General features: G+C 40.6%; 1 protein-coding gene across 1 annotated transcript; it reads left to right on the top strand.

Moving 5' to 3' along the window:
• Positions 1–9079: 9079 nt before the first annotated feature.
• Positions 9080–52131, top strand: LOC140476129 (BEN domain-containing protein 4). Its single transcript, XM_072568250.1, has 5 exons — positions 9080–9620; positions 29027–29572; positions 30366–30457; positions 35061–35301; positions 46532–52131. The coding sequence occupies exons 1-5, from the start codon at positions 9167–9169 to the stop codon at positions 46750–46752; spliced, it is 1554 nt and encodes a 517-aa protein (XP_072424351.1). The 5' UTR covers positions 9080–9166; the 3' UTR covers positions 46753–52131.
• The last annotated feature ends 286 nt before the right edge of the window (positions 52132–52417 follow it).

The following is a 52417-nucleotide window of genomic DNA, read 5'->3' as shown; positions in this document are numbered from 1 at the left end:
GGTGGCCCAGTTCCCAGAGGAATCATATAGGCCCCTGATTCATCTTGCCCAAACCCCTCCCCCCACCACCTCCACTGGCGGATTGACCGTGGCCTGAAAATGGATGCTGCCCTTGACTCACTTGACTTATTCCCTGAGTGAAGGCTGTCTCTGTTCATCTGACCAAGGACTGTATCCCTTAGACTTTGAGCTATGATGTTTGGTTGATGCGTATTTAATGTGTTTGCTCCATATGCTCATGGCTCATGGCGATGTAGCATGGTGCCACACAGCAACTTACCCACCTCCTTGACTGCCAACAGTGACAGACTGACTGGCTTTGTGCCTGCAATAAAGGTAACACAAGACAGACATTCTATGACACTTTAAGCTCTGGCTAAAGGGGCAAAGTGCTAATAGGTAAGGGAAGGCAAAACAGGGCAAAGATACTGTGAGCACCCATATAGGTTTAAAGTGAATAAGCACGAGGAGAATAAGTTAGCAATTCTGAGGTGAATTTTGGCCAGATCTGTGAGATGAGTGGCTGCCTTTGTGCATAAAGTGGCCTTCCAGAAACATTAAAATGATAGTTACTGGTGCATTCCAAAGTGCACTGTTGAAGTGCAGAACTGTATTGTAAGAGGGTTGGAGATGTGCCATGCAGGTGCACAGAGACTAGAATGTGTCAAATGCCAACATTTATGGGTGGTGGTAGGCTTTTATCACTTTGCATGGAATGTGCTCTGAGATTTAGTGGCTGGAGACCAAGAGGAGCCAACAACAAGCTGGAGTCACCAGGTATTGCTTTAACTTACATGTCAGTTTGTAGCTGGTGGGTAGAAGGATGGGAAGCTGCATATCAATGATGAAAGATTAGGTAATAACGTCATGTCAATGAATGCAAATAGATGCAAATAGGCTTCTTACCACTCACTAATTAAATTATCACCTCAATATATAAATCTTGGTTGCAGAGTTGGAATTCATTTCCTCAATTTTGAGAATCTCATTTATGTCGACCAAACCCGATTCTACCAAATGATACACTGATACCCATGTCAGTTAGGGTCTGGAAAGATTCCACCGATTATTGTGATGGATTAAAAATTTATTGTATTTTCTGAAATTGTTCTATTCCATATGCACAACTAAAATAGTATAAACAGATTATAAATATTTTGTAGAATATGTGTGAACTAATCTCACAGCAGAATGAATGAACGAATTAAAAGCAGTTGTAAAAGGCAGCAGATGTTCCTGCCACTTGTGAAGATTGTACTTTTATGGTGCAAGTTTACTGACTTTCTTTTCATGTTATATGAAAACATCCCTCAATTTTTAGCTCAAAGGTTCTCCTCACATACTTCATAAATGGTGATTACAACTTACTGTGCTCATTTTCCACAATATAATCAATCACAAAGACATTTACAACGTGAAACAGAGTTGCCATTTATATGGAGAAGAACATAGATAACGGGCTGGACTTTACCTAAAATTGGCTGTGTTCATTTCGGGAAGTTTCATGAAGGGTTTCCATCCATGAGCTCCAGCAATTCTCACACAATTCTCTTCTGCTCATCTCACTGTGTGTGCAGGAGGTCTCTATGGCACTGTTCACACGGTATCATTCACTCACCAGAAGTGGAAGTACTCATCAGCAGCAGCTCCTGGCAAGACTTCTGCTGCCAATGCCAAACTTAAAGCTGAGCAGTGCTTTAGATCAATGGCTGTTAGCCCTTCACAGTCAACGTAGTGGAGGGAAATGATAAAGAAAAGCTTCTGAGGTTATGGTAAACCTTCACTGTAACTTGAATCTCACATTTGTAAACATATTGCCACCTATCTGTTCAACTGTCATAGTAAAGGCATTTACAAGGATCAAGCGACATAGGCTTCCTTCCTTAAAATCACACCATGTTAATACCCATGTAACATAACTTCTCATCATTCAGGTCTGATTGTGGCCTAGCCCACTGACTGAATGGAAAGACAATCCTGACAGATGAATGACCAGACTCTTGACTGATCTCTGTGCTGTTCTCAACTGACATACACCTCATCTCTATTGGTTTTGACCTGATGGACTGACTGTGGTCGACACCCTGGACTCTAATGATAGAGATAGGTGATGGCCTAATGGCATTATCACTAGACTATTCATTCAAACACCCAGATAATGTTCCAGGGACCCAGGTTTGAATCCCACCATGGTAAATGGCTAAATTTGAATTCAATAAAGATCCCTACATCTATATGGGTTTCCTCCATGTGCTCCGATTTCCTCCCACAATCCGAAGATATGCAGGTTAGGTGGATTAGCCATAGGAAAATTCAGGGTTACAGGGAGGGGATGGTCTGGGTGGATCATCTTCAAAGGGTCAGTGTGGATTTGTCGGGCTGCATGGCCTGTTTCCACATTGTAGGGATGCTATGAATCTGAAATTGAGGGCTTAATGATGGGTCATGAAACCATTGTCAATTGTAGGAAAATTCCATTTGGTTCATTAGTGTCCTTTAGGGAAGAAAACTGTCTTTTCCTGGTTTGGCTGCCACCTGAAAAAACTCACAGCACTGTGGTTGACTCTCAAACGTGCTCTGTGCAGTTAGGGATAGACATTACTGCTGGCCTAGACAGTGAGGTGCATATTCCATGAATTAATTTAAAGAAATGGGACCCCTGACTCAATCGTCTGACTGACAGTATCCAAGTATCGGATATTGGACGATGCCCATGATTTTGCTGTCCTGATATCCAATGACTGATGACCAACCCCTTTGATTTGACTGAGGGCTGCTCCCCTTAGATTTTCAGTCATTGATATTTGATGGATGTACAGTATGTTTGGAGTAAGTTGCTGCCACACTGTAGGTGTTCCAGTGACATGACATGGTGCTTCAAAGCAACATGTCTGTCCCCTTGACTGCTCACTGCTGGCCAACATGACAAGCTTCCTGAGTTTATGTCTACACTAAAATACGGTGAGCCAGTATGCGAAAAATGTGAAAATGTGAAAAACCGCAAGACATGGCCTGGGATGCTGTGAGCGTCCAAGTAGGGGGCAGCGTTAGTGAGCACTGTGAGATCAAGCTAAAAGCCTTTAGAGACATCATACTTCAATCCATGAGAAGGATCTCTGCACAAAGTAGCCTGGACATAACATTACTATGCAAGATTTTGGTGTGTTCCAAAGTACATTATTGGATAAATGCATTCTTAGTGAGGCAGGTATGTGCCATTATGATGCGGTGAGCTTGGTGTGTGTCCGATGCCAACCTCTGTAGACTGGGAGCTGCAGGTGGTGCTAGCCATGGTAGATGCCATGAAAGTTTGAGGATTGTTGGCCAAAACGGAGATCCAGGGGAGCAAGCGACGAACCAGAACTGTCAGATACCTGCCTTGGCTTTCACATCAACAATCACTGTAATTTACTTCCTCTCGCAGGCTGGGAGAATAGGAAACTGCACATAAATAAGGCAAGAATAGACAATAACTGCATGCAAATAGGCCTCTCACTACTCACTATTTCTCATCTTGGCACTCAGACTACTGGCCACCATATTTGAGGATAAGGATGTACACCAGTGTGACTCCTGTGAGTTCCAGAAGGTGATGATTTGGCACTATCCTAAGATCACATAGATCAGTAAACTGTTGTGATACTGGGATCTTAGGTGTTGTCAATAAATATGAATGTCAAAAAATTATTGCTCACTCAAGAAAAAACATGTGTGAAGCCATTCAAATAATGGCTAGTTACAGTCATTCCAGGTGATGTGATTTGTTTTTAACTTTCTCAATGGCTGGGATGTCATGCTCACAATGGGCCCCCTTTCCCACTTATTGAAGAACTGATGAGAATTCCCATCACTTCTGTGGGGGAGCCCTGCCTCATTTCAAGTGTCCACACTCTCTTAGTTGTCAGACCTTCCACATAATCAAATCGCTTGGGGGAGAAATCGTGCCCTGAGAGGCAGGCTGTGTGATCTGAGGTTATCAGCCCTCTGTTGCAGTTGACATCACTGGGAGTGACAGCAGCTGCCAATGTCACTCCAAGACCCACCCTGAGGAATGCCACTGAATCCCTGGACATAGGTGAATGGAGCAGGATGTGGGCTTTGGCAAGGGTGTTGAGGGATTCGGATAACAAGTGTGCTCGAGACAAGTGCAGGCAAGTGGTTATCCATGGCTCCTTCCCAAAGCCGGAAACTGAGTGCCTGACATTAGGGACACTCCATCTTCCGGAAGGCTGCAGGGTGGCCTTTTGGAGGTTTGGGTGATCCATTCAAGTCTACTTAAACCACTGAGCAACCATTAAATTCCAGTGAGCTCAAGGGCAATTACTTTCAAGTGGCTCAATAACGAACCTTTTGGAAACAAGTTTCATCTTGGGTCCTTCCTGTCCCCAACTTTAAACTAATTTATCAAACTGGTAATGAAACTGGCTGAGCGGGGGAAAATGGAGAATAGGGATAATTAACAACATTCTACTTGCCAGATTCAGAAAATAATGTCCACCAAGGGTCTATGTTGGAGCCTCACTGTGTTCATTTATGACTTAGATGATGAAAAATAAAGTCTCATATTCAAACCCCCAATGACACAAAGATAAGTAGGATTGTAAATGAAAAACTGTGAGACAAATTGGGTGCAATAAAAGCAATTGTGAGGGTATCCACTTTGGAAAGGATTAAAGAAGATAGAACAGTTATTAGATTTTACGAAGCTAGAAAATATGATGCTCGATGTTTTGGTGTTAAGGTATAATGATCCTTATATTTTTATTGTCTGGATACAGAACACGATCAATAAAGCTAATGGAATGCTAGGCTTTATACAAATACAGTAAAAGAGATTAGAAATCATACTTTAGCAAAACATGCCTACACCATTGTCAGCAGCTGGGGGAACCAAAACTTTAGTAGAATATCTTAGTGTTGTTGGTGGTTCAGCATAGATTAACTAAATGATACTTGGATTGCAAGAGTTAAAAACACAAGGATACATTAAACCAGAGTTGAGTTTTCAAACATTTAAGTGGTGATTTGATCACAGATTTCAAGATATTAAGGGAGACCAACAGAGCAGCTAGAGAGAAGTACTTTTCACTGGTTGGAGATTCGAACATTATGTTGTTGTAGTGAACACTAGTTAAACAAAAAGAGCCAGCCACATAAAGGGCAGACATTTGCAATTCTCTTCTGGAAATGTCAATTGATGACAAATTAGCGAGTTTTGAGAAGATTTGCAGCTCAGGTTGACGTTCTGGATGTAGGTTTGCTTGCTGAGCTTATGGAGTAAAGGCAGTTATATGGAATCATCCATTATTTTATGATATTTACCAGAATTGTAAATCTTACAATGGAATCTTACAATGCATCTATTAATTCACATTCCAAAGTTAACACTTTTACTTTTTTTCAGACATTTCCCAGAATTGCTTATCTCGAAGGGCTGCTCAAATTCTTTTATTCATTGTATTCATTGCTATTCGTATCAAATTCTGTTACTGATCTTATATTTCCCACTGTCCTCACTACAGGAGATACAAGAGGAAGTTTGTTCCTACTAATTGCTATAATGTTAGTTCTACTATAAAGTTAGTTATATGCAAAATTTTACGCCAACTGTCAGTATTCTTTAGCTAATGAATTGTTAGCAGTTTCGGTCCTACCTTGGAGGTTCTGTTGGACACTGCCCACATCCTGCTCCATTCACCTATGTCCAGGGATTCAGTGGCAATCCTTAGGATGGGTCTTGGAGTGATATTGGCAGCAGCTAACACTCCCAGTGATGCCAACTGCAACTGACCTTGGAGGTTCAATTGGACACTGCCCCTCTCTGTTCCAGCTGCATTATAACTCATTCTAGTCACACACTCTTCTGAGATGAAACTTACTGCTCCTATTCTGATTAACTCTTTTTACCTAATAAGACAATCTTTTTTCATTGATAAGACTAAAGCTCAATCACTTTCACAGCTCAGTGAACTTGTCTGATTTCCTACATTTTTACAAGTCATAATCCCACCCATATCATCTGTGTCTGTTATTGTGGGATCCTACTTTTTCTCTTTAATGCTTGCTACAAACTTCAGACTGTCCTTAAACATTACTTATTAAACTGTCTCCTACAGACCTCTGCAGCTGATGTTTGTGCAGAACTCTCTGGATATTAATTTGTTAGATGCTTTGTTCAAAGTAGACCTTGTTACTTTGAGCTAACACCTTCTCAAAATTACCATTGCGCTAACTTATGGCTTCACTTTAATGCTGGATCAGGCAAGCTAATTCTTTTATTGCAGCCATATTTATGCCAACGGGGGATAATTTTGTTCCACCTCAGACCAGGGGCTGCCCAACAGGCAATTACATGGAATCAGGTTAGGTATGGAGTTGGAAGATATATCCCTCTAAGAATCTTGCTGCAAGTAAATCATTGTCTGACTCTCTAAAGCTTTTCCACAATCTATAAGGCACAAGTCACAAGTACATTAGAATAAGTCCCACTTCCCTGGATGAGCACAGCTCCAGTAACACTCAAGAAGTTTGACCCAGGTTAAAGCAGCCCACTTGATAGGGATCATCTCCACAAGTATTCACTCTCTCCAACATTGACACTCAGTAGCAGCAATGTGTATCATTTGCAAGATGTACTGTGGAAATTTGCCAAGACACCTTAGTCTGCATCTTCTAAACCCATGACCACTAGAAGGTCAATGGCAGCAGATACATGGGAACACCACCACCTGAAAGTTTCTCTCCAAGCCTTTGACCTTCCAGACTTAGAAATATATCACTGTTCCTTTGGTGTCATTGGATCAAAATCCTGGAATTTTCTCTTTAACAACATTGTGGGTCTAACTGCAGCACATGGACTGCAACTGTTCATGAAGGCAGCTTACCACCACCTTGATTAGATTAGATTCCCTACAGTGTGGAAACAGGCCCTGCAGTCCAACAAGTCCACACCAACCCTCCGAAGAGCATCCCACCTCCCTCTGACTAATGCACCTAACACTATGGGTAATTTAACATGGCCAATTCACCTGACCTGCACATCTTTGTGACGGTGGGAGGAAACCCATGCAGACACGGGGGCAATGTGCAAACTCCACACAGTCATCTGATGCTGGAATCAAACCTGGAACCCTGATGCTGTGAGGCAGCAGTGCTAACCACTGCACCACCATGCCACCTCTTCTCAAGGGCAACAGCAGAGGAGAGGGCAAAAAATGTTGGCCCAGCCAGCGACATCCTCATCCCATGAATAAACCCTATAAGACTGCAATTAGCCACATTTTTATTGATTGGCAGAGCAGGCTTGAGAGGCTAAAGCCCTGCTCCAGTTCCTCAAATCCTAAATCAGGAATCTGGAGGACAATTACAAAGAAAATATATATTATGTGCGATAGTGAGAATTGTCTGCGAGAACCTGTTGTCTCAATAGTGGGCTTTTAATATTGCTTTTGGGATAGTCTATGAAGTTTGCTCATTTTCTCTCCTTCAGTTAAACTAAAACAAAATGGCAAATCCAACAGGAGGAAAAGAAGAAAACCAGTGAATAAGAGAACCAACCATGGAGAAGAGAATGAACAAAACCCAAAACATGATGAATGGGACACAGCTTGCCTCTTTCTCGTCTTGGTTATATTTTTGGAAGAATTAATGCATCAGGTGGTTTATAATCCCCACGCCTGGAAATTGTTCAGCTTTGACACTGCTACTAGGCATACTTGTACAATCCAAGTGAGTAAACAGCTCTGTTATTAAAAGCCAAAGTTGATCGTTCTGAAATGCTTTCTCTGTCACTTGTAATTTATTGCACCCTTTTCATTTCCAGGAGTAATGGAGGAGTATTACAGCTGCACAGGAGGCAATTCTGCATAGCAGTAGGAAATCCAATGAGAGCAGAGAATCCAGGCAAATCGGGCTGGGATGAAAAGAGTATTAATTATTTAAATGTTTTCAAATTCGAATAAATGACCTTTAACTTGACAAACGTCGTAAATACCAACTGCTATTGATTTATGTCTTCGGAAACTTAATTCAAAAATATTACAATGATATTTACAGTTTTTTTATTGTCAGAGAATTGTCTAAAATCAGTTATGTTGAACTTCAATTTAATGGAACTTTTACACATTTATTTTCTAAGTAATGCATTTGTCTTTTTCATCAATGAAGATTATAGGGTTTCAGCGTCGTGTCCCGTAAAGGCATACGTTTCCTGTCGCCGCTCTCCAATACGTCAATAAACAACGGAAAGCAGGGGTTGGTATGAAGTTAAAGATTTTGCGAAACTCCAATTAAACGACCCAGAACTAGAGCAGCTTTGCTTCATCAGGTTAAACACTATCGCTCCCACCCCTTTCCATCCAAACAGGTCGCCGTCTTGCATGTACGCGGCTGGACGAAATTGGCAACTGTTTGTTATTTTACCGGCACTCGATTGAATATTTAAATCATCCAATCTAAGCTTGCTTTGGTGATTACATTGTGTTAAGATGCAAAGAAAGACTTGCGCCCGTCTTTTGTTATTTTGAACTCTTGCTGACAGACCATTCTGCAAGACTATAATTTTAAGAAGACAGTATGCAGACACAGACACGGTTAGAGGCACATACAGGTTGTAACACAGACGGAGACACAAAGACACACACTGTTATAGATATAGCTGGGATGACATACAGCAAGACAGCGAGGCGCGTACAAATATAAACACACAGGGAGGTGTATGTAAAGGGAGGCACAGAAACAGATAAACAGAGAGACCCTCTGATAACTGCAGGTACAGACACAAACCCACGCTGATGCATTGAGACACAGTGACACATACACACACACAGAGACACGCTGAGACACGCACCAACACAACTGAAGCAGAGAGATGTAGAGAGTAAGAGATACAGAGATGTAGCACACAGGTACAAACACACTGGGACAGACACTGAAGCCAGTACATTGACAGCAGTCTTGAAGCAGCAAGCAGAAGTCCCGCCCTTGCATCCTCCTCATTGGGTCGCTCCGGGGGCTGCGCGTTACTTCGCCGGGATGTCTCCTGGGTGTAGGTCAGCGGCGCTGTCAATCACCGCCGGCCCTTCCGACTGCAAGCTCGACTGAGTGGAAGCGTCAAACCAGAAGGGGAAGAAAAATCGCCCCCTCCCCCTCGCACAAACGATCTGCAATGGAGGAGGAGATGAACCAGGCAGAGGACGAAGGATTGCGATCGGGTACCATCTCCAAACTCTGCAAACAGCGGACCCCCTACAGCGTCCTCAAACCATTCCCTGGCAAGAAGACGATGACCAGGAGGTACGAAAGACCCACCATGATCGAGATCCCACAACTGGCCATCGGGACTGGAGGAGGAGGGGCTCATCACCATCACCCGCCGGTTACCATCAACACTGAGCAGCAGCAACAACAGCAGCATCACTTCCACCATCAGCAGCAGCATTATCCATACCAGAGCACCTCGAACAACAGGATAGCCCCTGGAGCAGTATCAGCATCAACATCTACATTAGCTTCAGTATCTCAATCTTACCTAGGAGCGACGGCTTCTGACTATCCGCCTGTCAGGTACAACAACATACCTTCAAGCCAATCAGGAGCTGAAAACATCATCCTAAGTGCAGGTATACTCTTGCTCTCTCCATTTACAGCGCTGGCTTGTTGTTATATCTCATTCACTAAAAACCAAAAGTTTCTTGTTGAAGGCAGTCATTTTGTTCATGGCAAGTTTTCCCAAGAATGGCTGAACTCCTAGATTTTTTTATTAACTTAGAAAAATACCAGAGGCACAATACAGGAAGGATCTTAAATCTTGAATTGATAAATCTGTATATAGATTTACTCTCCATTTAAATTGCATTGCTTGTTGGTATGGGTTGAAGATCAATTGTTGCTGCTGAATTCAGTTTTATTGTGATATAGGGTGACCATAGATACAAATTCAAACTGGAAGCTGAAAATCTGAAGCAAGAAAGCAAAACTGCTTGGAATATGAAGCAGATTTGTTGTCATCTGAAAGAATAGACGGGATAAAATCTCAGATAGGACATTCCATCAGAATGTATTCTTGTGCATTTTGTATAAATGCCACATTATTAATTAATAATCACTGCTACTTTTCACTATTCATGGAAGATGATTTTTGGATTGCATATAACAGTGTGATTCCAGGTTACTACTTTATATGTGGATGGTTTATTAAAATCTGAGCATTATGTCAAAGATGAGAACAAAGCATAGGGTTGTATTTTCAACTGAATTGTCAAAGCTGGTTGTGTATTAAGAATTCTTCAAGAGCATTTCCTTGTCTTTGCTTATTTAAGTTACTGGCTGCATGGTTGTAAATCAAATACTTTTCATTACTGGGCACTGAAATTAACATCATTCTGGAAATTAATAGGTTGATCAGCACATGAAAAAGAAAGGAAGCAAAATGAATTACTTGTAATCCATAACCCAAGCTGATACTGTTTAAGTCAGAGAAATCAGAAGACATCAGCTTAGGAATTAAAATCTAACCACAAAGACAGCTTATCAAATTAAAAGTCTATTTGTTGTCTGTTATAGAGTCATAGAGTCAGAGATATACAGCATGGAAACAGACCCTTCGGTCCAACCTGTCCATGCCAACCAGATATCCCAACCCAATCTAGTCCCACCTGCCAGCACCCGGCCCATATCCCTCCAAACCCTTCCTATTCATATACCCATCCAAATGCCTCTTAACTGTTGCAATTGTACCAGCCTCCACCACTTCCTCTGGCAGCTCATTCCATACACGTACCACCCTCTGTGTGAAAATGTTGCCCCTTAGGTCTCTTTTATATCTTTCCCCTCTCACCCTAAACCTATGCCCTCTAGTTCTGGACTTCCCCACCCCAGGGAAAAGACTTTGTCTATTTATCCTATACATAGATAAATGAGGCTGAGTCGGCTGGAGCTTTTTTCCCTGGAGAATTGGAGCCTGAGGGGTGACTGTACAGAAGGTTTATAAAGTTAATAGTGGCATGGAGAGGGTGAATAGCCAAGCTCCTTTTCCCAGGGTAGGGGATTCCAAAACGAGAGAGCATAGGTTTAAGGGGAATGGGTTAAAAGGGACCTAAGGAGCAACTTTTTTATGCAGAGGGTGATGCATGTATGGAATGAACTGCCAGAGTAAGAGATGGAGTTGGGAAGAATGACAACATTTAAACGGCATCTGGATGGGTTAAAGAATAGGAGGAGTTTAAAGGGATATGGTCCAAATGTTGACAAATGGGAGTAGATGAATTATCAGGTCAGCATGGACGAGTTGGGTTGAAGTGTCTGTCTCTATGACTCTTTGACTTGATCCAAAATCTCAGTGCTGAAATGTCAAAACATTAAAATGAAATCCTAGCTTCCCTTCCAGGTCCACTAAAAAAAACTGGTGTTATTACAAAGAAGTGCAGGTAAGTTATCACTTTGACCAATTTTCGTTCATCTGCCCTCATACAAAACTGAATTTATCTTCATAACATTCATGTGGAAAATATTGGGACATCTTATGATGTGCAACAACATGTTGCTATTGATAGTTTGCAGATATTTCCTAATCATTCTGCTCAGAGATATTGTGACACACTTTCGGAACAGATGGTATTTGAACCCAGGCCTCCTGGCTCAGAACTAGGTAGACTACTGCTGTGCCACAAGAGTCCTGCTATTGATGGTTTCTATTGAGCTATCTTGATACCTCTCCAAGTTTTTCTAAGTTATGCCTGAAAATTAGTCTTGTCACTTATACACTTAACGTGTTATCATTATCTAATTTATTCCTCATAAACTATTGACAGTCATCTTTCAAACTTTTGTTGGAGAGTTGAGAAATATTTTGAATGTGTATTAAATTGTGATTCCAAATACATTTTCTTGTATTTCAGTGAACTTATAATTGTTTCCTGTTACATCTAACACCAGACTTTACTTCTAGTCACAAAGGGGTAAAAACAATGACCGCAGATGCTGGAAACCAGATTCTGGATTAGTGGTGCTGGAAGAGCACAGCAGTTCGGTCAGCTGGCTTCTGGACTAATTGATTCTCTACAGTTGCCTTTAATCGCACTACTTCATATTTAAAATGATGAAAGTTTCATATTTTGGATTGCAAAGAAAGACAATTAATCTCTGACACTGATCTCTTGATCTCGATAATATACATTTCTTGAGCTCACAGGGAATGAAAGGTCTCATCCACTTAAATCAAACCAATTTGATTGTAAGCTAATGTTTGGATGATAATGTTGGGTCAAAAGTTAGAAACTTAGCTACATACACCAAGTTTTAGACAAACCCAACAACTGAAAATTATTTTGTTAGCATTTGTAGATAATATTTTCATGGAGCTGTGTTAGACGAAACATTGAACCCAGTAGCATAGGATAGCTAACGTTATGTCAGTAGAGCCTCAATTATTAAATAAGGGCACACAAGTGATGATATTTTTCCAATTGTGTTCGATTATATGGTAACTCAGTTATAATATACAACTGCAAGGAGCATTTCATAGTTTGTGTCATCAAGACTCACTGTCAATACATAAAAAAATCCTTAATGCGTGATAGCTTTTCCACCCTTCTATGTTGAAAGTGTACAGATAGTGAAAATTTCTTCAAGTTATTCAATGTACAGGAGATGACAAGGGTTACATGTTGCAATGTCCGTTAAATGCTCCGGTTTAGTCTTTGTGGATCACCTTCAAAGTAAAGTTCATAGAATATTGATCCTGATTCTTTCATGATATTTAGTTCCCAACTGAAATGTATTGTTCTGTCTCCATTTTGTAAAACTACGTCCAGTGACATCTTAAACAAAGCTTTTTCAGACATTCAAAACCTTTTCAATTTGTATTATGTCAATCAGAGTGGTGAAGTCAAAATGGATGTACTTGTTTTATTGAAAAAAAACAAACACTGAAGTGAGAATAGGTTACAATTTAACTGAAAGATTTGAGTTCAAATCCAATTCAGGTTGATCGAATCCAACACTTGGCAGTTACATGGAAGGAGGGTGCCATTCAATTCACCAGCGCTGTTCTAATGTCCACTTTTTAACTGGAGCTGTCTACTCTGTTTACATTTTTCTCTCCTTTCTATGTAGCCTCTTTATTCTTACCTTTCAATTATTTTTCCAATTCCATTAATAGATTAGATTCCCTACAGTGTGGAAACAGGCCCTTTGGCCCACCAACTCCACACCAACCCTCCAAAGAGCAACAACCCAGACCCATTTCCCTCTGACTAGTGCACCTAATTCTACGGGAAATTTAGCATGGTCATTTCGCCTGACCTGTACGTCTTTGGACTGTAGGAGGAAACCAGAGGAAATCCACGCAGACACAGGGAGAATGTGCAAACTTCACACAGACAGTCACCCAAGGTCACTGGCACTGTGAGGCAGCAGTGCTAACCACTGAGCAACTACTTGCAATAATGTAGAGGTGCTGGTGTTGGACTGGGCTGAACAAAGTTAAAAATCACACAACACCAGGTTATGGTCCAGCTGGTTTATTGGGAAGTACAAGCTCTTGGAGCGCTGCTCCGTCGTCAGATAACTGGTGGGGCAGGATCATAGGGCACAGAATTTATAGCAAAAGATCATAGTGTCAAACACTGATGTGGTTTTTGAACAAACCTAGATTGCTGTTAAGTCTTTCATCTTTTACAATGAGTTGCAGGTTATTAAAATTCATTAAAATGTAAATCCCAGAACTTTTATCAAAACATGTTCCCAAGATAACTTATGGTTTTATAAAAAAAGGTGACATCTCAGCTCAGACAATGCATTAAAGGTGTGAGGTTACAGTCTGTCTGTATCCCAATTTTGAGTCAAACTGGCTCTATTTCCAAAGTAGGAATTTATGAAATGTCACATGGACAGGCAGCCTACAGATTGTGTGCTTTTTGAACAAAATAGAATGTATCTGCAAATACAAATTCACCCCATAGACTTATGTGTGTGTGTGCATGCTTGCTGTGATGTGTGTGTGTGTGTGTGTGAGAGAGAGAGACAGAGATGGAAAGAGTGTGAGTGTTTGTGCGTATGAGTGTTTGTGTGCCTGCAAGTGTGTGTTTTTGCGTGCTTGTTAGAGTGTGTGTGAGAGAGAGAGAGGGAGAGAATATGAGTGTGAGTGCGTGTGTGCGTGCTTGATAGAGAGTGTGAGTGTGTGTGTGTATGTATGTAGTGGAGTGGGGTCTGACCTGAACTTGCAATAAAACATCCCAAGTTCTTTTTCTACTTGTGAGAAAATACTTCTTTAAATGGTTCCCTTTGATCCTATGATAACATTTAGTGTCAATTCCTTTTCACTGACTTGTGAACCAATGGAAACTATCTTACCTACATAAGTATTTAAGAATATTGTACACCTATATTCTGTGCATAATACCTTTCATTACAACAATGACCTCTCATTCCTGATATCATTAAAGTGATAGAATGCTGCACCCCTTCTAGGCCAGCATGTCTTTCATGAGGTCTGTTACCCAAAACTGAACTCAATACTCCAGATACAGTCCAAAAGGCACTTGGCAGCTGAACCACCACTTTTTTGTTTCAAATGAATTGAGGTAAAGGTCAACATTCCATTAACTTTTTTGATTATCTTTTTGACCTATGCAACAGTGTCTAGTGATTTATGTAGGTGGACACCTAATCCCTTTTGCAATCCCTTTGAATGTCACAGCTCTGAACAATGAAAAGAAAATGTTTCAATTTGTTTTCCCATGATCTGAAATAGATGGCTCTATATTTCTCCATATTAAATTTGCATCTGCTGCAGTTTTGCCCACGCAGTCAGAGTCTCGATTGTCTTTTGTAACCTCTCCTACCAGCACAACTTACTGGGCTTTGTAATTTACTGCAACCGAGTCAGAGCCTGAGGGATGACCTTATAGAGGTTTATAAAATCATGAGGGGCATGGATAGAACAAATAGACAAAGTCTTTTCCCTGGGGTCAGGGAGTCCAGAACTAGAGGGCATAGGTTTAGGATGAGAGGGGAAAGATATAAAAGGGACCTAAGGGGAAACTTGTTCACGCAGAGTGTGGTATGTGTATGGAATGAGCTGCTGGAGGAAATGGTGGAGACTGGTACAATTGCAATATTTGAAAGGCATCTGAATGGGTATATGAATAGGAAGAGTTTGGAGAGATATGGGCCAAGTCCTGGCAAATAGGACTATATTAGGTTAGGATATCAGGTTGGCATGGACGAGTTGGACCAAAGGGTCTGTTTCCGTGCTGTACCTCTCTATGACTCAAAGCAGTTGAATTTAAAACTTTTGTTATTTGTTCATTTGAAACATTAATATAAATGATGAAATAATCAGGTCTTAAAACAGATTCTTTCAGAACATCACTTGTCACATCCGACAAATGGGAGAATGAACCCCTTACACCTTGGTGTCTGTTTGGCACCTCTCAAAGTCATCAGTTATCATCCCAACTCACAAAATTAGCACAATCATAAAAATCTGATAAGTGTGTAGTTCCCCTAGCTTCTTAAATTCTACATGCTTCTACTCTCACTACATGGTTAGGTTTTTGTATTGCCAAGCAGCTAATGTAAGCTAATCATCAACATTTTAACAATCTATAGCTGAAAACTACATTTTCTTTACTTACACATTCAATGAAATTGAATTAGTCAGGCACATCTGCCTTTTGTAAATTAATGTTGATTTTCCCAACTGTTTGATGATTTTCAACGTGTTAATTAATTTCATCCTGAATTTTATAATCTAGAAGTCACTCAAACCAAGGCTTTAGTTTTGCTTGTTCTGAATGTGGTGTTTCCATCTATCTGCCTTTTGACTCAATCCCTGCTTCTAAAGCTTTTTCGAAAATTATAATTAGTGGCTGTGATTTCTCCTCCCTATCTATCATGTACTTCAGAGCCATGGTTCTCAGTTGCAAATCTTCCTCATTTTCCTAATATATTCCTGTAGCTCTGTTTACAATGTCCTCTGTAAAAACAGATGCAAAATACATTTGAACGTTTAAATTAGGAAGAGGAATAGACCATTCAGCTTTATGAGCCTGCTCCAACATCAGTAAGGTTGTTGCTGATCTGATTGTTTTATTTCTTCATAAGATGTAGGCATTGCTGCCTAGGCCTGCATATCCTTCATTGCCTTGGCAAAGGTGTTGAGAGTGAGCAACCTTCTTGATTTGTTGCAGTCCTTGGAGTGTAAAAACATCTGATATACTGGATGTAGGTTTACTCACTGAGCTGGAAGGTTCATTTTCAGACATTTCGTCACTATACTAGATAACACCTTCAGTGAGCCTCCAGATGAAGCACTGCTGATGATTCCTGCTTTCTATTTATATGTTTGGGTTGGTGATATCATTTCTTGTGGTGATATCATTTCCTATGGTGATGTCATTTCCTGTTCTTTTTCTCAGGGGTGGTAAATGGGGTCCGAGTCAATGTGTTTGTTTATAGAGTTCCGGTCGGAATGCCATGCTTCGAGGAATTCTCGTGCATGTCCCTGTTTGGCTTGTCGTAGGATGGATGTGTTGTCCCAATCGAAGTGGTGTTCTTCCTTATCTGTATGTAAGGATACTAGTGATAGAGTCATGTCGTTTTCATGCATCCAGGATACATGAACATCAACTAGCCACAAAACAACATGACTCTCTCTCACTAGTATCCTTACATACAGATAAAGAAGGACACCACTTCGACTGGGACAACCTCATCCATCCTAGGACAAGCCAAACAGAGACACGCACGAGAATTCCTAGAAGCACGGCATTCCAACCGGAACTCTATCAACAAACATATTGAATTGGACCCCATTTACCACCCCCTGAGAAAAAGAACAGGAAATGACATCACTGACCCAAAGAAACCCAAACATATAAATAGAAAGCAGGAATCATCAGCTGTGCTTCATCTGGAGGCTCACTGAGAATGTTACCTAGTACGGTGATGAAACATCTGAAAATGAATCTTCCAGCTCAGCAAGCAAACTTACATCCAGAACCGCAACCTGAGCTACAAATCATCTCAAAATCTGAAATACTGTTAGGAAAGGAGTTCTAGGTTTTGATATAGCATCAGTGAAGGAATGGCAATATTTTTCAGGTCAAGGTGATGTGTGGCTTGAAGGGGAACTTGCAGCTGGTGGTGGTGCTTCCATATGTTGCTATCCTAGTCCATCAAGGTGGTAGAAGACACGAATTTGGAAGGTGCTGTCATAAATGTCTTGTTGAATGACTACAGTGCACCTTCTTTATGGCACACACTGCTGTAACTACATGAAAGTGGTGCAGAGGGTGAATCTTAGGTTGCTAATCAAGCAGGATGATTTGTGCTGGATGATGTCAAGCTTTGTGAGTGTTGTTGGAGCTAGTCATCCAGGCAAGTGGTATCACAAGTCACATTCCTGACTTGTGCCTTGTTGGGTAGCCTTTAGTATAACAAGCGATGATTAAATAACCACAGATTGCCTGTTCTCTGATCTGTTTTTATAGCCACAGTATGTATGTCACTGGGCCAATTTAGCAACTGCTCAATGGTAACCCCCAGAACATAGATGGTGAGGGATTTATTCATGGTAATACCATTGAACTTCAAGGGCAAATCACTAGAACACTCATGTTGCAGATGGTAATTACTTGGCACTTGAGTGACACAAATGTTACTTACTACTTATGAACCCACACCTGGAGTTTGTCCAGGCTTTGTTGCATGTGAATTGCTTCACTGTCTGGGGAATCACGAATGATTGGAGAAAGTGAGGACTGCAGATGCTGGAGATCAGAGTCAAAAAGTATGGCACTGGAAAAGCACAGTTGGTCAGGCAACATCTGAGGTGCAGGAAAGTCAACGTTTTGAGCATAGGCTCTTCGTCAGTCGACTCTCCTGCACCTCAAATCACAAATGGTGCTGAACATGGTGCAATCAATGAATATCCCATTTTATGACCGAATGGTAAAGGGAAAGTCATTAATGATGCAACTGAACGTGGTTAGTCATTGAGTCATAGAGATGCACAGCGTAGAAACAGACCCTTCAGTCCAACTCGTCCATGCTGACCAGTTATCCCAACCCAATCTAGTCCCATTTGCCAGCACTTGGCCCATATCCCTCTAAACCCTTCCTATTGCTATGCCCAACTAGATGCCTTTGGTCAAAGGACACTATTTCAAATAATTGCTGCAATGATGTCGTGGGACAGGAATGATGATCTCAACAACTACAGCCATTTCCTTTGTGCAAGGTATGACACCAATAAGCAGATAGTTCTTGCCTTGATTCATATTAAGTCCATGTTGTGCTTCACCTCGAGACTGGGAGTCCGTGCGGGGCCTTACCTCGGAGCCGGGAGTCCGTGCTGGGTTTTACCTTGAGACCGGGAATCCATGCTGGGCTTTACCTCAAGACTGGAAGTCCGTGCTGGACTTTACCTCAGGGCCGGGAGTCCGTGCTGGACTTTACCTCAGGGCCGGGAGTCCGTGCTGGACTTTACCTCAGGGCCGGGAGTCCGTGCTGGACTTTACCTCAGGGCCGGGAGTCCGTGCTGGGCTTTACCTGGAGACCGGGAGTCCGTGCTGGGCTTTATCTCGGGGCCAGGAGTCCGTGCTGGGCTTTACCTGGAGACCGGGAACCCGTGCTGGGCTTTATCTCGGGGCCAGGAGTCCGTGCTGGGCATCACCTCCGGACCAGGAGTCCGTGCTGGGCATCACCTCGAGACCAGCAGTCAGCCTGGGCTTCACTTCAAGGCTGGGAGTCCATGCTGGGAGTTTCCCCGGGTTCCATTGAGCCACCGATGCTGTCCAAGGACTTGAGCTAAGTAATGAGTTAAAACAAACATGGAGGAAAGAAAAGAAATGGATGGAGCAGAGGAGCTCTGGAGCTCTCACGAACCCTCTTTGACTGCGCTGGTCCTGCCCTGATTTCATAGAAAGGACTGAACTGGGCAATTTTCCACATCATCATGTAGATGCCAGGGCTGTACTGAAGTAATTTGACTGCTGTAGTACGGCTGGAATGTTATGAGGAGCACTTGTAGCATCCCCACATATTCAAAGATCCCTCTCAGCCCGGGGTTGGACTCTCTTCCACCCTTTTCAGTGGGGCAGAAGATATTTAAAGGTTTGAATGTACATACAAACAGATTCAAGGACAACTTCTTCCCCATTATTTGCAGACTTTTGAACAGATCTCTCTTTTCGCACCTTCTCTGTGGCTGTAATACTGCCTGCTGCCATGATGCTCTTTGTATGGTACGATCTATCTGTTTAGCGCACAAAGCAACACTTTTCACTGTATCTTGGTACGTGTGACAATAAATCAAACAACTAGCAAACCATATCACATAGAGAGAATCAAATTGGTTGAAGACTAGCATCTGTGATGCTGGAGACTCTGGAGGAGGCTGAGTTGGATCATCCACTTGGCACTTTTGGCTGAAGACTGTTGCGAATGTTTCAGCCTTTTTTTTTGCACTGATATGCTCCCATAATTGAGGAAGCAGTACTTGTGATGTCTCCACCTCTTGTTAGTTTTTAAATTGTCCAACAGTAATAATGACTAGATGTGGTCGAGTCGAGATTAGTCGAGATTATCTACCTATCAGTTAGGTAGATAGCTGCTTCCACTGTTTGGTATACCCATAATCTTTTGTGTTGTAGCTTCACTAGGTTGACAGCTCATTTTTAGGTATGTCTGGTGCTGCTCCAGGCATTCCTTTTATCACACTTCATTGAACCAAGGTTATTACCTATTTGGATGTTAATGCTAGATTGGTGCATCTATCAGGCCATGAGGTTACAGGTTGTGGTTGCACATAAACTACATCGTGTGCTGCTGGTCCACAGTGCCTCCAAATGATACCCACTTTATGTTATAGATCTGATTGAAACCAGTTCAACACGGATGTCATACCATACAACACAATGGAGGCTATCCTTAATGTGGAAATGGGACTTTGCCTTCTCAAAGACTATGCAGTGGTCATTCCTACTAATACTGGGATGGACAGATACATCTGTGACAGGTAGATCATTGGGAAAGAGGTCAAGCAAATTTTTCCCTGTGGTTAGTTCTCTCACTATCTACCACTATGACTTTTGCAGCTATGACTTTTAGGACTCAGCTTCTTTGGTCAGTAGTGTTGCTACTGAGCTAATTTTGGCAATGGGCTTTAAAATCCTCCATCTAGAGAACACGCTATGCTGTTGCTGCCCTCAGGGCTTACTCTGAGTGGTGCTCGACAGGATATCAGCTGGCATCAGCCAAAGGGGTGAGGGGAGCGGCAAGTGATAATCAGCAGGTAATAATAATTATTCAATAACAATAATAATAATAATTCTTGCCCATGTTTTATCAGATGCCAGTTCACCTCATGCGGTCTAGAGTTAGTGTTGAGTATTTCCAGCGAAACTCCTTCCTGACTATATGCCGCTGGTTCTGTCCTACGATGGGACAGGAAATACACAGCAATGGTGATGGTCTATCTAGGACAGAGCTTGTAAGGTCAGATTCCCTGGGTATGACTATATCACACCATTGCTTGGTTAGACTGTGGGACATCTCTCCCAACTTTGGTATAAGCCCCCAATGTTGGTAAAGAGGATATTGCAGGGTCAGGAGGACTGAATTTACCATTGTTCTGCGATGCCGATCAATGGAAGTTGATACCAGGTGATCTGTCTAGTTTTATTGCTTTGATTAGATTTCATTATTGATACAACTGAGTGGCTCAATCGACTTTGTCCAAAACCACATGACTGTGAGTCTAGAGTAACTTGTAAGCCAGACCGAGTACAGATGGTAGATTTCCTTTGGTATAAGGTGTAAGTGCACCAAATGGGTTTTTATAATTGACAATAATTACATGATGGTCATTAGGCTAGCTTTTAATTGTGGATATTTATTGCATTCAAATTTCATCATTTGCTGTGGTGGGAGTCAAACTCAAGTGCCACATGCATTAGCCTACGGTTCTGGTGTATGAGTCCTGTGACATAATCACTACTCCACCGCACTTACTCCACAGTCTTGCTAACCCTGATAACCTTCCATGTCATTACTTATCAAGAATCTAACTATATCCAGTTTTCTGCATCCCTTTCAGATATAAAGTTTCCATTGCTACAAATCCCTAATTTTCAACTCTAAACTACAATCTTCTCTTATACACCTTTTCTGTGCTTATAATCTCCTTTTAATTTCTGTACATTTTATTTAATTTTACACAGTTTTTCTTCTGTATTATCCTCTGTTTTTGTAGTCTTTTTTAAATTTTTTGTTTCCTTTATATTTATCCATGAAATCTTCAATTTGTTGTGCCAGCTTTAACCCAGTCAGAATTAATTTAACTGGCAATTTATCAATTTCTTGTTTAAACATCTCCTATTGCTGACCCAATGTTTGATCTGGACATTTTCCAACTAATTTATCTAAGTTAGACTAATTTTATATCTTGGAATTGAGCTAATTTTCAGTCCAACATCTATCTTCAACCCTTTTTTGTTTCGCTATCTATTTTCAATGTGAATGTAAGTGAGTTTATAGTCACTATTTTTGAAGCACTTTCTACTCCATGACGTTTACTAGTCCTACTTAATTACTCAAAACCACGTTTCACACTGCATCTTTCTTGTTAAATTAGCAGCACACATTAACCTTGTTACATTTTAATAACTCCTTTTCCATTTTGAGCATATTTCTATTTTATTGTACTTTAGATTAATTAAAATATGGAAAAGTGATTATCCACTCTGTTTATAAGTCTGGAAAGAGTTTGGACAGCATAAGTTCTAATAAACATCATTCAAAGCACTAAACTGTCCCTAATATGGCAGTAACTGGCAGTAAAATGATCACCTTTCTCAGAGGCAGTGTAGGCTGGCTTCACAGTAGGAAACGAAAAAAATATCACACTCTTTTGATTTGAGGTGATATTGTATGATTGGGGCAAATGTTTTTGAACATACCAGACTTTACTGTGCATCCAAATATCCTAGATTTGTGAAATGTTTTGATGTTAATACTAAGTAGCCTCAATGGAAAGTGTTTCATCAGTGACATCAGTCATCTTAAGGATTATAAAAAGTCACAAAGTATCAATTTTCTTCCTATTTCTCTAATTCCGTACACTTAACCAGTCACTTGGAGGATATATATATATATATATATATATATACAGGCATTCCTGAATCCAAACTTTTCCATTTTACTTAGAGTGCTGATTTTCAATTGAATTCTTATGGTCTTAAGAACTGTGTTTTTAAGTCGATGTGCTTCTCACAGAGTCTCTGAGTAAGAATTTGACAGTCCTTCCTATGCAAAGCAAAGGAGGAGAAAAGTGGTGTGATATTGTTCTGAGGTTACAGTTAAAGTCACAATATTAGGTAATGACAAACTGTTTTGTCTTGTCTCTGCTGCCATTTTGAACTGGTAAGCAAAGCCAGTTTAAAATGATGTTTAAGGTGATTCCAAACAGTTTAACAATTTTAAACAATTTTAATATGACCATATGAAAGAATGGCAATTTTTATGAGGTTTATTAGTCTCATCTGTGTGAAAATCTAACCCCAGTCTCAGATTTTCTGTATCATATCTATTTCTACTGATGAAAGAATGTCAGACATACCTGTAAACTACCTTATACATATTTATGAATCATCACATCAATGACAGCCAATCAATGCTCAATTTTCCTAATGTTTAAAGCAAAATAACTGTAGCCAAGATGCTATATGCAAAACTATCTTTACTGTTGTGTATTCGGTGAAAAAAAAGGTCTTCTTTCAATCAGATTCCATAGCTAAAAAAAATGTCCAAAGTGTTTATGGAGACACCTGTAAATGATAAAATATGTGACAACATTGAAATTTTTTTTGTATGTAGGGCTGATACTGACAGTGCAATTTATTATGCATTTTCTGTATACTTCCACATTATGTGGTATATTTACTGGGCCTGTTACCCTGTTTATAGAATAACTTGGATATACATGCCTTTCTTTTCTGCATTGCTGTACAAAATCACAATTGCATTTATTTATGTAGCAAAACTCACTGTACTTCAAAATAATTAGTCTTATAGTTATTTGGAGGTATAAGATTTGAGCATTTCTGAAAAAAGGAGAGTGCTGATTGTTTGGCAAGTGAACTGTAATTGTTAGAGGTTTGCCATGGAGAATGCGGCAGTAAATGATGACCGACAGTTAACTGCCAAACTCTGTTTACATTTTAAACTATGCTGATCAAACTTTTACCCTGAGAAATTAACCAAAGAATGGCTGTCACCTATTTTGTTGATTTGAAACAGATGCAGTGTCCCTTGTCAAAATCCCAGAACTCCCTTCCTATCAGCAGTGCAGGACTGCTAGCAATAAATGGCCTACAGTAGTTTAAGAAGGGCAACTAGGGATGGGCAATAAAAACTGGTCTAACAAGTGACACCTCTTTCTATGCTGTACCATTTTTATGATTTCTACCCAATTTAGAATTACCTGTCAGGCCTACAGTGGAGTACACCGGCATGTACTAGACGCTACACGTATTAAGACACAGAGTCTTGTTTTTTGCAAACAGAAAGAACAAGGATACCCGCTGCACCTGTTTCAACCCATCAAAGTCGGTGACAGCCATTCTCTAGTTCATTTCTTAGGACAATGCCTTGAACCAATCACAGTAAACTGCTTCGTTTAAAATTTTAAAAAGCTTGGCAGTTAATTACCAATCATCACTAACAGGTGAATTCTCCATGACAATGCCTCTCACAATCAGAGTCCCATTTGCCAACTAATCAGTAATCTCATACAAATGTTGTTTTCCCTTTCCTTTAGTACTTTTTTGTGAATTGTTATGAGGAGTGAATTGTTATGACAAGCTTTGCTAAGAGTCTTTTTTAATCAATACTCAATTAATTTTATGTAAATCATGTTTTGGGATGCTCTGAGGAATATGGTTAAATATTATGTAAATTTATTCATTCTGATGTTTCTCCCAAGCATTTCTTTATGAACGTGATGGCTTTTGTTACAAATGTTGGCTAAGTGTCACAATGTTGAAAGCTGTCTTAAACAAATTAAAAACTTGCATTATCATCATATAAGGCTAAAAATAAGAAAAATAAAACTGTCACTGAGGACTTGTGGCTGAATTGATGTTAAAGACTAGAAATATTATTGGATAATTGATGGAGAACTAGCAGGCAATATTACTGGCATTATCGAAGATATTTATTAATACTCTCAGTGTAAGTTGGACCATATCACTATATGGCCGGGGGGGGGGGGGGGGGGGTGGCCTAATGTCACATACCTTTATGAACTAATTTTTTGCAAATATCTTTACCATAATACAGCCACTCTCTGAAACCATTAAGTTTCAGATATAGTTAGAACTGAGAACAGGAAATGATGATATGACAAGATGGAGAAAAGATAAGGCTGACTTGTCACACTGCAGCCTTTTTGGACCAGCAATAAGAAAGCAATGACTTTCGCGAATAACAATACAGAGCACACTAATGGATTTTGGCTGTTTTCCTTCAGTTAGTCTATTTGCATAATGCACAGTGAAGAAAGGCTTCAGTCACATTTTACCATCTGTATATTGAAATATGTTTGTATTCAGTTCAGCTGCATGGAAGGAAATGTCTGCAGCTTTCACTTTCATCCATGTTTGAGCACTTGAAGACAAATAAATGTTGAGTGATGTAATGAGTATGATCAGAGTTTCTAAAATGTAATGTTGTATTTTCCTTTTCACAAACTGCATATTCCTATTGCTTTCTGGTCTTAGTTCAAATTTTCAGCATAAGGCCATCAAATGTAAGAGCAGAAGTAAGGCATTCAGCCCACTGAGTTTGTTCCACTGTTCAGTGATTGATCATGGCTGATCTGACAATCCTCAACTCCACTTTCTTCCTTTCCCCATCACCTATGATTGTGTTACTGATTAAAAATCTATACATTTCAGCCTTGAATGTAATTAATGAGCCAGCCTAGTCAGCCCTCTGCAGTAAGGAATCCTGTAGACTCACTACTCTCTAACAGAACAATTTCTTCCTCATCTCTGTCTTAAATGTGAGACAACTCATTATATCCTCTGGTCCTATGTGGTCTCTCCACATCTACTCTGTCAAATCTCCTAAGAATCTTATATGTTTCGATAAGGACACCTGTCACTCTTTTAAACTTTAATGAATACAAACCCGACCCACGCAACCTGTCCTCATAAAAGAATCCCTCCAGATTCAGTATCAGCCTAGTGAATCTTTTTTGGACTACCTTCAATGCTAATTTATCTTTTCTTAGGTAAGGGGACCAAAATGTTTGCAGTAGGTGTGGTCTAACTAGTGCACAGCTTCTCCATACCCTTTAAAATATAGGCTGAAGTTCCATTTACCTTCCCTATGACCTGTTGAATTTCTTTTGCTAGCTTTTTGTGATTTATCCATGAGGACTCCCAATTCCCTCTGTGCTGTAGCATTCTGCAATCTTTCTCCATTTAAGTGATGTTCAGCTCCTCTTTTCTTCATAGGAACATAGGAATTTGTAGCAGGAGTAGGCAATTCAGCCCTTTGAGCCCACTTCGCCATTTAACGTGATCATGGCTGATCTTATCCTGGTCTCAATACCTCTTGCCTGCCTGCTTGTCACAGCCCTTTATCCCACATTTAATCAGAAACATATCTGTTCCTTTCTTGAATCTGTTGAATGTTTCTGCCTCTCCTGCACTCTGGGGCAGTGAGTTGCACAGATTCACAACCACCTGAGACAAGTAGTTTCACCTTATCTTAGTTTTGAACCTACCTTATCTCATCCTATATTTATGACCCCTTGTTCAAGGCTATTCATCTGCAGTTTGTTTTTATTTGGAATGTTTATGTCTGAGTTTAAGCCACCTGAGGAGATGAGCTAGCTTCCAGACTCCAGTTCTGACAAAAGGTTTAAATTCAAGACATTAATAAGTCTTTTTACAAACATGGCGGAACATGCTGTGTATTGGCACCATTTTCTCATTAAATTTCTGAATGCATTCCTGTGCAAGTTGACTGGGGTTTGCCAAATTATTTTGTGAGTAGAACTGCAGGACTTCTGTATCAGCATCCAGCGTTACTGACTCAATCAGAAGCTGGCTTCACTCTGTCAGGAATGGTGTCATCCTATTAGGCTACCTAGTCACTTTTTGAAGTTCTGAAGAGGGGTCGTTGGACATTGAATATTAACTCTGTTTGCAGATGTTGCTAGATTTACTGGGTTTCTCCACAAATTTCTGTACTTGTTTGTTTCAGATTTCCAGCATTCATAGTTCATTGTTTCATTCTATTAGATATTAATATCATTTCAGCAGGAGCTGTGCTATGCTACTAATGGCTGGAGCAACTCAATTAGGAGTTGGAGTTATTGAAACCCAGGGGCTGGAATCAGTGGTTAGGAATGAGTTTCACTCCAACAGAAGCTGGACTCAGTCAGATGTGTCCTCATGCGATATAAAGTGTGCCTTAGTCATACATTTATAACTTAAAGAGCTAATTTCCATATTTTCAAAGCCATTTAGCAAAGGTATGGCAGAAAACTTTCTTTACTGTACTGTATTCAAGGAATCAAATCAAAAGGCAGCACATCTATATCCAGCCCTACTTCTATCAATTATTTCATGGGACGTGGCTTTGCTGTAATAACAGCATGTTGCCCACAATGTAATTATTCTTGATTTTGGTTTGTGGCTGGTTAAGGCAATTAAGAGTCAATCGCATTTACTTAACTGCAGCCTTGGTTAAGTAAAGTGGGCAGATTTCCTCCTGAAAGGATCTCAAAGAACCAGATAGGTTTCCAGAAGTAGTCTTTTGGTCATTGTTACACAGAATGGCTTTATATTGCAGATTCAATTACTTAAATGCAAACTCTACAGCTGGTATAGTGGGATTAGAACCCATGTCACTAGACCATAAGCCTGGGTCTACAGTTGTGCTAGCCCAGTGAAAGTACCATTGCACACTGTTTACTTTTGTAATGTATTACTTAAAAACAGCTAATACGCCCTGAGAATCAGGTTACCTCAGTTGGCAAGATGATGAGTATGTAGTTCAATTTCTGTTGTGGCTGAGATAAACATTAAGCTATTCTTTTCCTACCACATGTTTGATGCAAAGTTGACACCTAAAGCTATATAGAATCAAATGTCTCTCTCTAATGGAAAGAGATGGCTGTAGTTCCTTGTGGACTATGGCTAATTGCCTAACTACCTTACCACCACAGGTTCTGAGGAAGAGGCATAATGAACTTGAAATGTTACTTCTGTTTCTGTCTCCACAGATGCTGAGTTTCTCCAGCATTCTCTGGACTTGCTTCAGATTTCCAGTATCCACAATATTTTTTCTGATTGTCGAAGGGAGCCTTGGTGAATTTCTATGGTGCATCTTGAAGATGGTACACACTGCTGCTACTGAGCATTGGTGGTGGAGGGTGTGTAGGTTTATGGATATGGTGTCAATCAAGTGGGCTGCTTGGTATTGTGTAGTGTCAAGCTTCTTGAGTGTTATTGGAGCTACACCCATCTAGGCAAGTGGGTAGTATTCCATCACACTCTTAATGGTGCCTTGTAGATGATAGACAGGTTTTGTGGACATGAGTTATTCAGCCCAGTGCTCCTAATCTATAATGTGATCTTGTAGCTATTGTGTTTATGTGGTGAGTTCAGTTGAGTTTCTGGTTAATGGTAACCTCAAGGATATTGATAGTAGAGGATGTACTGATGGTAACACCATTGAATGTCAAGAAGTGATGATTAGATTCTCTCCTATTGGAGAAAGTCATTGTCTGGCATTTGTGTGGTGAAAATAATATTTGCCATTTATCAGACCAAATCTTAATACTGTCTAGGTGTTACTATGTTTCCTCCAGTATCTGAGCAATGGCAGTTGTGCAATCATCAATGAATATCTCCACTTCTGACCTTATGATGGAAGGAAAGTCATTGGTGAAGCAGCTGAAGATGGTTGGGCCAACAACACTACTCCAAGGAACACCTCAGAGAAGTCCTGGTGTGAGATGACTGTTCTCCAACAACCACAACTTGCAGCTGTTCATTTTGTGCAAGTTTTGACTTCAACCAGTGGAAAGTCTCCCCCAAATCCTATTGCCTCTAGTTTTGCTAGAGCTTCTTGATGCCACACTGTTAAATGTGGCTTTGATGTCAACAGCCATGACTTTCTTTTTGCTCTATACTTTCTGAGAGAAGAATGTTGACTGGCGACAAATGTTGTCTTTTTATATTTTTTTCAGAAATTTTCTAGTTCTACACTATCAAACAGCTATATGAACTTTTAATTAGGCGGACTGCAATATATTTGAAATTCTAAATACCACAACTACAGTAAATATGATAATCAGCAAACAAAATGACATTTTCTGTACCCGAGAGAACAGTACTGTATTTGCCTGTCCACAATATGCTTATCATGGAGCTCTGAAATATTTACAGGTATCAGCTTGTAATAGAAACTTAGTCCTCTGAGTGTTCCAAAATCCATTCTGACAGCTGGTAACATTTGAAATAGTGCAGCATGTGTTATGTTTTTGTCCAGTTTCACTAAGATGGTGGTAAGAATTACAGTAGCAAAGATCTCAACTTGTGAACATTGACATCTACCTTTTCAGTCAACTGTGAAGTGCTATTGATGATCGGCTGTAATTTACTGAGGATCTGGAAGCTGTGAAAAGCCTCTTGGGTCTGTATGTTTGACAAGTCATGAACATTGTAAATATTGACTGTAATTGTGAATGTAATAAGTCTACTCATATCGTGAATATTATAATATACAGTATTGGATGAAGCTTGTTTTCTTTGCACGTTGTGTAACATTAACTTTGAACAGCTGCTTTTATAACTTTTATGAGGAAGGTACTGTTTTGAAAAAAATGATGTGTTTGGATGGGGTGCTGAGGTGATAGTGAAGAAGAAAATGAGCTGACTGATTATGAGACCCAACTTTTGTTCATCTGTACAGTACACTGTGTGTTTCTGCTCCACTACAGAGAGTCGCTTAATACTTGATGCCTTTGCACAGCAATGCAGTCGAGTCCTGACACTCCTAAAGGACAATGGAAAACTTCTGGACACCAACCAAACTCAAGTCAAAAAAGAGAGTGGGTGTTATGATGAGCGCACGGGACAGTGTCAGCTGGTCAAAGGTGCCCCAATGCATCCAAGGGCATCGGACAATTCAGAGACGGAGTTACAGAATGTGCAAAAGAGACATCAAACCTCAGCCTTGCTTCGTGTGTTCACTGATTCTCTTCAAAGTTACCTACTTGCTGGGGGGCGACCATCACATAGTACTGTTGGGATGAGTGAATGCAGTCACATGACAGACATGGATCCGCTTTCCACATCTCCCACCCATACTTTAGGAGGGTGGACATCCCCAGCAACATCAGAATCTCACGTCCATCCATCATCCACATTCCCCGAGGAAGAGGAAGAAGATGGCTATTGTCAGAGGTGCCAAGAGTTGGAGCAGGAAGTGGTTTTACTGCAACAGGAAAATGAGGAACTAAGGAAAACCTTGGATCGAATTCCAGGTGTGTAAAGTCTGACTTAGTTATTCTAATACTTATCCACAAATCTTGAATAATAATGGTTTATTGATATTCAAAATTATGTTAATATGTTATTATGTTAATAATTTTTCTGTAATTTCTGGTTTTGGATAACTCTGCACAATATTTTTGATGCCATTATTAGTTCTCATGATTATTAAAATTATAAAGTCTTAAAATACAGAAGCAGTTCCTATAATTTTTAACAAAAGATCCGTAGGTGTGAAGAAACATTTCAGGGACATGGATACAGGAACATTTGCAGACATTAACCCTTAGATATATGAACACACAATGGTCAAGCACACATTCTAACAATCTATCCACTCTGATGTTAATGACACTATATCGATGATCTTCAAAAGTACAAGAAAACAAGGGTAGGGGATATCATTGGTTTCTATGGCTTTAAGCATGGGGCTTAACTTCTCCTTCCTCTCTAGATCATTAAATGATGGTACTGTAAATGGCAGTAAAATCACTGTATTTGTTGACTGAATTCAACAGAGTCTTGCCAGTATATCCGTATACGTAGTTTTATGCGGACCAGTCATGCAAAGAGCTTGTCCCTTCCTAAGAGTTCAATGCTTTTAGAATTCACAGTGTGTGAGGAGATGCTAATAGTTGCCATACTATAATTACAGAGGTAAAAAGACCTTTAAAACAACTTCCATGAAAACCCTACCTTTCTAAATGCTGAATAGTGACTCTTTTTATTGAGATGCATGCTATGGTTGTGCTAGATGCTTATCTGAAATGATTTTATTTCATGCAGTGCCCTGTCAGACTGTTCTTGATTACTATAAGACTGTACTGCAGCACCACAATCAACTAGTCCAACCAGTCTCAGAGGAGCAGCCAACAGAGGTACTTTTGGATGGAAGGAGTCCTTCATGTTATATTCTTTTTGTGCTTTAGTGAGGTGCAGCTCATATGCTATCACTGCCAAGCATTGAGATTGCATCATTAGTATTTCCTTTCTGTTGACTTTAATTTCCTTTACCCTGTGCACTGGATCAAGTAAATATAAGCTTTGAGCATTTTAGTTTAGATTTTGTATGGAAGCTTAAATTGTGATTGTGAATGGCTCAAAGGTCGAAGACAGAGGGTGGTGGTGGAGGGTTGTTTTTCAGGCCTGTGACCAGTGGAGTGCCATAAGCATCGGTGCTCGGCCATCTACTTTTTGTCATTTACATAAATGATTTGGATGCGAGCAAAAGAGGTACAGTTAGTAAGTTTGCAGATGACACCAAAATTGGAGGTGTAGTGGACAGCAAAGAGGGTTACCTCAGATTACAACAGGATCTGGACCAGATGGGCCAATGGGCTGAGAAGTGGCAGATGGAGTTTAATTCAGATAAATGCGAGGTGCTGCATTTTGGGAAAGCAAATATTAGCAGGACTTATACACTTAATGGTAAGGTCCTAGGGAGTGTTGCTGAACAAAGAGACCTTGAAGTGCAGGTTCATAGCTCCTTGAAAGTGGAGTCGCAGGTAGATAGGATAGTGAAGAAGGTGTTTGGTATGCTGTTTGTTATTGGTCAGAGTATTGAGTACAGGCGTTGGGAGGTCATGTTGCAGCTGTACAGGACATTGGTTAGGCCACTGTTGGAATATTGCGTGCAATTCTGGTCTCCTTCCTATCAGAAAGATGTTGTGAAACTTGAAAGGGTTCAGAAAAGTCTTACAAGGATGTTGCCAGGGTTGGAGGATCTGAGATACAGGGAGAGGCTGAACAGGCTGGGGCTGTTTTACCTGGAGCGTTGGAGGCTGAGGGGTGACCTTATAGAGGTTTACAAAATTATGAGGGGCATGGATAGGGTAAATAGGCAAAGTCTTTTCCCTGGGGTGGGGGAGTCCAGATCTAGAGGGCATAGGTTTAGGGTGAGAGGGGAAAGATATAAAACAGACCTAATGGGCAACCTTTTCACACAGAGGGTGGTACGTGTATGGAATGAGCTGCCAGAGGATGTGGTGGAGGCTGGTACAATTGCAACATTTAAGAGGCATTTGGATGGGTACATGAATAGGAAGGGTTTAGAGGGATATGGGCTGGGCGCTGGCAGGTGGGACTAGATTGGGTTGGGACATCTGGTCGGCATGGACAGGTTGGACCGAAGGGTCTGTTTCCATGCTTTACATCTCTATGACTCTATGAATACAATAATTCTCAGATGGATTTAATGACTGAGGAATGGCAATACTTGACAATTAGAATTTGCTTTTCTGAAGTTTGCAAAACTGTACAAATGGTTTATTCTTTGATGCAATATTTTCCACACTTACACTGATTTATGTCTTTTCTTTTTTGCCTGGGCTCAGCCTTAACCTAATCGAGCAGGAGTCAACTCCAGCCCATGCAGCAGTTTGAACTATCGGTTTCATTTTTTAACTGAAAACAATGACACACGTTCCAATTTTAATAGTTATAGGGTAAATCAGAAATGAAAACCTGAAACAATAGATAGAGTCTTAGTCATAGAGTCATCCAGCACAGGAACAGACCCTTCGGTCCAACCAGTCCATGCCGACCATAATCCCAAACTAAACTAGACCCATCTGCCTGCACTTGACCAATATCCCTACAAACATTTCTTAATCGTGAACTTATCCAAATGTCTTTTAAACATTATAACTGTATCCGCCTCCATCACTGCCTCTGGAAGTTCATTCCACACACGAACCATTCTCTGCGTAAAAATGTTGCTCCTCGTGTCTTTTTTGAATCTTTATCTTCTCACCTTAAAAGTACGCCCCTAATATTGAACTCCCCCACCCAAGGGAAAAGAAGCCTGCCATTCACCTTACCTATATGATGTTTAATTTATTGGTCTATATAAAAGATACATGCAGCTGGTCCATCTCACCTGTCCTACACTATAATGGCCATGTCATCAAGACTAAAGTAATAATTTCAGTGGAGATTATTAAGATTTCAAAATTAAAAACAGACTGGCAGTCAGGAACTGAAAGAACTCTGCTACAAGATTTCATGCTTTAAAAAAATTATTGTATAAGAGCTAAACAAAGAAACAATTACTAAGTTACTTAAATTTATAATTGTAGAAATCCTGTCTTTAGGACAGAGCCTGGAGAGAAGTCACCTATTGTTCAGCTTCTAAAACTCCTTAATATAACTTTATTAAGTAAACGTGGTCTAAACTTTGATACGTAATCACCACCAGATTTCCCTGCTAGCCTTCCAAAGTAGGAGCACTTCCATTTATCCAATACATAAAAACTTCATAACAAAAAGCTTGACTCCTAAAAAACGTGAATCATATTTGGAACACTAAATACTTTCTGCTCATCCTCCCATGCAGCTAAGCAATCTCCTGGGAGAAGCACAAATCAAAAGAGATAAATAGCAACATTAATAAGGATAAAAGAAAACTGGAAATTCTCTCCTTCATTGCTGCTGGCAGAGGAAATCGAATGAATAGAAATTGATGGAGAAACTCAGCAGGTCTGGCAGCATCGGTGGGGATAAAACAGAATTAACATTTGAGTCCAGTGATCCATCTTCGGAACAGAGGAAGTGTCAGCTATCATGGTTATCTTGATAGATCACATTTCTGATCTGACATCTGCCACTGTTGAGAGGTGGTTGAGCTGCATCTTGAAGCCACAGTGAGTCAGCACCCAACTCACCAGCCAGTAATGTATTTGAGGGACGCATCACTCTCTGGGTAAAGAGCATCTAGTCTATACAAAAAAAACCCTAAAGAATTGTGGATGCCGGAAATTAGAAACAAAATCAGAAATTGCTTGGAAAAACTCAGCAGGTCTGGCAGAAACCTAGAGAGAAATCAGAGTTGATGTTTTGGGTCAAGTCACTGGACCTGAAATGTTAACTTTGCTTTCTCTGCATAGATGCTACCAGGCCTGCTGAGTTTTTCCAAACAATTTCTGATTTTAGATTAGATTAGATTACTTACAGTGTGGAAACAGGCCCTTCGGCCCAACAAGTCCACACCGCCCCGCCGAAGCGCAACCCACCCACACCCCTACATCACCCCTTACCTAACACTACGGACAATTTAGCATGGCCAATTCACCTGCCCTGCACATCTTTGGACTGTGGGAGGAAACCGGAGCACCCGGAGGAAACCCACACAGACACGGGGAGAATGTGCAAACTCCACACAGTCAGTTGCCTGAGGTGGGAATTGAACCCGGATCTCTGGCGCTGTGAGGCAGCAGTGCTAACCACTGTGCCACCATGCTATCTATCCTATTCCTATTTTCACAAAGTTTAAACTTTTATTCCTTAGTCTCCCCAATCTATTAAACTTAATCAATCTCTCAACATATTATAGGCACTTCAAAGTCTGTGTGTAAAATAAATGCACAAAAGTTCTTGAATAACTTGAGTCTCTAAAGGGTTTTTTTAAAACTAGGAGCCATTATAATTCTTCACTGGACCTGTTTCAAGGCCATTACATCACCCACCAATACAGGGCATAGTATTCCAGATGCAGTCTTAGCAGCAAATAATGATGTCAAAATGGAGTGCTTTATATTGATTTGTTTGATTAATATAATATTACAGCTTGGACAGTAGCCATTCTCTTCTTCCTGATCTGGGAGTTTAAGCAATGGATTGTCATGAATGCGAAGCAATCCAAGTTGCAACTAATTGATTTGTCAGTGCAACACATCTAGAGAGAACCAATTATCATCAATGTGATGTGTTTCTTGGTAATTCCTTTCTAAGCTAAATAATCGAATAAACCCTTCTGAAGTTAAAAAGTGATGGTATAATCTGTCATTACATTTTGAAATTCTTATTCTTTGTTAAATTTACAATATTAACAGTAGTTATGAGAAACTCTAATCCATCTCACTTAGATTTTCACATCAACTAAAACAGTTAGACCATTGGAAGTGAATGGGAAGACAGGCATCTAACTGGGTTCCAATAATACCACAAACTATAAGCAGGGAATAGTTGAAAAAGCAAGATCTGTTTGTCCATTACAATAGCAAGTGTTGTTAGTCCATGGAAGAAAATATGATTGTGTATCATTTATTGGTCCTTATTTTGAATTTTGTTTTTATTGGTAGTGTAGGTTATGTTCGTCATGTCAATTAAATACGCTATTAAGTACAAGAAAGGATATTGATGCCTGATTACAGTGACAAAAGGGCAAAATTTGTATTTTTCACTGTATCTATATGGTGAAATCAAATGCAATGAATCTTTATTCTGTGAGGCAGTTTTGTGCACATTTTTATGTTTCAAGGAATTGTAAATGTGAAGTCAGTTGTACTTTATTTCAAGGTGGTAGTACTAGATATCAGAGCTCAACCACTGAATTAGCTCTTAAACATACGATACGCATCTTAAATAAGATGAACCAAATTGTGATCTATAAAGTGTCTGAAAGCTCTTAGCGAAGTCATATTTATTTGCATTCTTGTCGATTAAGCTGTTATAATTTCTATTGTTTCTATCTCCCATTTTCAGGGAAACAAACAGTTGTTGAACAACTATCCTGTCTGCATCACTAGCAAGCAGTGGGATGAGGCGGTCAATTCATCTAAAAAGGATGGCCGTCGACTTCTCCGATACCTCATCAGATTTGTGTTTACAACAGATGAACTGAAATATTCATGTGGATTGGGCAAAAGGAAAAGATCATTGCCACTGGGGGAGCCAGGACCCGAGCGACGTCCTCTCGATCCTGTCAAAGTAACCTGTCTCCGAGGTATGAACTAACGTTCAGTTTTCAGAGGACAGTGTGCACTGAGTTACAGGCTACATGTGCCAACCAAGATAGTTGAACCACTGTGGAGCAGGTGACAGTATTCTTGATTGTAAGTCAAAATATCATGAGTTCATGTCCTAGACCAGGAACCTGAACTCATAATCCATGCGGCCATTTTAGTTGAATAGTTACTCAGGAGTTAGACTATATGTTTAGTAGTCTAACTTTTTCTGAGAAACTAATTTCATTGGAACCCGCTGAATTCTCCTATTTAAACTAAGACTTTTGGAGGGTTCCAAGTGTATGGAATGGTGCAGTGGATTGTTCAATTTCCAATGCAATTCCTGTAGCATCTACTAAACTGGGAATTCCCAGGGTTTTCATGTGCTCTTCCCATTTATGCTGGAATGATGACTGGCTAATGGAAAATCCAGGCTAGTGTCAAGGCTTTGAGTTTTATGTTGATTAAACATGTAGCTGTTATTGGCACTTTAAAAACATTAATCTGTTTTTCTAATCACCCTGTTCAGAGATGGTGTTACTCACCTGTGGAGCAAATGGGTCTTAAACACAGGCCTCCCACTGCAAGGCCGCTCCCAATGTGCCACAAGAGGATTCCTAATGGCACCTATTGCATTTTACAGTTCAAATTAAACCTTAATTTGTTTCTACTTGAATCTAGGTAAAAAGGTAAAAACTATTGTACTCTATGCTACTTCCTCCCCACCCCCACCCTCCTCTCATTTATCTCTCCACTCTGCAGGCACTCTGCCTTTATTCCTGATGAAGGGCTTTTGCCCGAAACATCGATTTTCTTGCTCCTTGGATGCTGCCTGAACTGCTGTGCTTTTCCAGCACCACTCTACTCCAGAATCTGGTTTCCAACATCTGCAGTCATTGTTTTTACCAAGTTGATTTTAACCCTACTGCGAATCCTCTTGCAAGGATGCCTGCTTTGAAGTTTTCCCTCTCTCCACAAGAATCTCAGGGAGTCCCTCTCCCACTGCAACTCCCAGGTCATTCCCTCTGCCCTGACGCTCTTCAAGTCATAGAGATGTACAGCATGGAAACAGACCCTTCGGTCCAACCTGTCCATGCCGACCAGATATCCCAACCCAATCTCGTCCCACCTGCCAGCACCCGGCCAATTTCCCTCCAAACCCTTCCTATTCATATACCCATCCAAATGCCTCTTCAATGTTGCAATTGTACCAGCCTCCACCACTTTCTTTGGCAGCTCATTCCATACATGTACTACCCTCTGCGTGAAAAAGGTGCCCCTTAGATCTCTTTTATATCTTTCCCCTCTCACCCTAAACCTATGCCCTCTAGTTCTGGACTCCCCAACCCCAGGGAAAAGACTTTGCCTATTTACCCTGTCCATGCCCCTCATAATTTTGTAAACCTCTATAAGGTCACCCCTCAGCCTCCAATGCTCCAGGGAAAACAGCCCCAGCCTGTTGAGCCTTTCCCTGTAGCTCAGATCCTCCAACCCTGGCAACATCCTTGTAAATCTTTTCTGAACCCTTTCAAGTTTCACAACATCGTTCCAATAGGAAGGAGACCAGAATTACATGCAATATTCCAAGAGTGGCCTAACCAATGTCCTGTTCAGCCGCAACATGACCTCCCAACTCCTGTACTCAATACTCTGACCAATAAAGGAAAGCATACCAAACGCCTTCTTCACTATCCTATCTACCTGCAACTCCACTTTCAAGGAGCTATGAACCTGCACTCCAAGGTCTCTTTGTTCAGCAGCACTCCCTAGGACCTTGCCATTAAGTGTATACGTCCTGCTAAGATTTGCTTTCCCAAAATGGAGCACCTCGCATTTATCTGAATTAAACTCCATCTGCCACTTCTCAGCCCATTGGCCCATATGGTCCAGATCCTGTTGTAGTCTGAGGTAACCCTCTTCGCTGTCCACTACACCTCCAATTTTGGTGTCATCTGCAAACTTACTAACTGTACCCCTTATGCTCGCATCCAAATCATTTATGTAAATGACAAAAAGTAGAGGAACCAGCACCTATCCTTGTGGCACTCCACTGGTCACTGGCATCCAGTCTGAAAAACAACCTTCCACCACCACCCTGTGTGTTCTACCTTTGAGCCAGTTCTGTTTCCAAATGGCTAGTTCTCCCAGTATTCCATGAGATCTAACTTGCTAATCAGTCTCCCGTGGGGAACCTTGTCAAACGCCTTACTGAAGTCCATATAGATCACATCTACTGCTCTGCCCTCATCAATCATCTTTGTTACTTTTTCAAAAAATTCAATCAAGCTTGTGAGACATCATTTCCCACACACAAAGCCATGTTGATGATCCCTAATCAGTCCTTGCCTTTCCAAATACATGTACATCCTGTCCCTCAGGATTCCCTCCAACAACTTGCCCACCACTGAGGTCAGGCTCACCAGTCTAAAGTTTCCTGGCTTGTCTTTACCGCCCTTCTTAAACAGTGGCACCACGTTTGCCAACCTCCAGTCTTCCGGCACCTCACCTGTGACTATCAATGATACAAATATCTCAGCAAGAGGCCCAGCAATCCCTTCTCTAGCTTCCCACAGAGTTCTTGGGTACACCTGATCAGGTCCTGGGGATTTACCCACCTTTAACCATTTCAAGACATCCAGCACTTCCTCCTCTGTAATCTGGACTTTTGCAAGATGTTACCATCTATTTCCCTCCAGTCTATATCTTCCATATCCTTTTTCACAGTAAATACTGATGCAAAATATTCATTTAGTATCTCCCCCATTTTCTGTGGCTCCACACAAAGGCCACCTTGCTGATCTTTGACGGGCCTTATTCTCTCCCTAGTTACCCTTTTGTCCTTAATGCATTTGTAAAACCCCTTTGGATTCTCCTTAGTTCTATTTGCCAAAGCTATCTCATGTCCCCGTTTTGCCCTCCTGATTTCCCTCTTAAGTATACTCCTACTTCCTTTATATTCTTCTAAGGATTCACTCGATCGATCCTGTCTATACCTGACATATGCTTCCTTCTTTTTCTTAGCCAAACCCTCAGTTTCTTTAGTCATGCAGCATTCCCTATACCTACCAGCCTTCCCTTTCACCCTGACAGGAATATACTTTCTCTGGATTCTTGTTATGTCGTTTCTGAAGCCTTCCCATTTTCCAGCCGTCCCTTTACCTGTGAACATCTGCCTCCAATCAGCTTTCAAAAGTTCTTGCCTAATACCATCAAAATTGGCCTTTCTCCAATTTAGAACTTCAACTTTTAGATCTGGTCTATCCTTTTCCATCACTATTTTAAAACGAATAGAATTATGGTCACTGGCCCCAAAGTGCTCCCCCACTGACACCTCAGTCACCTGCCCTGCCTTATTTCCCAAGAGTAGGTCAAGTTTTGCACCTTCTCTAGTAGGTACATCCACATACTGAATCAGAAAATTGTCTTGTACACACTTAACAAATTCCTCTCGATCTAAACCTTTAACACTATGGCAGTCCCAGTCGATGTTTGGAAAGTTAAAATCCCCTACCATAACTACTCTATTATTCTTACAGATAGCTGAGATCTCCTTACAAGTTTGTTTCTCAATTTCCCTCTGACTATTGGGGGGTCTATAATACAATCCCAACAAGGTGATCATCCCTTTCTTATTTCTCAGTTCCACCCAAATAACTTCCCTGGATGTATTTCCAGGAATATCCTCCCTCAGCACAGCTGTAATGCTATCCCTTATCAAAAATGCCGCTCCCCCTCCTCTCTTGCCTCCCTTTCTATCCTTCCTGTAGCATTTGTATCCTGGAACATTAAGCTGCCAGTCCTGCCCCTCCCTGAACCATGTTTCTGTAAATGGTATGATATCCCACTCCCATGTTCCTAACCATGTCCTGAGTTCATCTGCCTTCCCTGTTAGGCCCCTTGCATTGAAATAAGTGCAGTTTAATTTATTAGTCCTACCTTGTCCCTGCCTGCTCTGACTGTTTGACTCACTTCTGTTCTCAGCTGTACCCGTCTCAGATCGATCTCTTTCCTCACTATCTCCCCGGGTCCCATCCCCCCACCTTACTAGTTTAAATCCTCCCAAGCAGTTCTAGCAAATTTCCCTGCCAGTATATTAGTCCGCTTCCCATTTAGGTGCAATCCGTCTTTCTTGTACAGGTTACTTCTACCCCAAAAGAGATTCCAATGGTCCAAAAATGTGAATCCTTCTCGCATACACCTGCTCCTCAGCCATGCATTCATCTGCTCTATCCTCCTATTCCTGCCCTCACTAGCTCGTAGCACTGGGAGTGATCCAGATGATCCAGATGTTACTATCCTTGAGGACCTCCTTTTTAAATTTCTGCCTAACTCTCTGTAATCTCCCTTCAGAGTCTCAGCCTTTCCCCTCTTCCCCTGTATCACTGCAGCCCCTTTCTCTCTCAGTGAAACTGCCAGCAGCATGTTGCTACAGGTTCTCCAATTGAGTTTCCAGTTCCCTGGTCTGCCTGCCTTCCTTAAGTGTCCTGAAGATCTTAACTAGTCCTCAACTAAAATTGGCAATGACGTTGGGCTTCCTGACATTCCTAAAAAGATTCAGCCCATACATTTGTGCACATGAGAGCCAGGAAGAATAACAGTACAGTTGTCAACAGTAACAAGAGAAGGTGGAGATACAATGCCTCGGTTATCAACAACAGCAAGAGTGAGCTGGGATACAATGGTAGGGTTATAGACAGTTGTGAGAGAGAGTGGGTAACCAGTAATGGGGTAATAAACAGCGATGAGGGAGAGTGGGGATGCAGCGATAGAGTCATAAACAGTGACAAGGGAAAGTGGGGACCCAGTGATGGGGTCATAAACAGTGACAAGGGAGAGTGTGTCGCAGTGATGGGGTCATAAACAGTGACGAGGGAGAGTGGGGACCCAGTGATGGGGTCATAAACAGTGACGAGGGAGATTGGGGACACAGTGATGGGGTCATAAACAGTGACGAGGGAGAATGGGGACCCAGTGATGGGGTCATAAACAGTGACGAGGGAGATGGGGGGCACAGTTTTGGGGTCATAAACAGTGACGAGAAAATTGCCCAGGTATGTACTGTACATAAAAATCAGGACAAATCCAACCAAGCCAATTATTACCCAATCTGTTTACTCTCAATCATCAGCAAAATGATGGAAGGTATCATCAACAGTGCTATCGAGCAGCACCTGCTCAGCAATAACTTGCTCAGCGATGCCCAGTTTGGGTTCCTTCAGGGCCACTTAGCTCCTGACCTCATTACAGCCTTCGTTCAAACATGCACAAAACAGCTGAATTCCAGAGGAGAGATGAGAGTGACAGCTATTGACATTGAGGATGTATTCGACCGAGTGTGGCATCAAGTTACCCTAGTAAAACTGGAATCAATGGGTATCAAGGAACAAACTCTCCATTGGTACGAGTCATACTTGGCACATGGGAAAATCTTTGCGGTTGATAGAGGTCAGTCATCTCGGTTCCAGGAAATCTCTGCAAGAGTTCCTCAGGATAGTGTCTTAGGCCTAACCATCTTCTCCTTAAGCAAGGTAGCGGTCCATGTTCAAATGCAAAAAGATATAGACAATATCAGCGTGGGCTAGCAAGTAACATTCGTGCCACACAAATGCCAGGCAATGACCATCTTCAATAAGAAACCAACTAACCACCACCCTTTGATATTCAATGGTGTTACAATCACTAAATGCCCCACTTCAATATCCTGGGGGCTTACCATTAACTAGAAAATCAACTGGACTCACCACATAAACACACTGGCTACTACAGCAGGTCAGAAGCTAGGAATACTACAACAAGAAACTCACCTAAATCCGCAAAATCTGTTCACCATCTACAAGGCCCAAGTCAGGAGTGTGATGGAATACTCCCCACTTGCCTGGATGAATACATCTCCAGCAACACATAAGCTTGACACCATCCAGGACAAAGTAACCTACTTGATTGGCACCACAACCACAAGCATCCACTCCCTCCACCAGCGACGCTCAGTAGCAGCAGTGTGTACTATCTACATAGGCATTGTAGAAAGTCATCAAAGATCCTTAGACAGCACTTTCCAAACCCATGGCCACTTCCATCTAGAAGGATAAGGGCAGCAGATATATAGGAACATCACCAAGACACTCACCATCCTGACTTGGAAATTTAGTGCCATTCTTTCACTGTCGCTGGGTCAAAATCCCAAATTCCTTCCCTAATGGCATTGTGGGTCAACCCACAGCTTGTGGACTGCAGCAGTTCAAGATGGAAGCTCACCACAACCTTCTCCAGGGCATCTCGGGACGGGCAATAAATGCTGGCTGGCCAGTGATGCCCACATCCCTCAAGTGAATAAAAAAAACATAATATTTTATTACCTGTGTTAAGCATAAATAAAGCTAACTAAAAGCACAATGGCAGATCTTTTCGTTTTGTGTCAAAAGTGTTTTTGAATAAAATATGTGTGAGTCTATGCTTTAGGATAGGAGAAGGTCATTCTTGAAGTAGTTGTACAAATGTTTGCCTGTTCTGGAGAAGGGCCAATGGACACAAAAGGTTAAATCTGCTTTCTCTTCATAGATGCTGCCTGACCTGCTGAGTTTCTCCGGCAATTTCTACTTTTGGTCCTGATTTCCAACATCTCCAGTTCTTTGGCCTTTTGTACTGCTATCGTACTGCTTTCACCCTGACGTCCATTCCATTTTTGATGAGCTTAATTTGTTTTTTTAAAGGACTTACAATGCCAAGTATATCTGTGATATTGATCACCCGGTTCAATATGTGTTAATGTCTCTGTTGACTCTGCCCTTTCAAACAACAAGCAGTGTGGGAACCTTGACTTCACATCATGACTGAGTGGGAGCACTCAGATTCTTTTGCAAATTCACCTGCTTTTATTCATGATGATTTTACAACTGATGGCCCATCGACCCAAATGCTTTTCTCCACAGTAGTTGTTTCTGGTTATTGTGTTTTCATATTTTGTGTTTAAATCTAGTGGCTGCTGACAGTAGCATTATATGTGGAATACCAACATGAATCTATTATCTTAATAACTTTTATTTTGCTGTATATCTCCATTGAATGAACCCACCATAAAAACTGAGTCTTACACATTAAATCCAAATGCTGTGGAAAGTGTGCATTTGCTGTATTACTAGGAAGTAACATTTATCTATTGCCTCAGATCTTTCATTATGTCTGCACACCCCAACCTCTGCCAGAAGCCTGCAATGAACTCTGTAACTGTTCACACTGAGCTGCATCCAGGCCAGAATTCCCTTCTCCCTGTTCACAATAACATTGACTGAGACGCAATCACTTCAATTCTAAAGGTTGTCCCAGTTTATATCACTCTCACAGTACCTTTTTAGGTGAGGCCAGAATGTAACAACACTTTATTCTCATCAAATTCAAAGTTTACAGTAAAGAGCCTTCAGGGAAAGAAAAGAGATCGATTTATGTAGTGCCTTATAGTCCCCCAAACCTTTGGGATATCATAAGCATTTCACGGTTAGTGCATAACTTCTGGAATTGTTGTCTTGTCGACAGATCTTGCGGGCAATGTGCATGGTATAGATCCATATACAGAGATTGGAATAAACAAGCAACTAATTTTATTGATGCTATTTGAAGACAGAATTTTCCGTAGGGTGTCAGGAGAATAATTCTTCTTCACAGTGCTTGAATTGCAAAATTCTCACCATTGTTTTCAAATCCCTCCACGGCCTGGTCCGTCCTTTGCCTCGAAGTGGAATACAGGATCAAGGGCTTTCCCAGCCGCGACTAGACCCTACTTCTAAAATGGCTGCCTAAGAAGGGGTAGAGAAGAATGTGTGCAGGCTGTATTACAGTTCAGGGTAGGTACATGACCCTATGCATAGTGAGGGCTCTATACAAAAAGCAAACAAAAAAAATCCTTCAGCTTCACCTCTCACATCCACTCAACCCTCCCACAAACTCCCATGCGCCATCATGCAAACCCCTACCAACCACTATGATAATCTCCTCTAAACCCTCACAATCTCCATGCCAACCTGTTCCCTTTGTACATTCCAGCCCCTCATGACTGCACTGCCATTCAACAAGATCACTGCTGATCTTCCACAGGCCTGAATTCCTTTTGGTGCCAGCTCATCATAGCCCTCAACTCCCTGACATGTCAAAAATCTATCTACCTCCTGCATAAATGCTTTCAATGATCTTGCCTCTACAACTCTCTGGGACAGAGAATGCTTGACATTCGCTACCTTCTGCATGAAGAAATCTTTTGCATCTCAATTTTAAATGAATGTTCCCTTGTTAGAGACTCCCCCATAAATGGGAACAGCTTCTCAACGTCTACCCTGTCAAGCCTCCTCAAAATCTGGTCTGCTTCAATAAGATCACACTTCAGTCTTCTAAATTCTAATGAATAAAGGCCTAACCTGTTTAGCTGTTCATAAGAAATGAACCCCTTTGTCCTAGGAATCAGCCTAGTGAGTCTCTTTTGAGCTGTCTCCAATGTCAACATATCCTTTTTAAATTATAGGGACCAAAATTGTACACAGCATTGCTGGTGCCACCTCACCAACACCCTGTACAGTTGGAATAAGTCTTCCCTGTTTTTAAAGTCCACTGTCCTCACAATAAAAGTCAAAATTCCATTTGCCTTCTTAATTATGTGTTGCATTTGCATGTTAACATTTTGAGTGTCATGCACAAGAACATCCAGATCCATCCACTTTCTTTTGGACTCTCTCTCTATTTTAAATAATAGTCTGATATTTGATTCTTCCCACCAAGTGCATGATCTCATATTTTCCTGCATTAAATTACTTCTGCCAATTTCTGCCCATTCACTTCAACTACCTTTTGCAGATTCCATGTGTTATTATCTATCAACATGCCCTTCCACCTATTTTGTACGATCAGCAAATTTGCATGCATTGCACTCTGATCCCTCCTCCAAGTCTGAAATATATTGTAGCCCTCAAACTGCTCTTTGTGACACTCCCCTAGTGAAGCCTTTACAAGAATCATTATTCCCAAATCTCTAGCCTCTGTGTATAAACCAATCCTCAATCCATGTTAATACACTATCCCATTACCATGAGTTCCTATCTTGTGCAACAGCCTTTTATGCGACACCTTATCAAATGCATTCTGGAAACTCAAATACATTACATCTTTCAGTTTACCTTTATTAAATTTGCTTGTCATATCCTCAAAGGTCTCTCGAAAAAAAAAATCCGCCATGGTTTCCCTTTCAAAAAATCATGTTGACTCAGTTTGGTTCTGTTAAAACTCATTTACTATATAAACGCTTTTAACAACAAACAGTTCATTCAATACAGAATCCATTCCAAGAAAAATTGAAATCCATAGATGCACTTCGGATAGTCAATAACAACTTGTAGTTTTCAATCAAACTGTGAAATGGCAGGCACTCTACTGTGATAATGGATGATTGTGAAATCATTCATGTAGCAGTAATCCAGCAATGGAAAGATTATGTCAAGAGAGTGAAACAGCAAGCTTTTTTGGAACATATCTTTTAAAAGATGTAAAGGGCAGAACTTGTAAGTGTCTTGACAACTCGACACTTTGCTTTGAACACTTCTTGATACTTTTGGTATGTCCATTGACAGTTCCAATGAGCTTTACAATTAATGAATGTATGTACTTTTTATGTACATTCATGATGACATTTTACAGTTTGAAAGAGCATTTTATCTTCCCAAAAGGGATACCTGACCTTCCCCACAAAATGCAGGCCTGCTCTTCATAGATCTACTTTACACATGTCTGGATTACCAAAATAAAACAAAGAGATGCAGATGCTGGAGATTTGAAACAAAAACAGAAATTGCTGGAGAAACTCACCAGGTGTGGCAGCTAGGAAAATGCTACTAACAGTTCTGATGAAGACTTGCCAGATTTGAAATGTTAACTCTGTTTCCTTTCCAAAGGTGATGCCAGACTTGCTGAGTTACCCCAGAAATTCCTATTTATGTTTCTGGAAGGCTCAGATCTGGGTTGAGTGATAGTAGCTGTTGACATAACTGGCTAGCTGCTTCTGTGATATGCTCATACATGACACGTCAAACTGCTTCATTCCCGGCCCTACAAAAATGGGAGGTGCAACGTTTGGAGGTGGGATTAGTAATTTCAATGCTAAACCACCATTTTTGCTCTGATAGTTGAGATACTTCAGTGTCATAAAAATCCAGGTGTCTATCTCCTCCTGTCTGTCAACTCTCTGAGATGTCTGAAATTTTATAATTCTGGCCTACTCTGTATTTTGATTTTAATTTTCCCATCGTTGATAGTCATACCCTTGCCTCAACCCAAGCTCTGGAATACCCTCCATTAACCTCTTCAAATCTCGGTCTCTGTGTATCTATTTAAGACATTCCTTCATTCCTATCACTTTGAGCTTGCTTTTTATCATCTCACTTAATATCCCCTTTTGTTACTAAAGGCATATGAAATTGTTAACATCAACATCAGCAGCCAGATACGATACAGTTTAACATCTCATCCAAAAACAAAAAGCGTGCCTCCCAAGGAGGAACTGGTGCTGTCATTGTAATGTCACTGGACTAGTAATCCAGAACGCCAGACTGATGTTCTGGAGAACAAACACAAAAAACGCTGGAGAAACTCAGCAGGTCTGACAGTATTTGTTGAGACAGAAGCAGAAGCATTTAATGTTTTAAGTCTAACCTTACTCTTTCTTAGAACACAGTCTGTTTCTCTCTCCAGACCTTTTCTGCCATAATCCTTCAATAGAAACCAGCCCGTGTCCTTAATTGTCCTTAAAGCCCACCCTCTGACACAAATCAATCAATCTGGGAAAAAAATCATTGCCTGGTGACAGTGAATATACAATTCAGGCTTCTGACCCCTACTTAACCCGGTATTGGGGACCAATACCCAAATGGAAAATTTTGTCCATGCTTAGAGATATTTTCAGGGCTGTGCAGGATGACCGAATTGAACAGATCTTTAGATCTTTCAAAGGGCCAGCACATGCATTGTAGGCCAAATGGCTTCTTTCTGTGTTGTCTGATTCTATATATTTTCGAAACTATTGCAAAACACTAAGTGCTGCTTCCATTATGATGAAACACACAAGTAATAAGTTTGCAGTAGGGAATTACCATCCTGGAGATTAACATAAAAAGTTTGTAGCTTAATATTTTGACTGATTTTCAAGAATTCTTTGTTGTTATTTTTGTTTCTTTAATTGCTTTGTGATACTTACAGAGTTCATTCGGATGCATTGCACCTCCAACCCAGATTGGTGGATGCCTTCAGAAGAACAAATTAACAAAGTGTTCAGTGATGCAGTTGGGCATGCTCGCCAAGGTCGTGCTGTGGGAACTTTTCTTGGTGGTAGCGGTGGTTCCTACTATGAAGGCTATGATCCTCAAATGTCACATGATGAAATGTTTAACAAGGGCTGCCATGAAGGATCTGGAGACTAAAGGACTACAGTGTTCATATATAACTGCCACGTTGGTGTAATAAATGAATGTATATTAATCTATGGTTGTATTGGTGTTGACACCAACTAGATATAATGCAACTCAATTTTACATTAGAACATTTAATTAAAATAACATTTCCTGCAGAAGATATACCAAAAGTGACCTCAGAGGTTAACCTGCTGTGACTGTGATTAATTTGGTTAATATCCACTTTCCTGAACATTTGAAGTGCTATTCCAGGCATGAAACTGAGGAAATGTATTTAATCTATCCAAATTCAAACAAAGGAATATTATGTTTACAATATTCAACCCAGGTAAGGGAGAAACAAACTTTGAATTAAAGTATTTTTCTACAAGGATAAGCTTAATCAAACCATAAAAGGTCAAAATGATTATATCACTGAAATTCATCAGTCTAACCATGGACATCTGGATTTTTGGCATTCTGTGTAAAATTAGAAATGTTTTGCAATTATAATTTGGAGCTCTCCTTTTAACTGTTCCAATTGAATTATATTATTGACAATATCTAAGGAGTTGCCAAAATAGGAGTTAAGTCTGAAATCTCAAATGTACCTTCAATATGTGGCAATATAGTTTCCGGAATGTAGAACTTTACCCTAAACCCTATTTAAATTCAATCCTCATCACAGTTTTTGTCACACACTTTATTGTGTGGTGGTTAGCTGGTAGCACTTGAAATGTAGCAGTCTTGTCAAGGGAATCAAGAAGAAATTTAATTGTCTTCTGTCAGTTGTTTGGATTGCTGAAAGCAAATTGAAGGCAGGTAAGTAGAATTCCTACAAAAATGCTCCTTTAACCAAGTATCGCAGACACAGGCCATGGTTATATTGCACTTTGCTTGAATACCTTCTGTCCACATATACAAGTGCATTAATGATGAATGTTGTAGTATTTGTATTACTTGTACTAAGAGTAATTTTATCAAGGAAATGAATTTTAAAAGTAGATAGTAATTATTTTATCCCATGGAAGATGTTTCTTATATACTTTCAGATTGACTACTGTGGTAGAAAATTACCACATCTTGTGTCTATAAAGAGTTCAGTGCAATTGCTGACTAATATTATTCAAAACATATCCTGCAAATATCAAAGACAGGTAGCTCATAAAATCTAGCATATGTAAATAAAGCATAAAGCATCTGGCCAGAAATCGAGAGGAAGTGCCATTCTGGTTGCAATAGTTTATAGTTTTAAGTGAAAAAAAGCCAACCGGCTTTGATGATTAAAATGAAAGTCAAAATATTCATCCCAGATAAGGCAATATTCAAAAATCTGGGGATCTCTTATCAAAACATGTGTCTTCCCTAGCTTCATATTGTGAAGAATGGTTTATGAAATATATTCTGATGTGTAGTAAGTCTTTTGGTTTGTTTAAGAATGTAGCAGTTTACGGCTGTGCTGATATTTATGACATGAAGGTAACATCATGACATGGCAAAAAGCTAGGAAATGCTGGAAATCTGTAATTAAAACAGACAACTGGAGAAATGCAACAGGTTCATCTGTATTTGAAGGTGCAAGATAGGCCAATGCTTGGATTCAGTCCTTCATTAGAACTGGAACCACAATGTCAGAGATACACCTTTTTACAACTGACCAAAGGAAAATAAGGATGGAGCATGCACAGGTAGTGTCCAATTCTACTCAAGTGTTTTCACAAAGAGTCAACTAATTGATATAATAATCGATGCATTGTGAAATTGTGGAAAGTAATATAAAGTGTTTCACACTAAGAAAATTTAAAATTTACCATGGTCTATCGATAGTTGCATACTGTGCACTATACCAAGATGGCATCGATTAATGCTTCTGAGTTGGGACATGGTGATCTCAAGTCCAACTCTAAAGACTTGAGCACAAGACTAAAGCTGCCACATCAGGGAAGTACCGATGGAGCATGCGCTGCCAGCAGTGCCATTTTTCAGATCAAATGTTGAACTTAGGCCCCAGCTGTCATCTCTGGTGAATGTATAGGATCCCCGGCAATATTTTGAACAACAGGAGATTATGCCCTGTTGTTTTAAATTCAGTTGCTGTCTCCTAAAGTAATTAACCAATGAATTTCCCTTTTATGTCCCCTGTGCTGTGCCAGTTCTGTGGACATTTCCAGCATTGTGTATTAATGTGAATAGAAATAGTGAACAAGGCCACAGGACATTGATACCAGATTAGTAAATCATTATCAAGATCTTACAAGGTGAGGATAGTGTAATCATAATAAAAGAACAAACTGTACTATATAGTCTCAGTGGTAATATTCAGAATTCAGAATATGTGGAATGTTCCAAAAGACAATGCACTGGGGCAGAACTAAATTATGGGTCAGATTTTCAGCTGTTGATCATGAATTGACAGAAAAAATCTGTCGTTCTGAAGAAACTTTTATTTCATTGTTTATCCCATAAATACTTGATTTGTTTGCCTTTCCTTTCTCTCGAATTTATTGCCCATCGAGTGCTGTTCCCTAGACACAGGGAGTGGATTTTCCAGGATGGTGACCATTGTATGTGAAGTATTTTGCCACTGCTCTGATAATGTGCATTACTCTGTGATGGCTCTCTCACATATTTCCACTGCAGGAAGCCATTTCACACGGTTTGGGTACGAACCCTGATTGCCTCCCCACACCATGATGTGGACGGTCAATTACTGGTCACAGAGCCAGTTATGGGAGTTGTCCTTCCCCACCCTCTCCCCTAGGTCATGTGGAAGCCACCATCTCCATGGAGATGACCATCATGTGGCAGGTTTGGCTTGGAGAGAGCAATGCCAGCAGAGCTATTCCCAAATAGGGACCTGCCACCATTAAGAGGCTGTAGCAACCACTGCTGAAATGAATTTACAAGGAGTGATTTTCCCTCCATTTTGAGGAATCTAACTGCTTTTTCTCCCTAATAATTTTAATTTTAAATGCAGCTCTCCAAGCTTGTATCCATGTTGAAATGCCCTTGTGGTACCCAACCTCTCTCAACAGCATGTGTTGTCCCAGCACAGCTACTGAGGGATCAGGAGCTGCCATGCCTCTGCCTGAGCCAGTAAGTGCAGGCCCAAGACCCCCATGAGCTGCCAGTGTCAGGATCCAGAGCTCCATAGGAAAATCCAGCCTTTGAGTGAGTGCTTGAACATTGAGTATTGAGAAGCTATTTGGCTACAGTTTCAGTCAAGTCCAACATTCATATAGCACCCAGGCAATGTTCTGGGGACCCTGGTTCAAACCTCACTTCAGCAGATGGTAAAATTTGAATTCAATAAAAATCTGGAATTAAAAGTTTAGTGATGACCTTGAATCCATTGCTGATTGTGGGAAAAACCCTTTTAATGTCCCTTAGGGAAAAAAAATGGCCAACCTTATCTGGTCTGACCCATGTGATGATGTGTGTCACTCGGTGATGGCTCTCTATCTCATTATGGGTCAAATTTTCAGCCATTGATTATGATTTGATAGAAAAAAATCTGTCGTTCTGAAGAAAATTTTATTTCATTGTTTATCCTATAAATATTTGATTGGTTTGCCTTTCCTTTCTCTCAAAACTGATGTCCATCAAGTGCTGTTCCCCGAGACACGGGGAGTGGATTTTCCAGGATGGTAATCATTGCTAACCTTAACTGGTCTGCCCATGTGACTCCAGACCCATAGCAATGTAGTTGACTCCCTGTGGCCAATTAGGGATGGATAATAAATGCTGGCCTAGCAGCAACATCCACATCCCATGAATGAACAGAAAAAACGCTTACAGATGGGGTTTCTGTATAGTAATTATGGGTGGGAAACCTGACCAATTTCATCAGAATCCTGGTGTAGAAAAATTCATGCAAACTGGAATCCCAACAGAGATCAAGTGACTATATTCTGTAACACTTTCTTCTGTATTCTGTTCAAGTCGCTGATGTACTTAGGGGGCAGCACGGTGGCACAGTGGTTAGCACTGCTGCCTCACAGCACCAGAGACCTGGGTTCAATTCCCGCCGCAGGCGACTGACTGTGTGGAGTTTGCACGTTCTCCCCGTGTCTGCGTGGGTTTCCTCCGGGTGCTCCGGTTTCCTCCCACAGTCCAAAGATGTGTAGGTCAGGTGAATTGGCCATGCTAAATTGCTCGTAGTGTTAGGTAAGGGGTAAATGTAGGGGTATGGGTGGGTTACGCTTCGGCGGGTCGGTGTGGACTTGTTGGGCCGAAGGGCCTGTTCCCACACTGTAATGTAATCTAATCTAATCTACAGCATGGTTTGTCTGGATAGCATACAGAACAATACTTTTCACTTATCTCATGTCACTTATTGTCAATTTTCACATGTGACAATAATAAATTAAATCAAATCAATTAAACACAGATTAAGGATTGAAGCCAAACATCATTACATCATGCAGTATGTATAAATATCAAAAATTAGATCAATTAACAATATGTTTTCAGCGGTTACTCACATTCAAAGTGAGCATAGGTCAGCAAGTTGGACAACAGTAACTTTCTCTCAACCTCTTTCACTGGGGCTCCTTGGTGGGGACATGGAATCAGTGACAATACACAGAAAAATGAAATCATAAAGATAATGTTGACATTTTAACTTTTAAAAGTGCATCGATTTTTAGTATGGATGTTATTCTGTAATACTTTCTGTAATAGCAGTGCTAGTATACTTTCTAACATGCAGTTCTGTTAACTGTCAACACAATAGTGATTCTTTTGTATCATCAGAAAATGCTGCATTAATAACCACAAAGTAACATCATCTTCTGCCTCAGAGGAAGATACATTTGTTCTGCAACTGAGCTAATGAAAAATATCATCCATGGGATAATTTCTAAGCATTGAGGTTGAGCACTTTCTCCCGTGTTCTTTGCGCCGTTAGAGTGGCTGGTCAGTGCAGTGAAAAGTAAACGTATATACTTGTTTGTTAATTGTGAAGGATTGGTAATGTTAGCATTCTCACACAAGTGTACTTCTCTCTGTCTTAATTACAAGTGTGCACTGATTTGGAACAGAGACTTTTTGTTACGTCTTGACTATCTTGTTTTTTTAATTTGATACTGTGTGTAGGTCCCACTGTAGCATCTACTCTGTCAAGTTGTTGGTTTTAATGTCATCAACACATGATAAATGGTGTACGTACAGGTACATGACTTTATTGTCTCAGATTTCTGTACTTCATTTGACATATTAGGATCTTCCAGTTTCGTGGTTATGATTTTTTTTAAAAAAGTGAACAGCAGGGGGAAGAAGTTGTACACATTTGTGATTTTGTATGTAGCAATCTAATCTGTAGTATGTGCGGACAACTGCCTTAGTAACAACTGTGACATCTTAAAAGGCAGGCAATCAGAGTGACTTCATTATGAAGTTTTATCTAATAAAGACATTGAAAACAAGTTTTGTTTTTTCCTTATTTATTGCTTCCAACCTCACACATTTTACTTTTCTACAGCTTTCTCAATGTGTGCTTTTAGCAATTTAATCATTTGTAGAGATAACTCAGGGAAGTGGTAGAACATACTGACACACTAGAATCATTTGATGCCTCAGTTGGGTCCAAAAAGATCAAAACTAATTGGAAACTCTCTTTTTAGAAAACTAGACACTTTTGAAATATAACTTTTCTCCATGCTACAAAACAGCATTAGTGACTTACTGAACTTAT

Source organism: Chiloscyllium punctatum, chromosome 1 (assembly GCF_047496795.1).
Source record: "Chiloscyllium punctatum isolate Juve2018m chromosome 1, sChiPun1.3, whole genome shotgun sequence".
Taxonomy (NCBI): domain Eukaryota; kingdom Metazoa; phylum Chordata; class Chondrichthyes; order Orectolobiformes; family Hemiscylliidae; genus Chiloscyllium; species Chiloscyllium punctatum.
This window is presented reverse-complemented; position numbering and strand designations above follow the sequence as displayed.

Excerpts from the sequence above, each read along its gene's own strand:
- LOC140476129 (XM_072568250.1), top strand. The coding sequence starts at position 9,167 with ATGGAGGAGGAGATGAACCAGGCAGAGGACGAAGGATTGCGATCGGGT. Across the intron at positions 30,458-35,060 it reads CAGAGGAGCAGCCAACAGAG|GGAAACAAACAGTTGTTGAA; the intron begins GTACTTTTGGAT and ends TCCCATTTTCAG. Across the intron at positions 35,302-46,531 it reads CAAAGTAACCTGTCTCCGAG|AGTTCATTCGGATGCATTGC; the intron begins GTATGAACTAAC and ends TGATACTTACAG.